The sequence below is a fragment of the Aphelocoma coerulescens genome, chromosome 24 (genome assembly GCF_041296385.1).
Source record: "Aphelocoma coerulescens isolate FSJ_1873_10779 chromosome 24, UR_Acoe_1.0, whole genome shotgun sequence".
Lineage (NCBI taxonomy): Eukaryota > Metazoa > Chordata > Aves > Passeriformes > Corvidae > Aphelocoma > Aphelocoma coerulescens.
In genome coordinates, this window is record NC_091037.1 from 3895030 (window position 1) to 3947778 (window position 52749).

General features: G+C 51.0%; 2 protein-coding genes across 7 annotated transcripts; one reads left to right on the forward strand and one right to left on the reverse strand.

Moving 5' to 3' along the window:
• The first annotated feature begins 13221 nt into the window (after nucleotides 1-13221).
• Nucleotides 13222-28633, forward strand: B3GAT1 (beta-1,3-glucuronyltransferase 1). Of its 2 annotated transcripts, none has more exons than XM_068994695.1 (5): nucleotides 13222-13253; nucleotides 16254-16762; nucleotides 19107-19403; nucleotides 24942-25059; nucleotides 26148-28633. In XM_068994695.1, exons 1-4 carry the CDS (start codon nucleotides 13250-13252, stop codon nucleotides 25026-25028), a joined length of 897 nt encoding a protein of 298 aa, XP_068850796.1. In that variant the 5' UTR covers nucleotides 13222-13249; the 3' UTR covers nucleotides 25029-25059; nucleotides 26148-28633. The 2 variants fall into 2 exon arrangements, with proteins under 2 accessions (XP_068850796.1, XP_068850795.1); XM_068994694.1 differs by lacking the exon at nucleotides 13222-13253 and adding an exon at nucleotides 13435-13561.
• A 550-nt stretch (nucleotides 28634-29183) lies between these two features.
• LOC138098330 (beta-galactosidase-1-like protein 2) lies at nucleotides 29184-51902 on the reverse strand. Of its 5 annotated transcripts, none has more exons than XM_068994814.1 (20): nucleotides 51812-51902; nucleotides 49497-49556; nucleotides 48076-48273; nucleotides 47817-47885; nucleotides 47437-47532; nucleotides 45913-46021; nucleotides 45544-45636; nucleotides 42885-42966; nucleotides 40206-40270; nucleotides 38047-38131; nucleotides 37356-37493; nucleotides 36649-36729; nucleotides 36344-36450; nucleotides 35809-35955; nucleotides 35361-35432; nucleotides 34475-34553; nucleotides 33220-33307; nucleotides 31318-31432; nucleotides 30300-30416; nucleotides 29184-29867 (listed from the first exon to the last, which is right to left on the reverse strand). In XM_068994814.1, the coding sequence occupies exons 1-20, from the start codon at nucleotides 51892-51894 to the stop codon at nucleotides 29781-29783; spliced, it is 1971 nt and encodes a 656-aa protein (XP_068850915.1). In that variant the 5' UTR covers nucleotides 51895-51902; the 3' UTR covers nucleotides 29184-29780. The 5 variants fall into 5 exon arrangements, with proteins under 5 accessions (XP_068850915.1, XP_068850914.1, XP_068850919.1 ...); XM_068994813.1 differs by having other exon boundaries at nucleotides 34475-34556; XM_068994818.1 differs by lacking the exon at nucleotides 49497-49556.
• Nucleotides 51903-52749: the final 847 nt, after the last annotated feature.

The window sequence follows — 52749 nt, forward strand, 5'->3', positions numbered from 1 at the left end:
CTCTGGGTGCTCATGGTGCAACCAGACGCACACGGAGCCTGAATGTTCCATCCTGCTCCTCCTCTCCTGCCCAGGCCGTGTCATCAGCACGGGAGCAGCGCTCCTGGAAGGATTTTCTCCCTGTGTGGATGAGGGGCAATGCAGAGAGAAATCATTCATGGTGTTTCACCGGGTTCAGGAGCCATGGTCCAACCCAGAGCAGGGATTAACTGGATTGAGTCATCACCGCCACATCTGGATTCAGGCTGGATGGAAGGAGGGAAGCAGGAGCTGGTTTGTGGAGCTGGGAATGGATGGCTCCCTGGTCTGGGATTAAAGTCACTGTCCTGCTCTGGGCACCACATGGCTGCCCGTGCCCTCCTTGCCCTGCCAGCCCTCTGTCCATGTGGGGAGCTGTAACTCCAGCCCAAGGGAAGGGTTGGAGTTCGTGGAGTGTGCAGGAGGTGAGGGACCCTGAGCCCTGGCCATTACCGAGGTACATGAGGCAGATGATGAGGGAAAGGCTGGCAGGGCTGTTGCTCCTGTCCCTCACAGAGCAGATAAATCCCTTGGGAGGGATCCAAGCCAGGGCAGATCCGCTCTGCTCTCCTTGAGTCCAGGCTGGGAACAGAGCAGGGATTTTGTCAGGCTGGGTGCAGTACCTGGAGCCTATTTCGGCTCATGAATAACTTGGTATTTCTCCTGAATAATAGATGCACGTGATGGTTGCTGAGAGGCAGAGCCTCGAGGGGGCTGGGTGTCTGAAGGAGGGAGAGGGGGAGACTCAGGGAGTGAGGCAGTCCTGGGCTGAACTGGGAGCTGGCTGGGGGCTGGAAAACTGGCAGAGGTGATGTTTGGATGTAAACACGTGTGACTGAGGCACAGAGGGGGCCTGGCTGGTCTTGTTGTGTTTCCTACAGTTAGTAGGAGTATACAAGTATATATTTACATAAAAATGTATTATATATTAGTGCAGTACAGCACTGCCCAGCTCGGGCTCTGGGGCTGGGGAAGGTGAATATTTGTAATGATGCCATTTCTCTGCCTCCAAGAGGGGCTTCCACATGGCTGTGTCCATGGCAGGAGAACCACATTTAAATCACAGGCACTGTGATTAAACCCCAGCACAGTTTATGCTGCGGGTCAACAACCCAGGATGTGCCTGCCAGGGCAGGTTTGGGATGGTGCAGAGGCTGGACCTGAGAGCTGTGGGGATTTTTGGGAGGCACTGGCTGTGCTCAGATGAGCAGGATGCTTTGAGAGGCAGCCTCTCTCTTCCTTGAGAGACAGCCTTCACCTGACTTTCTAGTGGCACGTTCTGCTTCTAATTTGGGAGAGAGAGAAGGATAATCTGGCACAAGCCTGCCACCCTTGAAAGGCTGCCAGCCAGTTTATGGCACTCTCTGTCTGCCTGCTCCCTACAGCCCTGGAGAGGCAGGAATATTCCCTCCTGCCATCCCCAGTTCCCGTGGAGGCTGCAGGGATGCAGGAGAGGCTGCTCTGGCCGTGTGATGTGGGCTTGTAGGGACAGCCAAGGGTTTATTCAGATGGACTGTGATCCACTTGGAGGAACAGCAGCTGGTTATGGAGATTAGAGCCACAGAAGTCACTGCTGATGAATAATTCTTCCACTGTCTTTCCTATAATAGTGGCACGCTCACCAGGCGTGACTCGGACATATTCATCTTCCCAGGGTGTGCAGCTCCTGGAATGACCTTCTGCAAGGCTTTGCAAGTGTTTGCTTCTGTTTGTCAGGCCAAGGAGCATCATTCCTGGCATGATTTTTAGTGGGGAAAGAAATGACAAGTGCTAAAATGGGGAGTATGAAAAAGATGAGTTGGAATCTGCGTGGTAAAGGACAACTCTGTCTGAGGCTGTGAGGCAGCGTCGTGAGAGCTCAGCTCACTCTTGGGTGGCTCATTTGAAGCCTCATCTCCCTTGGAGTTAGTTACTCTAAGTTATTAGTTCCTTTAGCTCTGAAATTCTCCCAAGTGCAAGCAGCCAGAGTTCAGAGAGGAGCACTGAGAAGGGGCCTGGCGGGCACAGCTGAATAAAACCACTCTGAGATGAATCCCCTGGCAGCACGGGGGATCTGGCTGCATCCTGGAGGTGTAGATTCTGTCTCTGCCTCCAGCCTGGCAGGCTGGCCTCAGGAAAGAGGAAAACGGTGATAAAAGGTGCCTTTCTATAAATGAAGCCCAAAGGAGGGGAGGAGAAGGAGCTGCCAATTTCTGCCCTTTGTGGAGGAGTAACTGGCCGTGGCATTGAGAGGATGCAGGAATTATTGTCAGGTGCTGGGCTCAGGGAAACGTTGCACACCATAAATCTGTTGCTGCTGAACGTTTGTGGGGTTTCGCACTAGCAGGACACTGTGGAAGGGGAGCAGGGGGACCTGAGCTCTGTTCCTGCCACTGTTTCCACATTTTTTGGGAAATCTGTCAGCTGTGAAGCCGCTGGTGGCAGAGGATTTGTTGCAATCCTCCGAAGCCATCGCCCCACACATGCACCTCCTTCCTTCTCCCGTTTGTCTTTTGCTAGTGCTGCCTGCGCTACCCCTGCCCTGCCTGGCTGCCCTTTCTCTCTCATTCCAGGAGGCTCTAAAGGCAAGAGGATGCTCAGGTTCACAACTCACCTGGGAGCCTGAGTTATCCTGGTACAGAGCAGAGTGGGAGCTCTGCAGTGCTGGCACCCCAGGCTGGGGACAGGGCCTGTGGAGTAGGGAAGAATCCACATTTGGGATGGGATCAGCACGTGCCCCTCTCTGCTGCTCACGCTGTGGGGCACTTGCAGCTTGTAAAGTTTGGGATACTTCCCAAAGCTGTGCTACACTGGGTGGATATGGGAAAACTGAGGATCAGGGAGTCCAGGGAAACCTGTTCCAAAGGGAGCCTGCATTGGAGGCAGAGGGAGGAGATGTCTTCACTCCGCACTGAGAACCAGCACACTCAGAGAGACTGAGAGAGAAAATCCTCTTTTTGTCAACATGACGGTGGCTGGGAGGACCAGGAGGGTCCAGATGTCCTCACTGATGTGCCACATCCCCATTTCCATGGCCTGCACTTGGCATTTCCCAGGAGGCCCCAGTCCCTCGAGCCCCAGAGCGGCCCCATGCAGCACCTTCAGAGCACAGGCAGCTCTGGTTCCTCCCTCTCTGTCTCAAGCATCATTTCTGCTCTGGCTCATTATCAACTGAGTCAATGAGTTTAGTAACTCATGTTTTTAAAGATTAGTCATCTGTAGGAATGACATTTGAAAGACTGACAGTTCCAATCAAATCACAAGGGCCGCTCTTGTGCTTGAAGATAGTTGTTTAATTAAAAAAAAAAAGGTAAAATCAACCTGACTAATCAAGTGTGGTACCTTGAGATGCAGCTGAGGAAAGTACAGATGTGGTCCTAAGAAGGAGGAAGCTGCCAGGCTGGCAGGGTGTGGGTTGGGCAGGCCTGAAGGGAGTGTTGGTGGGGCTGTGCTGCAGCTCTGAGGATGTTCCCTAACCCTGCTGCCTCCTTGGGCAGGGCACGGCCTGATCTCTGCCAGGCAAGGTTGGTGACAGCCGTAATAATAATGCTGCAATTTGCCTGGTTGATTTGAGATGTGCCATAATTACTGCGTGATTACAGTATTCTTAGAGCAGCCCTTACAAACCCCTCCAGTTCCTCAGAGCTCCCCAAGGGCTTGTCTGGCACCTCACCTTGCACCTAAAAGCCTGCAGGGGAGTCTGGGTGTCCCTCAGGCACGTCTGCAGCTCTGGCTGTGGCAGACAAGGGGTGTGTGCCCTCAGCCACCTGTAGATCAGGGTTCCCTGCTGCTGAGGCACTCTGTGCACCACAGGGAGTGTTTGGTGGCAGGATGGTGCTTGGCCAAGCAGGATGAGCTTTTCCAAGGGCTGAGGATGCTCCTGAGAAGGGCAGGGGCTGGGGAGGGAGCAGAGGGCAGCACCCGTAAGTGCTTTTCTTCCTGTGACAACCTTGTGCTCACTGAGTTACGAGCTGTGGAACTGTCAGCTTCACTCTGTCTCCAGCTTCTGCTCGGCTCCTCCATTTCTCCTTCAGAAGATCTGGATGGGCTTGGACTTGAGAGATTCTAAAATTAAGAGAAATTACCTTTTCCAGGCCATGGGGTTGGTGAGAGCTGGTCTCTGCCAGCACCTCAGGCGTCGGTGCGTGTCCCATTGCTGTGTTCAGCCTCTGAGCTCCTCGAGCCTTGTGATCCTGGCCAGAAGTGGGCAGCTATTTCCACCTCATCTCCAGAGCAGGCTGAGGTGAGGTGAGCCAGAATAACTCAGCCACAGGGAAGCCAGAGTCAGAACCAGGCTGGGGTTGGAAGCAGGACAAACTTGTACATTTATCCTGTGCCTTTCCCTCTGAAAGCCAAATCCCATTTCCTCAGGCAATGCTGGCATAGCTCCGGGTTTATTGGATTGGCACGTGGGGTTTTATGCTGCTAGAAGAGAAGGAATGGCTCCCTGCCAAATGCCTCTCAAATGGAAGATGGGCCAGGTTATCCTGACACGTCAAAGGTTCCCAGGCAGGCAGAAGCCTTCGTGTTCCCTGGGGAGGGAGTTGGGGAGGGAAGGGGGATGAGAGCACCACGGGAAGCCCCGAGTGCTCCTTTGAGCAGGCCCAGCAGGGTCAGAATTCCGGCAGGGACCAGAAATCCAATGGAAATAATTGAAAAATGACCTTCCTGCTTCCAAGCAGCGTGTGCAGGTTCGTGGCTGCACTAATGGACTGCGGGGCTGCGAGCACCGATTGATCGCGTTGCAAGCTGCTGAATTATAGTTGGGCATCTGCTTAATCATCCCAAATTCCCCCCCCCCACTTCCCTTTCCACGCTATGGCATCAAAGAATCAATGTTAATTCCTCAGTCCCATTAGTGACTCCTGCAGAGGTCACAGGCTGTCGGGCTCTGTGCCCTCTTTGGGCACCCAGCACTGAGCAGGCATCAGGATTTGAGCCCCATCCCTTTAAAGGAGAATGGGGATGGCAGCTGGGAACTTTCTCTCTAGTGGTGTGTGGCTGGTTTCTTGACCAGTGGCACTCTGAGTGCCACGCTGAGCTTTGCTAGGCCTGTCCTGAAAGGCCACAGGAATGAAAACCTGCAGGAAATACTCCAGTGACTGGCACTGCTGTGCCATAAATCTGCTCCTGCAGTGCTGGGGTGTGCTGCGGTGTTTCTGGGACAGAAGGGAGCAAGGACTGGGGCTCAGGGTGCAGCAGTTGACCTGGGAGCCCCGGCAGCTGCTCTGCAGTGAGAAGGTGGTTTGGAATAAGGCAGAGATTTAAACGTGAATTTACAGCCCAGACACTCCTCGGTTGAAATTCCCTCAGTGGCTGCTCTGGGTGCTTCTGAAATACAAAGCAGCTCCTTCCCGGCTCCCCCAGCTCGTGAGCAGCACGTGTTGGAAGGAGCAGGGAGGAGATGGGGTGGGAATTCACAGCATTGCCTGGAGCACTCTGCCTCCCCCAGGCAGGAACAGCCTCCCTGTGCTCCCAGGGCAAGGAGCGCTCCTGGCTGCCTGTCTGGAGCATCTCCTCGCCTGGACATTGCACAGAGTCCAGCAGCTCCAAAGCAATTTCCACTTCAGCTCTGTCTTCAGGGACTTGTGCCTACAGCAGCTGCTGTTTCCAAAAGTGATGGAGAATTTGGATGCCTTCATTTTTTTTCCCCCCAGGCTTCAAAAAAACCACCTTTAAGATATTGATGTTTGCTATTGAAAAGAGAATAATCGTGTTTTTAAAAACTAAATCCCTTTTTAAGGTGTTTAGAGAGCCCAGTGGTGGCTTTGTGCAGTGGGAGAGGGCAAACTTGCTCACAGCTCTGCAAGCTTCTTTTTTCCCTTTTCTTTTATACATTAGAATCAGGTTATTAATAACTCATTTTAAATAGAGCAGGATTTCTTTTCTTCCAGGGGTAGGGAAGAACTCTTTAATTAAAAATGACTGCTGGTGGCTGTGGGTCTGCTGAGCTGCTCCCAGGTGATGCCAAAGGTGTGTGCCCTGCCCTGCTGTGCCCCCCTGGCACTGGCTGTGGGAGGAAAGCAGTCTCATCTCCAGGTCTGGAACTGAGAACATTGGGAGATAAAATGAGGCTTTGTGGCTTGCTGGGCACAGCTCTTCCCGTTTGAGGCTTGGATGTGTGAACTTGCCAGAGTAAGGGGAGGCAGCTCCCAGAGTGTCCCGCCAGCCCAGGGCTCCAGATGCACCCACAGAATCCTTCACCATTAATTCAGACAGGGTTTAAAAGCCTCTCAGCCATCACCAGCAGAAGCTGTGGAGTGGTGCAGGTGATGTAATCCTTGCTCCAGCATCAGTGAGCACCACAGTCTGTCTCCTTTTATGCTTCTGTTGTGTTGTACTGGTTTGGCTTGTTAGGCTTCCTTGGGTAGAGAGAGAAAGGAATGTCCAGAGGAAGCCTTGACACATTTGGCTCAACGATTCAGCCTTGCTCATCCTGGAAAAATGCAGTTTTCTGACCTGCAGGTTGGAAAGGTGAGGCTTTTCCTCTGGAAAAGTGAGGTTTAGGTCATTCTGACCTTCCACCTCTTCCCATGAGGCGTCACGTGGCAGCACGTGCCTTCAAACCCCTTGGACAAGCATATGCAAAGCCTATTATGAAGCTGTGGAATTTAGCCCAATCACGTTGAAATTGGGTCATCCTTTGTTAATGTCACTTTTTCAGATCCACGGGAGTCAGCGGTGCACAAAATATTCAGTGCAGTGCAGACCACAGAGGTGGAAATAGAGAGCCTGGGAATATGTCTGATGCTGGCAGTGCTGATGTGGTCTGAGCTGAGCAGAGGGGACAACTCAAGGTGTGTTGTGTCACCAGATGAGGAGACTTGATGCAGAAACCCTTAAATGAGCTAATTGTTGGAGCATTTTCCCAGCATTCACCCACAAGGAACCGTAAGGAAAATCCACCAACTTTTCCCAAAGGAAAACAACTCCCAGTTGCTTCTCTGTTTTGGAAGTGGGCTGTAAGTCAAACAGCTTTTCATCTCGGAGGAGGTGCTTTTTAAAAGCCATGTGTGAAGTGCAGCTGTTTATCAAGGAGGATTGGGTGCTGGAGAGGCTTTCTCCTCCCAGACCTGAGTCAAGCCACAGCTTTCCTGGCTGGAGAGAGCGCTGCCAATCCTGGCAGAGCAGAGCATCCTCTGGAAGCAGAAAGGGCCCCAATAACTGATGGCATTCCCTGGTGAGGCTCTCCCGGCATCCAGGACCCGCAGCAGCCTCTCCACTGCTGGTGCCAAGTGTGTGACACGTTTTTTGCTTAGCACAAGAAGATTGCAAAGCCCGGGTTCAGCCCTTTCCAAAATCACTTAATAAAAGGATTCCTGCCTTTTCCAGCTTTGGAAAAGATCCTTTCGGAGCAACAAGGAAAGGAAGTGCAGTGCCTGTAGCTAGAGAGAAATCTAAACAGCATTTGGGCACTGTGGTGATGACTGCAGTGTGAGAACCTGTACAGGAAAATGAACACATTTAGGAAAACGAATCCAATCTTTCAAAGCTTTCCCAGGAGATTTGCCTTGCTGTTGGAAGCAGTGGAATCTTGGGACTGTGTCACAGCATAAGAGCAGTGCCACCACACCTCCTGTCCTGATTCTACCATGGAGGGGGGGATTAATCTGGAGAAGAGAAAGTTTCTGATGCTTGTTAAAATTTGGCTGAAGCTCTGAAACTCAAGGGTTTATACGTTTTCCAAACTGGTGGGTGGTTCATTTTAATTCTGGATATGCAGTTTATTCACATACACAACTAATCCTTTTTCGAATCCTGTTAAGTTCTTGTTCTTCTCAGTATCCTGTGGCAGTAAGTTCCAGCAGCTAATTGTGCTTGTGTTGAGCTCCCTTGATCCACTTTACTCATGCTTGCTTTAAAATTTAAGTGTTGTTCTGAGAAGCTTGGTTAATATTTTTTTTTTTTTCCTGGGAGATAAGCCGTGTTCTTGATCCCATTTGTGGCAACAGGGCTCAGGCTGGAAGGAAGAAGAGTGGGTCAGATTTTGCCTCAACGGTTGCAAGGTCAGGGAAATTTTGTGCCTTAATTTCTGTGGCAGTTGGGAAACACAAGGAATGGCTCTGTAGCCAAGGCAAGTGCAGTGACTGTGGTTTGTAGGCGAAGCTGGAGAAAATATTGAGTGATAAAACAGCCTCCTGAAACTGAGCTTCCTTAACCAGGCTTTTCCAGTATTCCTGAATTTCTGAAATTAAAAGTAAATAGATAAATAAAAAGAAGAATGCATTATTTCTGTATTTCTGGCCATAGGAATTATTTTAATTTTTAAAAGAAGGCAACAAATGCTGGGTGAAGAGATGATGCAAACCCTCACCCCCCACCGCAGCATTGGCTCCACAGTTTGGATTCCCATGGATGAATCCGGGTCTCCTGCAGCTGGAAGAATTCTTCTGGAGATCTGGAACATTTCTGATCATTCTCCCTCCCTTTGCTGACCTGCAACCCAAGGTTTGTGCTGCACAGATCAGCTCAGGGGTGGCCATTCCCCCTCGCAGCTCTCTGGGAGGTCTGGCCTGAAAATCCTCTGTCCTTTTGTCCCCTGGATGGGGAGAATCTGAGCTTGAAAACACCACCCCTGATTAAATCCTCCAAGAAGCAGCAATTCTGTGTGCTCATTACTCAGGCCTGGCTATGTTCTGCTTAATAACTAAACAGTAATTAGCTCCACAGTTTTGCTACTATACTTATAATAGCCCCCATTAAAGTTATGGGGTTTTTAGGCAGTAATGGCTTACAGAGTAATTAACGAGCAAGAGGCTTTTATTACTACCTTTATTTTTAGCCTGTGCTTTACAAGGCTGTTCTGCCAAACACCAAAAATCTTAGACAGAGCCTTGGAGTGCCCATCCCCTGCCAAGCAGCGTGGAAGGGAGCAGGGAGCACCTGGAGCTCAGAATTGCTCTGGAATCCCGGAATTCCAGAATTATTTGGGTTGAAGGGACCTTGAAGCCCATCCCATTCCACCCCCTGCCACGGGCAGGGACACCTTCCTCTATCCCAGGCTGCTCCCAACCCCATCCAACCTGACCCCTTGTCCTGACCCAGCCTTGTCCCCAGTGTCTGCTGTGCTGTGCCCACCCTGTGCCTCAGTTTCCCCCTCTGGGAAGTGGGCAGGACATCCCTGCACTCACATCCCTGCGGTTCATTTCTGTGCCAGATATCTGCCTGAGCCTGGGTGGGAAGTCAGAGGGGTTTTTGGGATCACAGGGGTTGTGAGCTGGGGTGGGCAGAGCAGAGGGACCAGCTCTGCCCTGGGCCACTCCAGCATCATTTTTCAGCAGGGATCAGCTGCTGTTGCAAAAGTGAAAGGAACCCTGTGCTGAGATTTTGGGGATACTTTGCCTGGAGGGAAAAGCTTTTGGTGAGAATATCCTGAAGTGTGAGTGTTTATTTTCTTTGTAAAGCTTTTGTTGCAGGTTTTGGCAGCGTTTGTTTGTTATTTCCTGGCTGGTTTGGAGCACAACAAAGTGTTTGCTATGTTTGTTTGGGGACTTTTTTGGGTGTGTTTTTTTTTTTACATCTAGACAATGTTTTTACTCCAGTAAGATGTATAGGTACAAATTCAAATCAAGCCGTTCTTTAGTTTAACATTTTCTAAATCGCTTCTCTTCAATGTGGGCAAACCAAGGATTAATGACACTGGGGCTGAGCAGCCCCAAAGGAGGCATGAAGGTAAAACTGACTATAAAGGTTGCAGATCAAATCAGTCGTTCCTATGGCAAGTGTCAGAGATGATGCCAATTAACTTGATTTAAAAAAAGAACCTTCAGTGTTTAATAATCCAGCATGTTACCGACACGTGGCTCCAGGATTTATTAAAGCTTTTTTATTAGATCATTGCCCTTTCCATATTGTCATTCCTCGACACCATTGCCCTCTGCCGGAGGATGGGGATCTCTCTCATCATGTGGCACCTGATTCTTCCCAAAACCGTGCAAAACTCCTTTGTTTTAGGAGTACTTTAACCCCAAAATCACATTCGAGACAGTGATTTGTGTCCTTCGCCTCACTTTTCAAAAGTGAGAAAATAAAAAAAGCGGGATACTTTCTGTAGTGGAAAATAGAGTTTGATCGGTTTAATTGATGTTAAGATTTGTTCCTCCTCCTTCATTTCCCTGGGGAAGAGGAGATGGCAGAAGTTTAAAACTGATGATCTGAACGAAGCAGGTTTTGTTTCGAGCACTGTCAGTGGGAAAAGGAGAGCGGTGTTACGATGGGGCAGGGGTGGAGTGAATGCCTTGAAGAGGAGAATCCTTTTTCCCAGACCAATTTTTGTCTCGTGCCACAAACAGCAGCAAAAAGCATCGCCTGGCTTTGGCAACAAGGGAATTTTGGGATTTAGGGCAAGCTCTTTGTCTCGGGCTGCAAAGCTGTGACTCGTCTCACCAGCAGTGTAAAATCACAGGCTCACGTGTATTCCTGGCTGATGTTGCTCGCGGGAGGAAATGGGTTTCGCCTTTGGCAGCTTTGGTACGTGAGGAGAGGGGGGAGCGTGGCTTTGTGACACTGGGAGCCGGCGTCACCTCGCACCGAGGCCCTCGGTGGCATCAGGGTGTTGGAGAGGGAAGCTTGAAATACTCTGGATGGAGATTTCACAGTGCTGACAGCAGCCCCAAGGAATTCTTACCGTGTCCTTCAGGCAGGGTCATCAATAAAAGCGAATCCCTTCAGGAATTAGCAGTGAGGAAATGCCTTTGCTGCAGAGCAGAGCCCGTGGTGCTCTGGGGGTGCTGCCAGGCAGCTCGGGGTGCAGAGCGTGGCCAGAACTGGGGTCAGGCTCTGGCTCCATGTCCCTGCCATCACCCATCAGCATCCGGGACCCACCCTGGGGTCGTGTCCCTTCGGGGATATTAATTGCAGCCACTGCATCTGAGTCGCATCTGCAGCCCCGAAGCGCCGATGGTGCGAGCAGAGCTCAGCCAGCTCTGGGGGGACAGGGAAGGGAACATTCCCTGTGCCTGGCAGCTCTCTCTGCTTGCCCACGAGTGGGCTGTGCTGGCCCAGCTGGAGCTCCGGAGTGACAGCTGAGTGACCAGGGAGCTGCTGAATGCTCCGGAGCAAATGAAAAGGAATCGATGCACAAATCGTTGGAGCCTGCTCGTTCTCCCCTGTGCTGAGGGGTTGGAAAGCAGAGCAGCATCCCAGCCCAAAGGTGCTCATTTTCAGTCATGCCAAGCCCAGCCTGACCCACGGGAGGAGGCTGAATTGAGCCTGGATGGGCAGGAGGCAGGGAAAGGGCAGCTTTAAGGTAGGGGCACTGTGTCTGGAGGAAGCTGCCAGTGACAAACAGGGCATTTGGTGATGCCAGCCCACCGTGGCAGCTGGCCAGGGGCTGTGGATGGGCTCTGAGGGGCTTTTTTAGCTGTCATTTGCTCCCACCCCCTCTCCAGCAGCAGAATCCTGTCCTTGGTGCATTTCTGGGGAAGGCACTTCACCGGGTAAGGTGTTCAGGCTTTCCAGCTGCCCCCTACAGCCCTGCCCTGGCAGGGGATGCTCAAGGGACGTGTTCCATGTTTATCCGAGGATTCAAAGGATGCCAACGCTCCATGTCCTCTGCTCAGGCACGGTCATCGACTGCAGGGACGGCAGGGATGAGGCCAGATGCTCTTTCCTGAGGGCACTGTGCTTTGGCAGAGCAAGGCCAGCGGCATTTCTCTGGCTCTGAGAGCTGGACAGGGAGGCAGCAGAAGGCTGATGCTTGCTGGAATAATTCCTCCTCTTTCTCCCTGGTTTATTTTGTCTGAATGAGGCTGCTTTCACCAATTCTGAAAAAAAAGGAGAGAGCTCTGGCTGGGGAACTGGCTGTTTGCTAGAGTTGGCTGGAAATTTTCCTACAAGTTTGTGTTTTGTATGTGTGAAAAAAACCCAAGTATTCACTGAAACTTTAGTTGAAGAACATTTACATGTCACTTTTAAGGACAAAGCCCAACCTATGTCCTCCCTCCCTCTTGTTTTCCCTGGTAAATTAATACCTCTGTGATTGAAGTGCTAATTTGGAAGAACCAGGTTCTGTCCAGCCACTTGAATATCGCTTGATTGCAAGATTCCTTTAGAGGAAAGACCTGTCAGCTCTTGGAGCCATTTCGCTCCAAGTGGGCTCCGTGCCAGGGGCTGGCTGTACAGCCCAGGGGCCAAGGGAAATTGGCATCAATCCAATTCGGGCTAATCAGGGATCTGAACCTGGATTTCTCCATGCCTGCCCCATGCAACCAGGAAAAAGCCAGCTCTGGGAAAACATTGGCACAAGTAGCGTGGCATCAAGAGCCCAGTCTCAAGGAGCTCCCTCTGACTGAAGGAGGGGTCTGATAATTCCCAGGTCACTGGCAGCAGCAGAGCAGTGCTTTTCCCAGAGCATCCTGCTCCCTCTGCAGTATCCCTGGGCTCTCCCTGCCTGCACTGCAGCCCTTTTAGCAGCCTCTGATGCGTTCCCCCACACGGGAGCGGCGGCACTAAACTGCTACCCGTGTTTGCAAACTGCCCCCCCTGCGTGGCAGCCCCGCTAAGTGCTGTGCTTTGCTCGCCGCGGCGCCCGGCTGAAACACGGTCTGCTTAAATCTTGTATGTGCTCGTGTTGCATCAAACTAAGCCATTGTGGCACTTTAATATACTCCAGGCACAGCACCTCTGAGGGGGAATGAACCTGAGCAGGCTGCTGGAAGCCTGAGCTAAAACTGGCTGTTGTTGGAGCTGCCGGCAGGATGGGCCGAGCCGAGGGGATACGGATGGGGAAAAATATGGGATCGCGTCTTTGTGCCCCGGGAGCAGAGGTGCAGCCACCCCAAGAGCTCTGCCTGGCCGAGGGAGAGGATCTGGGGGATCACAGCATGTGCTGATGTGTCAGGCAGTGGTGTGGTCATGGCAGTCTCTGCTCCTTCCATGGGCTTGGCTGGCTCGTGGGGAAGGTTCTTTTCCGCTGGGATGGCTCAGACACTGCGGCACCGAGCAGCTTTCATTTGGCTGGCAAGAGGGACTTGCTTGACAAGGGGAAAGCAAGGCCCTGGGCACCCAGGAGGCATCTCCCTGGAGGGGTGGGACACTTTGCTGCTGCTCACTGCCTCAGTGGGGTTTGTTCTTCTCGAGGAGGATTTGGGAACTCTGGTACTTTCTCTGCCTACTCACCTTTGCTCTGTGTTGCAGGTTTGCTTCCACATGAGTCCCTGAGGTTCCTGCTGGCAGCTCCAGCAGTGCCCTGCAGAAGTGCTCTCCTGCTCCTGGGCTCAGCAGCCGAGGCCCCCGCAAACCTGCTTCTGCAATGGGTGGGTTGTAAGCACTGGTAAGACCCACGAGTCGTGTCGCCTTCGCTGCTCTCTGCCTCTCTCGCGTTCTCTCTCTCTCTCTCTGTCCTTGCTCCTTCCTGCCCATTTATTTCTGTTCTCCATGTGCTCTGCTGTTCTGTCTCTGGGGTTTTCACTGTCAGGTAATGAGGAGCTGTGGGCCCAGTCAGTCTTGGAGATGCCGAAGAGACGAGACATCCTGGCTATCGTGCTGATAGTTCTGCCCTGGACACTACTAATCACCGTGTGGCACCAGAGCACCATTGCTCCGCTGCTTGCAGTGCACAAGGGTGAGAGAAACCAAACCAGCCCATGCCAAGTCCGTGCATCCCCCCTTCGCCCTCATCTCCTCTCTCATTTCATTTCTCCATGGCAGCCATGCTCATCTCAGCTCCCAGACCATGCCCATGCAGGAGCCTCCCCACCTCTGCTGTAGGAACAGCCCAGTGCTCGTAGGGGTCCTCCAGAGGCATCAAACTCCAAGTCATGGGATGTGCTCGCTGCACTTGGAGAGCTCTTTATGGCCTAAATCCAGAGTGCTGCTTCTCTTTGTTCCCTGAGAGAGGATTCCCTCCCTGGTGGCCTTTGCAGTGCTCTGCAGACAGAGTTAGTCCAGCAGGAAAGCTGCAAAGAGAGCAGAGGAAACAAAGCTGCCACTCGAGGCAGCTGCTCCAGGAGACGTGAGGCTGAGAGCACTTTTTAAGGAAAGCAGAAAGCAGTGCTCTTGCACTTGAAGGAGAAGGCAGAGCCAGATCTCACCTGCCTGGGGGAGTTACAAAGCTATGAGAAGTTGACTTCCACACCGCCTGTCACACACTGCAGTAAATACAGCCCTGGCCCTAATCTGGAGGCTGTAGGAAGTTCTTTCGGCTGGAAGCATCCTAGCTTGGTCCTGTTCTTGGCACAGCAGTAACACCTAAGGGCTGTGGGGGCTCTTGGGGGCTGGAAGAAGCCACGCTGCCTTCTGCCACCTTCCTTCTTGGTTCTGCCCTTCTGCTGTAGGCAGGCTGGTCTGGGGGAAGAAGGCCAGCTCATTTTCAGGACCCTTTCATCCTCTCTGTTCCCTTTCTCTAAGGGAGTCTCTCCCCTTTTGGAGTTTGTCCCCATCCTTCACAGCTGCTTATCCCTTTGCTGGGCACTGATGTGCAGCTTGAGTTGTAGGAAGCTCCATCTGTCCCGAGCAGCTTTCCCTTTCTCCTGACAGCCACCCCTGAGGCTTTGGGCAGGAAAAAATGACTCTGGTCCCTTCTGGGGACAGTGTTTCAGAGGGTGAGGGATCTACTGGGCTCTAAAACAGGACTTTAAAGATGACTGAAAACATGCTGCCTGTCCCTGCAGCAGTTTGGTTCACTGCCCTAAAAGCTGTTTTCTGTGAATGGCCACTGCAGTTACAGACTGCTCCAATGTCTCAGTCAAGAACTTCTGATGACCTTGATAAAACACTTCTCTGCTTCTCAGAGCCCCCAGTGGAAAGTGAGTGGTGGTAGAGACCAACCTCAAAGCTCTCGAGAGGAATCATTTTGTTCTTGTGGAGCGTTTCTGAGATTCTCTGCTATCAGGTGCTGAGAGAGATGTGCACCTGGAGATGCCCAGAACAGCAGAGCCTCCCCGTGCCAGGGCTTACAGCTGGGGCTTTGACCTGCAGGGCTTTGCAAACTGTCTCAGGCACTGTCCTGGCTAATTTCATTTGTGTCTGTGTCCAAGGAATTTCACAGACTGATTTCTGAATTGATTCCAGCGTTCCCTGCTCTCAGAGAGCTCTGCTGTGTGATGCTGAGGTGCTTTGCAGTACATGGGGCCTGCTATCAACACGTACCCTGTTCCCTCCCCCAAATACCCACCCCCCTCTGTCAACGCCATGGAGTACGAGGCCTTCGTGTGGTTCAGGTATCAAAGCCTGTGCTGCTGGAAGAATAACACGCTATGAAAAAGCCATGGGTAGTCCCCTGCTGGGCCAGATCTAATGGCTCTCTGTTCCTGTTCTTTCTCATCTTGAGTTCCTGGTAGTTACCTGATTTTGCAAAATCTATGGCTCAAAGTGTTCTGTGCCCACTGGAGAGCCAGGCTTACATCCTGAGTGGGGGTCCCCCTTCATCTCTGCAGACCGTGGCATTCCCACTGCTCTGCAGTGGAAACTGGGGAAGTTGGACCCTGGAAAAGTGGCAGGTGCATCAACATTGGTTTCCCTTGAGCTGATTGTGAACAATTTGCAGGGATTTTATATGTTTGGATCAGAGCATCCGATCTTTAGGCAGTTCATTGCTCACATCTGCACCCCTGAGGGGGCTGTTATGTTCAGAGGCTGGAGGGGCCTTTTTGAGGCAGGTTAGTTAAAGGCAGGGGAAAGTCTCTGCAGGAAAAACCTACAATTACAGGCTTTAATTTCCACTCTCCATTTCTGGGTTTGAAGTGTGTCTTTCCCCACTTCTCTGTGCCTGTCAGAGAGCAGTGGGACACTGCGGTGTCCTGCCCAGACCACGCTGCTGGAGATCTTCATTGGCCTGGTGTTTTCCACCAGTTATTCCCCTGCCTCCCAGTCCAGGCGCTCCAGTGCCTGAGTGCAGAGCCATGAGTCCTGTCCCACTGAGCGTGGTGCCCAGAGCGCTGGAGCTCCTCAGGGATGATGGATCATCAGTCCATGTGGCTATTTTCTTGATCTAGATCCAATCGCTCTACGATCCCATCTCTTCTGGGTGCTTTTTGAAGCTGCTTGTTGTGAGCACTCAGCCCAGTTGTCCTGGGCTCTATGGCCTTTTATTTATGCTGGTTTTCTAGCAGCAGAATCTTCTTTTCTCACGTGTGTTTGTCCCTGACTCCTTTATTTATCCGTGCACTTATTTGTGAAAGCCTCCACCCGAGCCCGTTTCCTCTCCTCGCACCCACGGGGGTGACCCGCTGGTGGCCGCAGCCTGCTGGCTCAGCCGGGGGGTGCCGGACACCCGAGTCCATGCGGCTTTCTCTTCTCTCCATGCCCTTGCTCAGATGATGGTGGTGACTCCCAGCGTGATCTCGCTGCAGGCTTGGACTCCAAGGAATACTGCCTGTCGGACCGGGACATTGTGGAGGTGGTGAGGACAGAGTACGTGTACACGCGCCCACCCCCGTGGTCGGACACGCTGCCCACCATCCACGTGGTCACCCCCACCTACAGCCGGCCCGTGCAGAAGGCAGAGCTGACCCGGCTGGCCAACACGCTGCTGCACGTGCCCAACCTGCACTGGATCCTGGTGGAGGATGCCCAGCGCCGCACGCCGCTCATCACCCGCCTGCTGCGGGACACGGGGCTCAACTACACCCACCTCAACGTGGAGACACCCCGCAACTACAAACTGCGCGGGGACATGAGGGACCCCCGCATCCCCCGCGGCACCATGCAGAGGAACCTGGCCCTCAGGTGGCTGAGAGAGACCTTTAACAAAAACAACAGCCAGCCCGGGATTGTTTACTTTGCTGATGATGATAACACCTACAGCCTGGAGCTCTTCGAGGAGGTAAGAGCTGGCTGGGGGGGCTGAACGTGGCTGATTAGGTCGGGGAGGGGGTGAGAGATGCCGTGAGTGAGCTGAGGAGATGCTGCGCATGTCATCTCCTGGGCTCTGGATTAGTCCTGGCTGTAGTCACTGCAGCTGTGCCCAGGTTTTCTCCGGGACTCCGTTACCCTGTGTGTTTCCCAGAGTCAAAGCATCCCGTGGGAAGCCACGGGAACCCTGGGTTATCTGTGGCATGTGAGCAGGAGGCAGCTTCCATGGAAAGGGAGCTAAGGAGCCTTGTTAGGGTTGGAACATCCCCTGCTGCCCGACGTGCAAAGAAACCTCAGCCACCCTTCTTCCTCACCTCATCCCGGAGATTTCCAGCTCATCTGACCTTCTCCACCTTCCTTCTCCACCACTTGGCTGCCTGTTCATTCCTGTCTGTTTTTATTTGAGGGGTCCCTGGAGCTCCTTTTCCTGCCCTGCCGTTTGCCTCTGCTTGCTCCATCCCGAGGTTAAATTCCATGGCTATCAGGAGCCCGGCGCCCGCTCCGCACAGACTCCGGCTGAGGGAGGCAGCAGTGCCCTGCCGGAGCCACCCCTGAGCTGTGTCAGCACAGCCGCGGCGTTTCCAGGACATCTTGTTCAGAGATGTTCTCTGTGCTTGTCTCTGCCTTGCTGCACACCCGAGGAGCAGGAGTTGGTCAGAGATTTTGCTTCCCCTGCTGGGAAAGCGGAGCCCTTCCTGCGCTGCTGGGGCGAGGGATGTCTCTGTGCCAGGAGACAGACAGCTTTTCCCCCCTGGAGCAATTCCTCCTGCAGACCCCGGGCGTGGATGTCTCCCAGGCTGCTGTCAGCAGGCAGAGGAGCCGAGATCTCCCCCTGGAAGTTTGTGGCTCCAGGGCTGAATTTCAGCGTGTCCTGACAATCTGATTGGGCTTGAGCAGGGGAAGTTTTCCCTGGGCTTTTCCACCTTTGCTCTTTGTTCCACTCCGACCGGGGGCTCTAAATTAACTCCTGTCTGGAGGTTTGAATGGTCTTACAGTGCCAGGTACCTCACCTGGCTTCCAGCTCAGAAATTACTTGTTCCCTCCCCCTGACACCAAACTCTTGCAGCAAGGGACAAGAAAGGAGGATTGCTTCCTCCCCCACCAGCTGCCAGTTTTCATACCATAGGGATCTCCTATTTATTTCCTCATACATGCCTCTTTCCCTTCCCTGACGGCTCTCACTTTAGCTTGCACAGCCACAGGAATACACACGCTTTGAAAGCTGAAAGTGAATTCAGACTGAATTTCTTTCTTCCCCCATCCCCTTTAAGGCTGGCTCTGGCAGCATCTTGAGACAGACTCCTCACATGAATAAAGCAGAAAGGATTCCTTCATTCACTCGTGTGCTGTGCTCGTAGAGGCTTCTCCTCTCTGATATGTCTCTGCAGTTAAGGTCACTGAGCCAAGGAAATGTGCTGTGAAATGCAGGAGACACACATTATTGTTCCCTGTGGACAGGGGCTGCCGTTAGCAGCTGTATAATGCAGAAGGGCAAGTGCCAGGGCTCTTCTGCTCTCGTTTGCAGTAATTAGCAGTGATGAGATTAGCTCTGGGAGATCCCTGATCTAAGAGAGCGAGCTGAGAGCAGGATGGGAGGCTGAGCCTGCCAGGGAGCAGGGCAGGGTGCTGGGCGTGAGCGGGCAGAGTGGCATTCAGAGCATCTGCCTTGGCAAGTGCAGGCAGCCCCTGGTGGCTCCGCTCTATTTCTGGCGACCGGAGGGAGCAGAGGCACCCGGCGTTGTTCCACGGGGCAGGAGCAGCGAGAAAGGACTGTCCTGCCTGCTGGGAATGTCTGGAGAGGCTGTGCTTCCCAGCTGGCCCCGAGGCGGGGAGCTGCAGTACCTCACTCTGGAGATGCCCTTCGCCTTACATAGGCTGAGATCGCGGCTTAAATACCTTAATAGAGACCACCTTTCTTCCTAGACGTGCCATTCCGGCATTTCCAGGTGGCCTTGGACAAGGTGCTTCTCTCCTGTGTCTTTGCCCATGTGGAGCCTGACAGCTGGACAAAAACCCCACTCATAAATCCCAGAGATGCTCCTTTTTGGCCGCTCTGTTTTCAGTGCTGAGCCCAGCTCGGTTCTGTGGCCATTGCCGTCAGCTGGCACTCTCCAAAGCACTTCACTTGTCCAGCTCTGGCACGGGCAGCCTCTTACAGGTGAGGCCTGAGCCACAGAGGTGCTGCCTCGGGGTGGGGTGCAGGTTGTTGGCTCCAGCTGGAGCTCGGGCCGCGGGATCGCAGGATGGGTTCTGCTGGGAACCACGCGGAAGCCACGGGCGGGGGTCAGCGTGTCCCTGTGTGTGCTCGCCCCCAGATGCGCAGCACCAGGAAGGTGTCGGTGTGGCCCGTGGCCTTCGTGGGCGGCCTGCGCTACGAGTCGCCCAAGGTGAACGCGGCGGGGAAGGTGTACGGCTGGAAAACCGTGTTCGACCCGCACCGCCCCTTCGCCATCGACATGGCCGGCTTCGCCGTCAACCTCAGGCTCATCCTGCAGCGCTCTCAGGCCTACTTCAAACTGCGGGGAGTCAAGGGCGGCTACCAGGAGAGCAGCCTGCTCCGGGAGCTGGTCACCCTCAACGACCTCGAGCCCAAGGCTGCCAATTGCACTAAGGTATGGGCTCGTCCTCGCGCAGGGGGTTGTGAGGTGTCAGAGGGGGGGGGGAAACCCTGGTCAGCCCCATCATTCCATCACAGAATCGCAGAACATCTTGAGTTGGAAGGATTATCCAGCTCCTGCCCCAACAACCCCACCCTGGGCATCCCTGGCAGCGCTGTCCAAACGCTCCTGGGGCTCTGGCAGCCTCGGGGCCGTGCCCATTCCCTGGGGAGCCTGGGCAGTGCCCAGCACCCTCTGGGGGAAGAACCTTTTCCCTGATATCCAGCATAACCCTCCCCTGGCACAGCTCCAGCGCTTCCCTGGGTCCTGTCCCTGCTCACCGGAAAGAAGAGATCGATGCCTGTCCATCCCCTGCCCCTCATGAAGAAATTGCAGACAGCTGTGAGCCTCCCCTCAGTCTCCTCCAGGCTGCTCCTCTGTGTTTGGAGGGAGCACACCCCCATTTCATGGAAGCAGGGAATGGGTGATTACTCACTAAAATGTGTGGAGGGCACTTAGCTGTTTTGGTTGCAGGCTGCTAGTGGTTGCATAAGCCTCGAAATACAGAGTCTTCTTTCCCCCGTAGCTGTTCTTCTTTCTTACACTACCCCTAAAAAAATTTGTTTTCAAGGTGGGCTTTCCTGTGGCCTTGCTGATCCCCTGGAGCAGGGAATTCCATGGTTGAAGTGAATTAATGTGAGTTCCTGAGGGGGTTTGAGTGCTGTGACACGCTGAGGTTTGGCTCTGTGGGGCCGTGTGAGCTGTAACCCAGGAGCAGCAGCCACAGCCTTTCCTGGCTGCAGGGAAGGGCTGTTCACACAGTCTCTGCCTTGTTGCCAAGTTGTCTTCTCCCTCCTGACATCTCTGCAATGTCTATGCTGTAGGTGCCCACAGCAACCTGGATCTTTCTGTGTCAGAGCTAATATAGAAATGTTTTAGTGCCTGGGATATTGCTCTGAGCTCTAGGAAGCTTTGTTTGGGGGGGATTTCACTGCTGTCAGCTGTCTGATCGATACTGACTGCGCACATTGCTGGGTCAGGGAGCAGGACCCCCTGTGCTAAATAACACAGAAACCCAGAGCACGCTGGTGGCTCTCCTGAAGGCTTCCTAGTCTAGGATGAGAGATGAATCTGTCTGGGCTGACAGGGGAGCGTGGGAGCCACCATGAGACAAAGCTGGTTAGTGTGACAGGCGTCACCCACAGCCCATCAGCAACAGAGGTGCTGTCAAGGGCTTTGAAGCTTTGTGAGTGGGTTCCCTAAACACTGGAGATGTGGTGGGGGTCCCTCTGAGATCAGAGACCCCCGTGTAGCACTCTCACACCTTTGTCTGTTATAAACATCAGCCAGTCTGAATTAGAGAGCCTTTATTGCTTAATTACCCCAACAGAATTGTTCTTTTATTGCAAGTAAGTTGTTATTGCCATCAGCCCCAGTGCTGGATCCAGGTCTCCATCCCTTTTGGGGATAGGAAAAAAAAGAGTTTCTAATACCTTTTGTCTGATTTCCACATGCACTGCTCCACAGCCCTCAGCCGTGGAAAAAAACAGGGATCACAATGTTTTCCTCATAAGGAATCCAGGAATAAGGAGGAGAAGCCCAGGGAAAGGAGCAAGTCTGGGTTTTATCAATACCTGCTGTGCCTCTCTGAATCCACGTGTCTGTGTTTGGCTGTCCAGCACTGGGACAAATAACACAAGCAGCCTCCCGAGGTTAGGGAAAGAGACTGGATTAAAATCAGATCCCCATTCCTGGGCACTGTGTGGAAATAAATGTGTTTCCAACAGGCAGGAGAGATGGACAGGCTGCTTTTAGGCTGGTGCACAGAAGATTAGGGGTGTTTATTCCGTTCAGTCCTTGCCCTACTGTCCCTGCTGTAAATAAATACCTGTTGGAAGGAAGCTGTGCTAAAGGCTGGGGCTGGGAAGGACGGCCCTGGAGGAACACCGGAGGAAGGAGAGGAAGGAAAAAGTTGTTTCCAGGCAGGAGGAAACAAATGGTGCTGGAGCCAGGCAGGGCTGTGACACAGGTCAGGGATGGGGAGGAAGAAGCAGGGATTGCTGCCCAGCATCGGAAGCAGACTGTGCTTCTTTTCTTGGCTGGGCTGGGGAGAGCTCACAAGGGTCCTTGTTGTGAGCTGAATGCTGTCTGCTCCTGGCAAGCTCCAAGGGCAGCTTTGCAGGTTGGGTTCTGCCTTTCTGCTTCAGCTGCTGCCAGCAGCCTCCATTTCCCTGGAAGTCTCCATTTCTGGTTTTACTCCCCCATTTTACCAGGAGCAGAGTCTGGGCCAGCAGCAGAGAAGGCCCAAAGCCAGCTGTGGTCTGGGGTCTTCTCACCCCGAGATCAAAGCACAGGCTCCTCTCTCTCTCTCTCTCTCTCTCTCTCTGCTGTGCTCCCAGCACTTGTCATGCTTTGCTTCTGTTAAACATAACCACACACCTGCTTTGCAGGGAGATTTACATTAAAAATTATGATGTGCTTAGATAGAGTCATTAAGGAGGGATCAGAGGAATGTGTAAGATAAGCACAGGCATCTGTTCTCCAAAAATGCTGCCTTCCCTGTGTGCAGTGCTGTACTGGCAATATTGATCAGAATTCAGCCCACAAACACACACTCCTGCAAAAAGCTGAAGCTTAGGCCAAAGGCCACGAATCCTGCTTATTTTCTTGGATTTGGGAACTGCCCAAAATGAAGGAGAAAGTAGAGAAAGTTGGTATTATTTGCTGAGGGGAAAGTTATCCCTCCTAATGAGGAGGGAAGGATTGGTTTATCCTGGAGCTGTAAGGAAACAGGGCTTTGCAAGGATTCTCTGCATTTGGAGTTCTGCTGCTCGTGCATTTCCCTACTCCCCCAAATCAAACCATCCTGTCTTCAATCCACTGGCACAGAAGGGAGGTCTGAGATTTGGCATTCCCGTGAGGCTGAGGGAAGGGGGGGACATTCTGCTCCCCATTTTCTATTAACACCCAGGAGAATAATCTGCAGTGAGCTCAGCCAGGAAAGGAGAGTCAGGGGGCCCATGGGCACCGTGAATGCCACAGCTGGGGGAACTTTTTGTTGTCAGGCTGGAGGACGGGGAGCAAAGGTGCCCTTTCAGCCTGGTGTCTCTTTTCCTTCACATTCTGTAGTTTCCATTTCAAACAACAACTCCTGAACCCCTCCTGGGAGGGTCTGTGTGCTGGAAACCCTGCGACCCCCTCCCACTGCAGGTCGACTCTCCTGTCTGCTTTTTAATCTCCTGTTGGAAGACAATGAATTGTTCTGCTGTGGAGATGAATCCCTGTCATCTCCCGGATCTGCTTTGAGTCCTGTGACTGCAAATGGCAGGGCTGGCAATGACTGGAAGGGTTTTGCAGTAGTATTTTCAAAGGGGAGTCCCTCAGGTGACCTGTATGAAACCACTGCTCTGGAAAAGTCAGATATTTGGTGCCCCTCACTGGTCTCTTGTGAGGGAGCCAAAGCTTCCCTGAGGCATGAAGCACACTGCTTGTTGGAAAAACCAAGCACTGGCTGAAAGGAAAAGCAAATGTTTCTGTGCTAAATGGTGATCTACCTCCCACGTTAAAGAGCACAGCATGAAAAATGGTAAAAGCTGCTGTATCAAGCTGCAGACTCTGAAAATGGGTCCATTTTAGCTCGTTTAATCTCCCTTTTTTGACATTTGGCGGTAACAGTGCAGAAGTGGGAGCCAATTGAAGGAGAGGGCTGATCACGTGCAGCTGTGCTCCACTGCTTGTGGAACGTGTGGTCGGAGTTGCTGAAGTGTGAGTGAGTCCCTGGGCCACGAGCAGGGCTGAGTGTGGAGTGTCAGCAGTGCAAAGGGCTCTCACCAGCTCCCACTGGAGAGGAGAATTGGCTGCAGGATTTCTCCAGCACCTGGTTTATCCTTTCTGCTGTTGGTGCTGTCACTGGTGCCTGCAGAGAGCCGCTCGTGAGCCCTGTTTGGTTTTGCCTTTTCCCGGGCAGGCAGCGCAGTAATTGCAGCAGAGCCGCTGCCGCGGGGAGAGCAGCGCTGGAATCCAGGATAACTTTGAGAAGCGGGCTCTGAAGTGCTTGTGGGGGATGATGAAATGGATTTTTGGACCCACTCCAGCCAGCAGTTGGTCTCTACTGCTTCAGTATCAGCAGAGATTTAAGCTCCGCACAGGAGGTGACTGCTCACATCAGAGATGAATTTGGTCAAACAGGCTCCTTGGGAAGGTGGGGGAAGGTGCTCTGCTTGAACCAGGAGGGTTTGAAAAGGGCTTTGTTCATCCTTTAGAAGGAGAACGTGCCCTCGTTTTTCAGGAAGGCAGGCGCTGGGTGGAAGTGGTTTGCAGGATTCAGTGTGCAGGGGATTGTCATGGCAACCAGAGGGAAACCCCACGGGGTGGGAAAGAGCCACAGGTGAGGGGGAGCAGGAAACCTGCTCGGAGAGGATAAAGCTGCTCCCAGCAATCCCGGTTCTAGGGGGAAAGCACTGAGAATAATTGAGTATTTTAAGCAGCTTCCAGAACCGTCTGAGCACAGCAAGTAGAAACAATTTCCTATAATAGCCCCCCGGAAACACTCAGCCACCTCAGATTTTGCCAGTTCTCCTCCACAGATGTTGATCTCTGTGCAACGTTGCTGCCAAGACGGAGGGAAGCGTTTAGGAGAAGCTTCAGTTCTGTTTTAAGCAAGCTGGAGAGGGGTTTTAATACCTGGTACAGAATAGGGGGTGGCTGTGTGGGGCCAGCATTCCAAAGGGACTGGGGAGGGGGCTTTTGAGGGGATCCATAGGGTAGTGCTGGGTTATGAGAGGGGGTGTGCAGCCCAGAGCTCGTGGGAAGAAGGGAGGATTCTGGAACCAGCTCGTGCCTCAGCAGCTCTGAGGCAGCAGAGGCTGCACCAGCACTGCAGCAGCAGTGAGTCCTTCCCAGCTCGGTGACACTCTCCTGGCTTTTTAGGCCCTGGAAAGAATTCCAGAGTGAAGAGAGAAGAGATGCCGAGGTTAGGGAGCAGACTGATGTCTTCTGCCCAGTAGTGGAATTTCAGGGATGTGCTGAAAAATTCAGTTTCTATTTCCCCCAGTCGAAGGCAGGGGAGGTGATGGAAAGAGCTGGTGGTGCTCATCCAGATGCCTCTTCCCTCACAACGTGACCTGAACATCAGGAATTTGCATTTCCCCTCTGAGTGACTCCACAGGCCAAGGGTGTAAGGTGATAACCAAGAAGTAGAGTGAGGAACTGGCTCTGTGAGGAGGCAGGGATGTGATTCCCTGGCTGGGAAGGAGCTGCCTTACTCCATTGGAAGGCTGATGAGCCTTTCGAGGAAGCTGCTGGATAACTACATGGAAGGAGCAGGTTAATGTCCCACGACAGCACACTGTAAAATGGGTAATTTCTGTGCACTGTGCATTTTGCAGAGCGGCAGCTCTGCCTAAATGAAGGTTTATGCAAAGCCCCTCTCAGCGGTGGATGCACCATTAGGCTCCAGGGTGGCTGGTTAAATTGCACTATTGATTTAATGTGCAGGAATATTTGTTAGTGCACTGGAGAGGTGCAGCTAATGACTTCTGCTGGCTTCTTCAGATTTTAGTCTGGCACACAAGGACAGAAAAGCCTGTGCTGGTGAATGAGGGCAAGAAAGGATTCACAGATCCCAATGTGGAAATCTGACTGTGCACGGCTGAACGGAGACCAACACCAGGTAAGAGCACACGTTCCTAACAGCAATGAGAAGCTAGACAAGGGGTAGGAGAAAGATAAAAGCTCTTTTAAATGCCCTTTTTCATTTCCATTATTCACCACCCTGACCTTCCCTTACTGCCAAATGTCTCAAGACTGTTAGTTAATCTCTCTTTTTTAAAGTTAATCTGGTTTTAAGACAAAATGCTAAATACCCGGTGAGAGGTTGAGGGGAAAAAGAGAAATGCAGGGAGCAGGAATTTAGGCAGAAGTTACACCGTTAAGATCCTTGTCTAAACAAGGTTGCCTTGTTCACTGTCTAATACAGCTGAAGCACAGGGGTGAAGGGTGTGGATTCATCCACCTGCAAACACCTGAGGAAAGCTAAAGCAGTACCAGCCAAAGGATTTTGAAGTCAGGCAGAAGCTATCACTGAGGGAAATATTTAATTTATACCCACACTGAAGCCACACAGAGGCAGTGGGGAGTACAGGAAGGTGTGGGTTAAACCCCACCTGAGGTGTTTGTTCACCTGAGGAGAGCATGGGGTGTCTTTTGCAGTGGAAAGGAGGAAAGAACACACACATTGATGGCTGATTTGTGTTTATTCATGCCTTGGGTATTTCTGCACTGGGGCTGCAGGAGCGAAGGACGAGCTGTCCACTTGTATCTGCACCCAGCCTGTGGAGCTGTTCTTCATTATTATGGGCAAAAAAATAAGTGCACAACTCCCTTAAACTCGAGTGTAGAACCAGGCCTGGAGGGAGAGGAGGTTGCTGCTCTCGAGTCCTGAGAAGCAAGATCAGGAAGGGCATAGATTTGCACAGCAGTGGTGAATTTTTACCAAGAATAGCAAATTCCCTGCGGGAAGCAGGACGGGGCCCTGCCTGCTGCTCTGTGGCCTTGGCAGGGCAGGAGGGGAGCCTGCACCAAGTTCTCTGTGCCAGGGAGAGGCTTTGCAGAGGGGCTGGAGCTCTCCAGCGCTGTCCCCAGTGCTGCTCCCCCAGCCCAGGCAGCCCAGCTCGGGAGCTGCAGTGGGAGAGGGCTTTGGGATGGCTCTGCAGCGAGGCAGAGGGGTGATACCCATTGCTGCTTGTGTCTCTGTTGCAGAAGATTTCTTCATGCGCAAGGTTCCTCTCGGCAGCACCCACCCAGCCAGCCAGGCGGGAGCCAGGACCTCTGCTGACTCCCACGAGTTTTAGCCTTCTGAAACCAAGCAACACTGCATACATAAACTGCCCGGACCCCCTGCCCTTCCTCCTGGACTCGGAGCACAAGCAGACGCTCCGGAGGTGGAGACAAAAGCACAGAAACGCCAGGACTGCCAGCTCCCGGCTCGCTGCGCTGGAGCCCTGCCGGGATGGGGCTGCACCGAGCAGGGGCTGTTTGCCAGCACCTGGGTGAGGGTGAGAGCCACGGCAGTGCCCCTGGGACTGGTTTGGCTGAGACACACCGACCTTGTGGCCACGTGTGCGACAAGCCCGAGCAGCTCTCTGGCCGTGGAGGGGACAGCTGCCTTCCGAGATGGCACCTTAGCCCTTAATTTTAAACCTACTTTAATCAGTGTTTGTTACGCTGCACAAGACAGGAAGGGTTTGGGGGAGGGGGAGAAGCAAGGCAGGTTAGAACAAACCCATGAAGCATCGCTGTTCTCTGTATTCCCTCTCCTTTTCCTTCCTCAGTTTCACAGTTTGGGGGGCACCCCGAACATTTCTTGGCGTTGATGGAATCATAGCAGGGTTGGAGGTGGAAAGGTCGTCTGGTCCAACCTCCTGCCATGGGCAGGGGCACCTTCAGCTGGGCCAGGTTGCTCCTTGCCTTGAATATTCCCAGGGATGGGGCATCTGCCACGTCTCCAGGCAACCTGTGCCAGTGTTACACCACCCTCATTGTAGAAGAACGTCCTTGTATCTAATATATCCTCTTTTAGTTTAAAGCCATCGGCCCTCGTTCTATCCCTGCTAAAAGGTTTGTCCCCATCGTTCTTGTAAGACCCCTGGGGGATGTCCCCAGAGTGGGATAGAGGGACAGGATCAGGGAGATGCTGATCACCACCAGTTCACCACTGATCCTAGATGGAGTCGTGTTTCCAGCATGTGGGTCTCTAAAAATGCTAAAATAACTGGAAGTGGGGATTTATGAGATTGCTGGGGCCACACACCGTAACATTCATCCAGATCTTGGTCCTGTTGAGCCCTAATTTGGTTCCTGTGAGCATTAGGGGTGGGATTCTCTGAAGGGTGCTCTTACATACAGGCAAATTTCCACTCTTAAAAAATAAAACTGCTTCAAACTAGGGACTGGATGCTAAGAGGTGATTTTAGTGCATTTCCCATGTGACTGGAATGTACCCTTCAGCCCCAGCCCCTATTTCTGCTCCTGCAGAGCTCCTGGAGTGAAAAGCCACCCTGGAGCAGTTCCCAGTCACCTCTGATGGACAGAGCAGCACCCTTGGGAAGGGGATCCTGGGCTCAGCGCTGTGTTTGCTCAGCGCAAACCTGGCTTGAGGTGGCATCAAGCAGGACATCGCTCACCTCTCCCCCGGTGTGTGGCACCAAAGGGCAGTGTGGGTGAAAGGGGGCTCTGTGCTGAAGGTGGGCTTTGCTCCTCGGTGAGAGACAGGACTGAGCAGTGCAGGAGCAGGACCTGGGTGCTGCCACCGTGGGTGACTCTGTTTGAGACTGCTGAACGTGCTGAGATAACAACTGAGGTACAACAGGCCCCTTCTCCCCATCCAAAACCCCTAAATTCCCTCCCCCTTCATAACTGTTGTCAAACCTTTGATCACCCCCCCACTGTCCCAATTCTTTCAAAAAGGTCTGAAGCACAATTTTACCTTTGAACTGAGGGGAAAATGTAATCCTGCAATAGACATGGTTATTTTTTAGCCCTAACATATAGAACTATTAAAGTGCTCTGGGTTTGATTGTTGGCTTCATGGTGCAGAAGTCTCTCCTTGGACTAATGACATTGTGTATTTCCTGATATTTCAAAGGAAAATATTTTTTGTAAATTATTTTCCCCCACTGTATATCAGAACCATTGGGGAAAAGTCACATTCTTTAGTTCCCAGCCACAGAAGCCTTTACAAAAATGTTCCTTTTAGATGCGGTGGCTGAAGCACTACTTGGATAGAAAGTGTTGGATGCTGCTGGCTGCTCTGTGGGAACAGGTATTGTTATCTTGGATTAAAACTCTGCACTCAAGTAGATTTATTCTGTTATTGTACTTCTGAGTTCCCTTCAGCCTGCAAACCCGACAGTGGAAAGAGACATTTTTCAAGGACTACCACGTTTTCATAACATTGACAGAGTTTCCAACTGATGTCCTCTCCGAGCTGCATGTTTTGGTTCACTAATCTGAATTCCAGTCCCTGCTGGGTTCCAACCTTCCCTCCTCGGAAGGAAATAACTTCCAGAAAAATGCAAAGGATGGAGTTCTGAACACAGCCCTGCACATTTGCTCTGGCCACAGGAGCCAGGGCCCTTTCAGCTGTCCCAGAGCTGCTGTGGCCCTGGGGAGCAGAGATAGGTGTGACCAGACGTGGCCAGGATGGAGTGTGTTCCAGCTGCACTGTCTGTTGTCAGTTTTAAACAAACTGTATTTAAATTTGTTAAATAAAATGATGGTTTCTAAGAGCCAGAATACCCTGCACCTCCCTTACAGACACAGTCTGGTGTTTCCCTCAGAGCCTGAATCCTGTTACTGGCACGGAAAGCAGCGACTCCTTGGAGGTCCTGAAGGATTCACAGCTCGAGTTTGATCTCTTCCTCTCCCTAAGGAGGCTGCAGCTCCTCTGTGCCTTGGAGCTGGTGAGTTCAAAGAACGTCATGTTTACCTAAATCCCGAGTTTCTGTTTACAGGGACAAAAAGAAAAAAGAAACCAGGACCCAAGATCCCAGGGCAGCTTTAAGGAGAAAGCAGGGATGAGTTTTCCTACTTGTAGTCCCTTTGCTTCCATCCCAGCCCAAATCTGATTCCTGCTCATTTTCCAAGGGGGAATTTCATCTTTAGCACGAGTGGAGAGAGGACTGGAGGACTCACTTGTTCTTTTCTCCTCCTTGGAAATTCTCATTCCTGCCTGGCCTGAAACATAGTGATACATTTGATAGAAGACAAAACACATTTCACTTTTTAAAACTCTTTTTTTTTTTTTCCTTTTGAGAGAGAGACGACCTCCATAGCAAAACTTAGTGGAAAAAAAACCCCAAATTGAAAGTCATTTGACAACCACCTTGGCCTCCAACACAGGAACACATAATGGCCTTTTTGCAGAGAGACCTGCTAAAATCTGCCTCAAAGCACGCCAAAATGGTTTTCCACACCTGATTACTCACATGTTCAGCAACTATTTTCTCCCTACCTAATTATAAAAACGAGGAGGCCAGCGAAAGCACATTTTGAAAGTCCCTGGAAAGCTGAGCTCAGCTTTCGGTTCAGATGGCTTCAGTTCTTTCTCTCTCTCTCACCTGCCTCCAGCACCTTTTTACTCCCCCACATCCACCAGATGGTCCAGAACATGCGCAGCCATCCAGGCTGGGGGTTCTCAGTAGTCCAAGGAATGAGCTGCTGCATCCATCCATCCATGGAACAACGGCCCTGCTTCCTCCGGCCGGCCTCTCCTCTGAGAGGGCAAATCCTGGCTCTAGTGGAGATTAGCATGCCCAAGTGCTGAGCCATCACGTCCCCAGACATGCAACCAGGAATATTCAGGATGAGCCAAACATGGGAAAGCAGCTCTGCTCAGTCCACGTACTGGGTCCGTCCTAAGTACGGGATGTCCACGGACTGGATGATCCGTCCCGCCGTGCGCTCCTCAAAGATGACAATCTGCACAGGGAGAGAGAAAACCCCTTCTTACAAAGCCTGGGGGGCTTTAAATATTTTCAGGAGGAGGGGAAGGAAGCATCATTTAAAGACATCGGTCAGTGTGAATCTGAACAGTGACTGAGACTCTGCCTCGGCACCACGTGGTGCAGGAATGAAGCAGCAGCACATCAGCTTTGTCTCCATTTCCAACTTGGGGCAGAGCTTTGTAGTTCAGCTGCCACCCTTGCCACCCCTTAGTGGCTGTCAGAGCCAGAGCCAGCTTTAGAGCAGCACCTTCCCTCATTTTCACAGGTCTTAGGAGACAGCACTGTCCTTCCCCTCTACTGTGCAGCTCAGGGAGGATAATTGATGTCCTGTGCACGTCTGGCTCTTTGGGACACGGATCTTTAACAACACCAACAGGCAAAGGGCAATCCCAGCAGAGCCTCTCACCTCGTTGCCCCCTCTCCGTAGCCAGGGCCCAGGAAGGTAAAGTGTCTCCTGAGGTCCAATCTTCCAGTATCTTCCCAGGTTCTGACCGTTGACAAACACCACTCCTTTTTCCCAGCCCTGGAATCAAGGCAGAACACGGAATTACCAATGCAGCTCTGCTGCCTCGTTAGCGTCCCCACAGGAAACCAAATCTGCTTTCACACTTGCATTCTTTCCAGCCACTTTCTGCAAGTTTTCTGCTTGCTTTCCCTGTGCAAGTCCCTGCAGCCAGGAACATTTAAACAAGCCCTGTTGAACAGGAGTTATCCTTAATGTGCTCATTAAGAGGATAAAGCTTTCAAAAAACGTGCAATTTGTGATTCATGCTCGTACAGGAAATTTCATCCCTTTGAACAGACAGGCCTTTATTCCTTCCTAAGCATGGAATATCTGCCCTCACCTCTTTCCCAAATGACAGAAATACTGAATTGCTGCTGGCTGGCCTGATTTGCAACAAATATGATTCTCCCAATAAATGGGAAAGTGAGCAGGACAGTAAGATGGGCACAAGCCTTGGCTCTAAGGGAAGGAAATCAGAGGAGGAAGTTTAATAATACTTAAAATCTCATCTGAAGGTCTAGGCAATCTCCCAGAGAAGGATGACAGGAATGCTCACTCCCATGCCATGGCCACAAAGAAGTGACTCTTTCCGTGTCACACTGAGGAGACAGGGATAAAACAAGGGCCTCCATTGTTTTCTGTGCCCATTACTCCTTGCAACTAGAAAATCACATCTGTATGCCAGTAAAAAAAGACTGAAGTGGTCACTGGCAGCTCTGCAGGGCCAGTACTGCACATGTTTTCCCTTCAGGACCTCTCCAGACTGAACAGAAGTACCCGGAGGAGACTTGCAGCCCCTCAGAATAATTCTCTAAAAGAGAGGGGGAGACTACAGACACAGAGGCCAGTCAGAGCTGTTGCACAAGTGTCTCTCAAACCAGCTCTTTAAAAACCTTGATTAAAAACAACCAGGACTTGCCTGTAGCTTCAAGAAGGTGTCCTGTGGCTGCTGCTCTATCCACAGCCTCCCACGGAAAAACGCCGGCCCCACGAAATAATCCGGGACCGTGCTCCAGCCAGACACACGCTGCAAGCTGCAAGAGAGGGACAGCTCACACAGGGCACTGGGGCCACCTGCCTCTGTCCCCGGGGTCCACATCCCTGGCAGGCCAAGCCAGGGTACAAGACAAGGGTAGCTGGGGCTGTCGCCACCTCTGATGCTTCAGAGCGACGGGAAATGCTTTTTACAAGAGTGTGTGGTGACAGGACAAGGGGGAAAGGATTCAGACTGGATGAGAGCAGGTGTAGATGGAATACTGGCAAGAAATTTTTCCCTGAGAGGATGGTAAGGCCCTGGCAGAGGTTGCCCAGAGAAGCTGTGGCCTGCCCCATCCCTGGAAGTGTCCAAGGCCAGGTTGGAGCAACCTGGGATAGTGGAAGGTGTCCCTGGCCAGGGCAGGGGTGGGATAGAGGATCTTTAAGGCCCTTTCCACCAAACCATTCTGGGATAAAAGCTCGGCTTCATGTTGGTTGTTGAGGATCCTTCAGATCTGCCAGGGTGCTTTAAATGTCTGTGGCTTGCTAAAGGAAGCTGCAGAACTGACAGGATTCAAACCAGACATTGCTGCCACTGCTCCTGTCGAGGAACACAAACACGTCCTTGCAAGGTTGCAGTAATTAGGGGAAATCTGACATTATTTCTTACCTGTGGCAACAATTTGGGAGCAGGGCACAAACAGAAGAGGAAATAAGGAGTGTAGAATCCCACAGAAGCCTTGAGCTTCTGTCAGGACATGCTCCCTCCAACCCTTACAAACTGCATCTCTTGGACTGGGGGAAGTTATTGATCCAGTGCAGCCTGGCTGCCACTGAATTATTCAACTCAAAGCCTGTGACAGCTCCTTTCACAACACTCCTCTCCCTCCTCCCCCGAGGAGACTGTGAGCTGATTGTGTTTCAGTGCTGCTGGTCAGCAGCCAGGAGCTGAGGGTAGTGGTGACTAATCTTGCTTTTGTTTGGGCATGGCAGCTCACTTGCTTTAATGCTCCTCTCTGGAAATGTTCCTCTAACACCCTGCAGTCCAAAAGGCTGTGAGTTACCCCATCAGTAAGAATTCTTCAGGTAGCCCCCAGCACCTGGTAAAACTGTCCTTAGACATTTCTGAATGTGGACTTTTTTCCTTTTAAAAGCCATCTCAGTTTAACGTGGCCTCTCTCTCCCTCCTACACAAAATGGGGCAGCTGTGATATCTCGGGGGATGCACATAAGTTGCTTTCTGGTATTAAAAACATCACTGTAAAGAGTGTCTCTGGATTGTGGCCACAGTCCATAGGGCATCTGCTGCCTGAAACACTTGCTGAGGTTTTCTGTATGTGCTGACAGAGGCTCCTCAACATCCCCCTGCTAGATTTCCTTCCTTGAATTAAAGCAAAACAACATAAAAGAGAGGGAGCCATCTGGATTGTTAATGCACTATCAGTAGCTTTCTAGAATTAATCTATCCCTCGCCAGTCTGAATTACTAAATATATCAGCCAGATTGGTAATTTCCAGAAAGACCCGAAATTTCCAACGTGTGGGTGTGTGGGGATCCTCCCGTTTGGGTAAGCCTGGTTTTTACCTACCTGATCTAACCCTGCTGCAAGGAAATCTTTAAATCCTGCACAGTGGGATTAGATTTCTCCCTAAATAATGGTATGGATCAGCTGGCACCATTTCCTGCACTATTTCAGGCAAAGGTATCAGCGAGGAACTGATCAGTGCAAAAATCCACCTCCCCACTGTTACCTCAGGTTGCTCCCTGTCAGATACTGCACTGCTGGAAAAACAGGTGGTTTCAAATGAGGAAGGAAAAAAAAAAAAGAAGTTTAAATCCCACAAACCTTTTCATGAAGGCAGGTTTCATCTCCAAACTGTAAATCTTGAAGTTCCTCAAGGGGGTTTTATTCAAGAAGACGTCACCAATTAAGCCTGCAAGAGCAATGGAGGTAATGAAGAGTTGAGGAGCAGCTAAAGCTGATGGATTTTGCTATTTGAATCTGTGGAACAGCAGGAGATGGAAAGCAGCCACGTTCTGCAATGGAATTAGAGTCCATATGGTCCCATTGCTCATCCAGATGGAGTGGGGAGCATTACTAAACTTCGGCCTCTCCATTCTCTCCCTCAACTCAGCAGGGCCCCAAACCCCCTCCCAGCAGAAAACACTGGGATGTGTTGGACAGGCAGCACTTGGGGCATTGCTGGGATTGTTGGGGTTTAGTGAGCTGACCAAGCACAGATTTTTTTAAAGCAGTCAATCTCTTCTGTAACAGGCACAGCAAAATAAAACATGGGCCAGCACTGGCACCCAGAGCTGCTCCAGGGCTTTCCATCCCAGGATTTTAAGGCACCTTAATAAGTCAGTCACCTTAGCACCTTTTTGTTAAAGCTGCTCTCCCTGAAGCAGGCAAAGCCTGGGTTCTAATGCAGCCTCCTAATCACAGGACTGAGGCTGCTGAGGCAGCACTGAGGCTTTACAGAACTTTTCTGCATTAAATAAAATCAATACAGTCATGTGCCTAACTCCATTAATCTATTTTATAGAGCTTTTGCACATAGCTCCCCATTAAAACAGAATCAACCTCTTCCAGCTCCACCACTGTGTGCGACAGGCTTGAGCATTTCAGTCAATTCTGCTCAAGGGGATGCAGTTCCCTCCTCCTGAGACTGTGTGAGCTTTTAAATGCAATTATCAACCCCCAAGGGAAAACACGGATTAAAAAAGGTATTTTCCTTCCCTCCCTTGAAGTAATATGCTCACAGAGCAAGAGCAAGGGAGCTGAGCATCACCTAGGAAACCTAGAGCAGAGCCAGATTCATTGATAGCCTTGGCTTTAGCTATGCCCTTATAAAATAAACCTTGGTGCAGGGCACTGAGCAGCCACTGCTTTTCCTCTGATCACTCCACACAGGGGGTGAGGATGTTTTTTAACACACTCCCTCCCTCACACCATTTCCCACCAACTCCCAGTCCTGACCAGCACCACGAGAGCTGTACTGGGCCCTTAGCTGGTTCTGTGCACAGCACACAGACACTTCTGCAGCATCGACACTCTGAGAAGTCTCTGGGAGAGTTTGGGAGCACAGAAGCAAACCCACCTTTCCTCTGCTCGTTCAGTGCCAGCCCATAATTGACGCGCCCACGGTTCTCTACCAGGAGCCTCAGCTGCCTGAAGCCCTGCTAAAAACAAACAAGGAGAAGCATCAGGTCCTGCACCAGCCTCAGCAGAGGCCAGGGAAGCTGTTTAAGAGGGGAAGTGGCACCATGACCTTTGGCAGCTGCGATTTATAAATCCACCCTGAAGTTCTCTGCTGCCAAAAGTGAGGAACTCGCAGCCTTTGCACAGAAGCTTTCTGGTTTGTTTTTTTATTTTCTCTTGAATTTTTAACCCCCATTTTGGTATCACCCACAGAGCCAGAACTGGAGTCTGACATAGGACAGGCTCATGTCATGAACTCTCCCACAAGCCTTAAGAACAACCAGTGCATCCACCCCCTCACCTGCTCCTAGAGCCACCACAGCTCTGTTGGAATGTGCTCAGTCAGTACATTGTTCTTAGTGCCAACTTCTGCCAGGGTAAAACTGCTCTCAGAGCTAGAGAGAGACATTCCCCCTCATTTAATTTGAGATCCAAGACCCTCCAAACCCCCTTTAGACCTGCTTTGTGCTAAGGAAGATGAAACCTGCGTGGATTTAGTCTGCACGAACAGGGTACAGGTACTCAATGTTGTGGCTGAGGTAAGAAGGCTGGCAAATTTCGTGCAGCAAGGACTACAATAACTTGAATTTTCTCCACGGAAAAGCATTCAAACCCCAGTTTTCAATCATAAAACGGCAGTGAAATCCCACTATTCCACTAGTGAGATGGTGTTTGATTAAGGCACCAAGCTAGTCTGAGTCAGGACGAGGTGCCTTTCTGAGACTTCTCCCTCTTTAGCAACCTTGGTTCTGTTATCCACACCCTGAGCAATCTCCAGCAGTTACCTGTCCCTCAGGAATGGAGAGCTCCACTGTGTTGTAGTCCAGCTCCCCCACGTACATGGTGTTAACAAACACCTGCAGAACAGAGCACAGGAGACCAGAGCAACTGCTCATCAATTATGTCATAATCAGATCACTCCAGCTGTATTTGGGGAAGAAATTGTCTCTGCTTGAAACTAGAACTCAAGTGTCCACAACTGTGTCACAGATTCAGTTCAGGTGGGAATAAAATAATCAAAATATTCTCAGAACATTCAACATTCTGATGTTTAAACATGTTACGAGTTTTAGCAGATTGGAACTGGAATTTTAATTAGAAACGGTAAGGCTTGAGGCTTAGCTGAGAACTGCAAAGAGTGAATCACAGAACTAATCTAAAATTTCGTGTTTTCCCCCATTTCCTGCCTCCACCCAAGGCGAGTTGAGTGCCTAAGGAGCCCTGTGCCCCTACCTGTGCCCGGTCCCGGACGTGGTCCCTGGTGTGCAGGTGGCCACCCCCAAAAATGACAGTCTCGTAGAGCACATATCCATAGGGCTGCCCAATGCTGTCGTTCAGATGCAGATTCTCCATGTTCACAGGGAACTCTGACTTAATGGGCTGCAGAGGAGAAGCAAATTGAACGTCAGGAGTGGCCTCTCACATTGACAGACCACGCAGAGGCAGCAGGTATCCCACGCTGCCACAGGTGAGAGCCTCCCGAGCTCTGCTCCAACCCAAATTCCCTCCTGACCCTAAGAAAGCTGCACCACAGTGCAAGAAAAAGGAGCCAAGGACTTGCAAAACCGCAATTCCAAGAGAACACAAGTCGCAGTGGAAAAGGCAAGATAAAAGATTTGCTGCTTTTGCATATCCTTGGCAAAAAAAAAAAAAAAAAAAAATCCCCAACCTCATCCTTGTGGGATAAAAAGGCAGAGCACAAATTGCCTTTTGCACCTGGAAGTTGATGCCTTTTAGGTCTGGGATGCATTAAAAGAGGTGTCACTACCTGTAAAAGTGCTGGCAACACATCCCAGAGAGAGATGTATTGGTGCAGCAGGATGGCACCGTAGGAGGCCTTGCTTTCAATCATGGGAGGCAGAGGAAGGGGCTGGCCTGGGATGCAAAAAGAAAGATGGAACAATGATTTCAGACAACACAAATTCAACATCCCTCCAGACCTCCTTTGGTCCTCCCATCCTTAATTCCCAACAACCCAGAGCCGCAGGGCTGCAGCAGAAGGGCCAGTTTAAACAATTCCCTCGTGTAACAGTGTGGGGGGAGCAGTGCTTTGGTTCCTGGGTTTGTAATTACCAATGACCATGCTGAAGAGCTGTCGCAGCTTGAAGAATTTGGATGTGTAGTCTCCAGCCTCTGTCAGCACAGCATCGTAATCTGGAAAAGCAGCACATGTTTTGAAAACATAAAGCAGCTCTGGGATGGCTTCACGCAAGAAATGCAAGCCCCAGGCACAATTTTCATGGCACTGTCTGTAGTATGGAAGTCTGTACACTTTAATCTGAGTGAACATCACTAAAGAGCCACAGAATTCCTTAATTTAGACAAGAGCCATTCACCAAGGAGCAACACGCTTTCGGAGATCTAATTTGCACACATCCAGAATTTCACACAGGATGAAGTCAACCATTTGAACAAATTAACCATTTTAACAAAGGGCTGTTGGGATGAAAAGAGATTTATGGCACAATTTCACTTGGTAAAATTAAAAAATGGTGTCTTGGATCACCATCTCTCCCTAGAAAGAAGAGAAATCAAGTCATCATCTAATTACACCTCTAATTACAATTCAGAATAAAGGAATCTCCCACATCCTGGAGTGGGTTGGGAATTGGAAACACCAACAAAAGCCCCTTTTTAGACAGGTATTTGCTTCTGAGCTGTGTTCCACCTCATCCCTCCAGGACAAAGTGGTCGTGCTGATTATTCTCAGCATTGCTGGTGACTGTCACTAACCCAGGGTAGTCAGAGCTGCACAGGCAAGGCAGGGAAAATAAACTCACCATAACTGGTGACATCTGACTTGTACTCATCAGCTTCCAGAGCCCCGTTCATGAAGCCAAAGTTGGTGCCTCCATGGAACATGTAGAGGTTGATGGATGCTCCTGTTTTGAGGATGCTTGCTACAGTATTCACCATCTCTGCAAAAAAAGGGCAGTGCCAGGGAGGCCACAGACCACAAATCTGGGCCAGGAATTCAAATCAGACACGTTCTGCTCCCTGTCCTTCCCGTGCAGTCACAGTGATTTGTGCTGTGATTTGCACCTTGCCCTCAGGAAGGGCAGCACATCTCCTGATGCATTAATACATTCAAATATCCTCTCCTCCAGGTGAAAAGGGGTGAAGCTCACAGCCTCCAGCAGGAATTTGGCTTTTAAGCAGCAAAGTTGTAAGGACTCCTCAGTGAGACTCCTAAAGGAGCACACTAATGACCCAATTACACAGACAATTACAGGAGGATGAGAGAGTCCTTAAAACTTTCTATAGCTCTGTTTTCACCGCTCTTTAGATGCCCTGGGGGTTCTGGAATTGTTGGTTTATTTTCTTTAGATGCCCTGGGGGTTCTGGAATTGTTGGTTTATTTTTTTACTGTAGCCTTCCTAATGAGCTTTTAAACCAGGGAGGAGGTGCTGCACTCACAAGGGGTTTAAATTCACCACAAAATGTCCAACAAGAACAGCGTTTGGTGCTCACCATCTGCATCAAAGACATAGTGAGGGCCTCCCCAGTTATCAAACCACCCGGTCCAGTACTCCATCACCATCTTTGGCTGGTCTTTCTGTGTCAAAAGAAAAACAGAGTTAAAATGGATTCAGGGCATTCCTGCACTCACCCCTTTTTTCTAGAGAAGCATTGTTCAAACCCAGTGTGGGGACATGATTTTACAGGAGTGTTTTCTTCTCAGCTGGCACCTAAGGAGCTCTGGGCATGTGAGGAACAAGGAGCTGTGGCCCAGCAATGCCCAGAACAGGCAAGCAAAGCTTTGTGCCTCTGCTAGTCACAAAGCACAGAGCACACAATCAGGTGCTATCAAACAGTTCTGGATGCTGCTGCTTGGTAGAGCTGTAGCAAACAGACAAACCAACTGTCAGTGTTTAGCTTTTGCTAGAAACACACATTTATAAATGTCTGCTTATCTGCCACGCCACTGCCAGCTGAGAGTCTGCAGGTGCAGGGCAGCCAGTGCTTGCCAAGGTACAGCAGCAGACCTGAGCTGCTTAATGCCTTTTTAATGCTGCATATGGTGCTAGCAGGGAAGAATTTGCAGGAATTAGGTCTTCATTAAAGGCTCTGCACACAGAGCAATTGCTTCCCATTTGTCACTGCCTGCCAGCTCCCTGTGGGATCCCCCCCGGCCCCATCACATGGACAGGGCAATGTGTGCTCGGCCTGGCTGCCCCTCTAGCCTCGTGGGCTCTATTTCCAGATTGTTTTGCCCTTTGTGTGATAGGGGCTTTATCTGATGCCACAGGAATTGGCTGAGGGAAGTGGCATTAAAGAAACTCGTGTTTCATTAGGACAAAAACAACTGCCTGTAATCATCTAAACGTTCCAGCTCTAGGAGATGCATTTAATCAGTCCATCCCCAGTAAACCAAAGAGGGAATTTTGTCACCTTCTGGAAGAAAAATCCATAACAAGGAAAAGACAAAACAGCTTCATAATCCCTACAAACACTTCCTATCTCATAATTAGTCTAGCAAAGCAGGAGCTGCTTTTTTGGGGCTGTGTTGCATTCATTTGGTGGGGAAGGTGCCACCTTCTATTCATTTGCAGGGTTTGGGGAATTCTGGAAGACCTGAAGGAGGTGAAAGCACCTCCAGCAGAGCCTCTTTTACCAGTAGAGGAAAAGAAAACAAATGAATGCTGATTGAACATCCAGCCTGCCAGCAAGGCTTCCCTCCACAGCCAGGCAAAAGCCAGGGGAAGAGGTGAGAAGAGAATTGATCAGGGCTGGGGGCAGATCCCAGCTGCTCACATCGTTCATCTGGAGCAAGCAGGGCAACGGGAAAAGAGGACAGAGAGTGTAAAGAGAGAAATAACCTGTCACTAACCCCAAAACTTGCCATTCCCTCACCACTCCCTCAGAACAATCAGGACACTTTTCACACCAAATGTTCATTAGGCAATTAATTAATTCCCTCCCTGATTCACACCTCTGGCAGCACGGGGAGAGGTTAAAGAAGCTCAAGTGACACACTAAAACTTCCTAAGTCTACCCTGAATGAGGCACTGGGGATGAACACCCATCACACTGCACAGACAGAGCTGCAGCACAGCAGCAGTCTGCAGAGAGCACCCACAGCATCAGGGTGAAAGAGTCGGGGGAAAAAGATGATGGAACTTCAAGAGAGAGGTCTGACAACTGTGAACTGGGATGCTCCTGGGTACCAACACTTGAATGTGAGAAGAAGCCTAACCCCTAACAGATGAACACAGGGCACAGCTGGATGAAAAGCCTTTCTAAAGAGTGCTGGATAACACGACACTTAAATCCTCCCTCCCTGATTCCTCCTGATCTGTGAACTGTACAGAAATCACAACCTCTGCCTGACATCTTGCACTCAACCTACAGAAGACTGTGAACTTCCAGTGTGGGAATCAGTAGCATTGCAGGATTTTTTGTTAGATGATAGTATAAAAAGAATATGGAACTTAATCGAAAATTATGCTTATGCCTTTTTGCTTTGCTTGCTTTTAGCTATGCAGATTTACCAGATAACCAACCTAAAGCTAATGTTTTGCCCTAATGAGAAAGAAGCCCCAAACCAACACACAAATCCCAACCAGAGTAGCAGTGCTTCACTTCTAGTGCTGGAAAATGTGGATCAACAAAGTGTTTGTGCACCTTACCTGTACTGTGTCCAGGTATTTCAGTAGCCCAGGCTCCAGTTTCTGAAAGTTAACAGTGGCCAGTGCTAGTGGGAAAAGAAAAATGTATTAATTTAGACTCATCCAAAATGTCTCCTTAGGCAGCAGCCCAGCAGGAGGGAACTGCAACACCTTCTGCACCCCCAAAATAACCTACTCAGGAATTTCCCATCAAAGCCTTCACTTGGTATGCAGAATCCACGTGGACCACAGCACACAGTGGAATACTCACAGGCCATCTTTCAGCTCTAATGTGCAGAGATATTAGAGACAGAGCACTAGAACAGCTCCTGGGGTGTCAGCAGCTCTAATCAGAGCCTGTAAAGCACTTGGAGATCCCCACTTAAAAGGCACCACATAAAGGCAAACTTATCAGAAAGTCCTGTCTGGATGCCACACTTCTCTCCCAGGCTTTAGCTGCAGGAATCCCTACCCAGGCAATATCCTAGAGCTTGTCATGTCTGTGGGGGTGAGTGAGAGCAACCACAGGACAAGAGAACCACAGAGAACTGGAATTGGAAGAGTTCTCTGTGCTCCTGCCCCTCCTCAGGCTCTGGAGTGGGAACACCTGCCAGCAGGACAGGACACACTAATCTGGGATCAGTGTCCCAGCCCCTGGCACACACCTGAACCATTTTCATACCTCCCAGCCCCTGGTTATGCTGATATTTCTCCCAAACAAACTCTGCAAACGCAGCAGCGATGATGTGATTCGGCATTAAAAACTGACTTCTAACAAGAGAGCTGGTATCAAACCCAGCCCCAGTTGTGTCAGGCAGAGCACTTCAAACAGAATATTTACAGAAGAAAAAGCTCCCTTCTCACTATTTATACCTTGATTTTAATAGGCTGACCTATGTAGTGCCTGAGCCGAAGAATTCAGCACAGAAAACATGAAGGGAGAACAAAACAAAACGTGGATTTAGCACTGATGTAATCAGTAGCTGGCAATGCTGAAGGAGAACGTGCCCAGCTCTGCTTTTCATGCAGACTAGCAGCACACCATGGAAAACAGAACCATTCCCCAGAGCCTTATTTACCATGCTCACGGGATGTTCTTTCCACACACACAAACACCGTGTCCCACCATGGTCCTTCAGCCACGGCCTGCAGGCGCAGCAGAGGCTTTATTTTGTCTCCCATGAGCTCCCAGAAGGCCTTTATCAGCTTGGGATTCCTGGAATCAGCTTGGTTTGGGTTGGAAGGGAGCTTCAAACTCATCCCATCCCCGCCCCTGCTGTGTGCAGGGACACCTTCCACTATCCCAGGTTGTTCCAAGCCCCGTCCAACCTGGCCTTGGACACTTCCAGGGATGGGGAATGATTCACAGGCCTCTCCTTTAGCCTTGTCCTCACCACCGTGCTGCTCTTCCACTTGGAGCCCTGGTTATTGCACACATCTGATCAGCAACACGTTGGCTGTAATGAGCAGATTGTTGTGACATCCAAGAGTGGGATCAAAGAGCTCCCGGCACGAACACGCTGGGAAAGACGACTCTGAACAAGAAGGAGCTCTGAGGCAGCAAACATTCCCTCAGGAGATCAGGGCTAGGCAGAGATTTCCACAGCATCCCTTCTCCTGACAGCTCTGTGGCAGGCAGAGAGTGACTCTGTGTGGTCAGAGCTGAAAACTGCTGCGCACCCAAAAAAATCCAAAAGACAACATCACCGGGCTGGTGAAGGCCCATGACTTCAGTTAATGAATTTATCCCTCTCACACTGTCATGGAAAAGCAAAAGGAGGTAAAAAAAAGGAGGGGAAAGTCTTTCCCTTTAATCACCTCCATGCCTGAGATTGGAAAATAAACATTATTTATGACTGAGTGATAACAGGAGCACTCAAAGACTGTACCCTGCAAATTTGGGGGAGCAATCACACCTCAGGCAATTGGCAGGAACACAGGAGAGAGCAGAGGCCAAGGGCAGAGTAAATCCCAGCTGAAATTACCTGGAATTCTGAGAATCAGTGCCCCAAACAGTCAGATTTAGGGCTCAGTGAAACTCAAGCAGCTGCACCTCCATTTCTTCCCAGGGAAAAGGAGGAGGGTGCTAAGCAGCATTTAAAAAACTTATTAGAATTATACTTTGTAAAAGGGCAATGGGCATCCTTTTGCATTCTGCACATCTGACATCCTCCTTTACCTGCCTAATGTTTTACACCCCAAAATAAGCTTGCTGAGAAGATGCTGCTGCCTCACAAACTACTGCTGCACTTACTGCTTAAATGTAGAATTCAGAATCAAGGTTTTAATGGACTTTTTTTTCTTCTCTTTTTAATTGCAAAGCAGCTACCTTAGGAATGAGTTATTACTGTTAGTAATTGCTGAGGAACTTGTTTAATAAATATTGAAACGAAGCATTTTCAGCCTTGTAGTCTGGTGAAACATTAAGAAATGCTGGGTGCTGCCATCTCTTGACTCAGTGGGAAGTACAGATGCCCAATCCTTCACACAATGTCGCACTTCATGTGGAAAATAAACCACTCTAAACCTTTCTGGGAAGGGCCTGGATTTGTCCTGGGGTGCACCATCCAGCCAAGGGGTCCCTGCTACCACAAACAGAACACACTCAGTGCATGCAGAGGGTGAATTAATGTCCTGTTTTCCTTCCAAGGCCACGTTCCCCAGAGATCACAGCCTGCCCTCACCTCTACAGGCACTCACCTCCTTCCACCAAGCCAAAGGACAGCCCATTCTTGTTGTCTGAGGTCATCAGCAGCTCCACAATCCCTCTGTTTAACAGGGCCTAGGTTAAAAAGAGCAAAAACCATTGTGTTAACAGAGTTTAGCACTTCCTAGGATATTAAAGCATTACAGTATCACCTTCTGTGGGGACAGCCTGCAACTGGCAGTGGCTTGGAATGAAATATTATCCCTGTGACATCTCCCATTCCTCCTGAAGCTTCCCTGCCTACTTTTCCCAGCTTAAAGACAACTGGAAAGTATTATTTTGTTTTAGAAAGCTGGATTGGTTTCTCACTGATGCATCCAACTTCAGGATTTCAGCTTCTGAGATCAATTTAATAAAGAGCTTCTCTGCTTTCATCAAAAGAGGGATTCAGGTGGAAGCAGGAAAGGAAAAGCAGCTCAGCCTTCCTGACTGCCTGACAGAGGGAGGTGAAAAGAGCTGATTTTCCAAGGAATGCCATCACAGGACAGCTCAGGTACCAATGTTTTTCAATAATCAATGAATTTAGTTGTTCCCCAATGTAACAGCACTGGAGGAAACAGCACTCTAAGGTTTTAAAATCCACCTGCACACACAAGGTTCTTCCCATTAGGATTGTTCCCTGGCAGCTGGTTCTTAACAGAACCGTGGCTGATGTTTGAAGGAGAGCTCAGGAAACCTCAGCTGTTAATTAACCACTCATTTCACTGTATCTGCACTGGAAGTCATTCCTCCAGCTCCCACGAGCTCTGAGAACAAGGCTTCAGTCTCTTCAGTCTAAATTACTAATTGTGAAAAGGGATAAAGCCCTTTGTTTATGGCCCCTGCCTGCACAAAGAGCAAACCTGGGCACGGCACAGTGTCTGCATTAGAGAAACACTGCAACACAGAGGCTACAGACAAACCCAATCCAGAGCCAGGACAACCTGGGGACTTTACCAACCCACCACCACCAAACTTAGACCTGAACAGATGCTGGATTCGGACAAAATTCAGCTGCTGAGGGACCTGGAACTTCTAACCAATTTTACTAAGGTAATTCTTTGAGCACTGCATTAATATTAAGTTTCTTCCCCTCCTTTTGAGTGTAAATGCAAAATGGAGAAACAGCAGAGCTGCCACACATTAAATGCCTCCAAGGGTGCAGCAGAGAAGCAGGAATAGAAGCTCAGCTCTGTGTGGGAAGGGTCATGCCAAACACCCTTCCATGGCTTTCACTTTTAGGAAGGCAAAGGCATTGCACCCAAAAGAGTGAGGTAAGCACAAGGATTTGAGGTTTTGTGTGAGCTGTGGGTGTTTTTTACTGAGTATATTAATTCCAAGAATATTGCAACTTGCTCATGGATGCTAGGTGTGAATTAACCACCTTGCCACAAACCAGAACAAAGACTCAGAGCCCCACCTCACATCAGAACCCACTCCAACCAAAAACGAAGCCCTGCAAATCCTGCTTTCCCACATTTTCATCTCTAACCACTATTCTGTACTTCCTCGGATGTAAATTGCACACAATCCCAGAACATGATGAAACAGCACTGCAAAAATACACCCACAGGCCTGGCAGGGGAATCTGCCCTGACAAATCTGAAACAGCACAAGCTCTTTCCTCACTGAGCCATGGAAAAGCAAGGACAAGCCTGCAGGCTGTTCAGACCCCCAGAATCTCTGTGCCTCGTTCATTTAGGGTTCTGAAAACCACTTGCTTGGCATTATCTCTAATTTGTTTGTATGCACACTTCATATTTAGCCCTGTAAGCAGAATTAAATCACTGCACGAGATGGAGTCGGTGCAGGAGCTGGCACAGCCCTAAGGGGATTAGCACTCCTGCCATGGGATTTATTGGTTTGAAGAGCCTCTGTACACCCTGAGCAATAGGACAGCCTGAGCCTCAGGGTGCTCAGGGTGCAGCTGGGGTACCCAAAGGGTTTCAGAAGGATCCCATAATCCTGCAGCAGAAGAGCAAGATCAGATGGGTGACCCCCCTCACACACAGCAATACCTTTAAGCGTTCAGTGAGAAGAAATTAAACAACAAACCCTGTGAGAGACACTGCAGATCTTGTTATCTGCCTGGCCTGCACTTGTGCTGGGGGCAAACAAACAGGTCAGACTGCTGTGAGATCCACCAGGATAATCCAGCCTCCCTGGGCATGGGACAACTCCTTATCACTCACTCAGGGCAGCCAGGGCACAATTTAATTTCTTTTTGACAGGGCTAAGGGAGGCATTATGCAAATTAACCTGCCTGACGCTGAGCCCCAAATTACACAAGTTTAGGAGCGTGCTGGTGGCTTGTTTCCATCAACTTTCCTCCCAGGAAAAGTCAGCAAAGGGAAACCTTTATCAAATCTAAGAGAGGCAAAACAGGACCCCCAAGTGACAGCTTCTTCAAGACCAGCTCTACAATACAGACACTCCCCAGCTCCCTATCACCCTCTTCTCTGGAAGACATAGCCCACATTTATCAGTACTGAGAGGGTTGTGTGCCAACTCTTCCACTCCAGGAGGAAAGATGCAAGGAAAATGCAGCTGGGGAAGGCACTAACACTCTCAAGGGTCTCTCAAACCACACTCAAAAGTTATACAGAAAAACACTGTATGGAAGGTGATTTATGTGAGAGATTGACACAGAAATGAGTAAAATGCCACCATTACCATTTTGACATAGGTCATGTAGTTCGGGTCTTTGGCATAGGAACCGTATTCATTCTCCACCTGCACTGCAATGATGGGACCTCCTTTCTTGTACTGTGGGGGACAAAAGGGAGAAAGAAGGTGTTCACCATGATTTCTAAGCACGGGGACCAAAATCACAGTGGCTGGCAGGAAAGATGCACCAGTGTCAGATGGACTCAGCTCCACCCTCCCATGCTCCCAAACCAACACAGGAAACTACAGCCTGTGCCGATTCCTGGAGCAAAACTGGCACATTTGTTATTGCCTCACCCTGCTGCTGTCACACACAGCCCACCCTGCTCTGTGCAGCCATTCCCACCCCTGGAGAGGGAAAAGGATTTTGCTTGCCTGGAGAGGGACAACAACGGGCATCAGGTGATCAAAATAGGCATCCACAGCTTCTGTGAAGCCCTTGTACGTTGTCCTCAGCTGCATCTCGGGGTCTTGCAGCAGCCAGCTGTGGAAATCAGGAGAGGGAATGTGTTAGAGTGTCCTGTTCAGCCGAGCAGAGGTATTTCACCCAGTGACATCAAGTCACACCAGGGATCATTGGTGTCACCTGGCCGAGCCCACAGCGCAGTTGTGGCACCCCGAGCTGTGAATTACACCATGTGTCCCTCACTCACACTTGTAAATAAATCCAGGCTCCAATTCCCAATCTCTTCCTCTTCTTTTTGTTCTGCATTTCAGGCCTAAACTCATTTCATCACCTCCAGCAATAATATTGCAAGGGCTAATCTTACCGCTCCAAAGTGAATTCCGTGCATTCCCAAGGGCACTCTACAACCAAGTGCTCCTTCAAAAAAACCCAATCCTTTCTCAAAACAAAGATTTCTGTAGTTGTTGCCATTGTTTCTACTGCTGATTTACAAGGCTGAGCTCTGTCTGGAGTTAACAGAAAAAAGGGCAATTTGTTGAAGAGCAGAATAACATAAAGCTGTAACAATTTAAGAGGAATGAGGCTATGTCTTCCTTTTCTCTGCAAAATGAGGCCTTAACTAAAATACTTTCAAAGGTCTGAAAAAACTTAACTCCTCTATGCTAAATGAAGCTTTTTTGACTCAGAAAAAAATCAGCTCCTCTTTAGCTGTAAAATGAGAATAGTACTGTGGCTCTTTATTAGAATTTTTAACCTGTCTGATAAAAAAAACACATGGGTGATGTGAAAACAGAGGCACTTCTCATAACCTAACGTGGAGGTGGCTTCTGGCTCTGGCCATGAGGAGCTCTTTCTCAGGAGTAAGTCCCTGACACCTGAACTCTGATGCCAAAGGCAAGTGAAACGTGGAAAGGTTCAAAGAAATAATCCCCAAGTGTCTGCACTGAGGTTTGTGCCCTGTGCAGGAAAGGAAAACAAGTGATAACCTAGCACTGGCTCCACCGGGATCCAGGAACCAGGCAAGTCCCAGTGCTCTCAAAGCCTCCTACAGCTATGTGCTTCAGGGAAAAACACAACAGGAGGCTGGAAAAGTTGTGGGGTTTTATTACTGCCAGCCATATAATGCAGATTTCTAGCAGGGCTTTTCAAAAGGAGCTGAGATGACGCAAATTCTTACACCGAGCTGCAAATCCTGTTCATGTTATACAGAGTCAAGGTGCACCAGCAAGATGGGTCCTCCCAGTTCTATTCTCTTGCTGTAACCATTATACCATAAAACAATTATTATTTTAAACACTCAAAAAAAAAAATTTAGAAGAGCTCAATAAGGTAATGAGTATTCACCTGCTTTGGGGACCCAGGAAACAAATATCTCCATCTAGCAGCCAGCCATTCCAAAGCAATTGCTCTGAAGGAGCCTCGACTGTGTGATCAGGAGCTTGGGATTTGTTTTTCCCTCATGCTTCCCTGAACTGAACAATTTCCACACTCACCTGGGCAGACCCCCAAGGTCCCACTCCGAGCAGATGTAAGGTCCAGGGCGCAGAATCACCCACAGTCCATTTTTAGCTGCCAGGGAAAGGAAGGCCCTGGGGATCCAGACAGAGGAATTATTGCCTGCCTGCAGAACCCCCACTCCCAATACTCCAATCACCATGAAATTTAGGTGCCAAACCAGAAGGGAATTGCTTGATGAAGCAACTATACTGGATTCATGCTGAACTAAGTTCCCAGGACTCCAGAAGGCAGGGGAAGGAACGAATCCCCACTGCCTGATCATGGCACAGCTGGAAATAACATCTCCACCCAAACCCACACACCCCGTCCCCTCCAAACAGGAGCATTTAATAACAGAGCTGTCTGTGCCACATACCTTAGATCCAGGTTTTTACTGAAGTCAAACTTCCCTCTTTCCTTTTCATGCAGGTTCCACGGCACGTACCTGAAAGGCAGAGCGAGGGCAGTGGAGGTGAAGGATGGGATGCTTAAAGAAAACCTGAGACCCCACTATTCCTTCCTGTGTCTTTTCCCACAATAAGAAGTATGGAAATACATTGTTATGGCCCACTGGAATTAATAATAAAGTCCCACTGGTGAGGTCCCTGTGAGGCTTGGGCAGGGAGGACACTTACGTGGTGAGAGTGTTTAAGCCACACGCTTTCATTTTCAGCATCCGATCCTCCCAGTACTCCCGGGGCACTCGGAAGTAGTGCATGGAACCCCCAAATATGCGGAAGGGCATCCCCTCCAGCAGGAACTGGGAGTTCTCTGTCTGCAAGCCCAGGGTCCTCCCCCATAGCCCCAGAGGGGTCAGCTCACTCCAGTTAAACCTGGAAAAGAAAAGGAGACATATGAGCAGCCAGTCCTGGGGGAGAAATGTGTCCTCCTCGTTCCACCTCACCCAGCAGGAGCAGCTCTGACCTTCCTGCTTCTTAAGCAAACCACACTCTTGGTCATACAGAGCACAAAGATTGTTCAGAAGGCTCTAAGGCAGCTGGAAGATCTTCCCAAAATGTGGATTCAATATTCATTTCAGTGGCAGCTTCCCCCCTGAACGCCCAAGCCACTGTGCCACGCTCTACAACTGACACTGCTCGGGCACAGAGCACGAAAGTCACTTGCCAAAATCACGGATGGGGAAGTTTTCACTCCCAGTACTCACAAGCACTTCCCTAATTTATGGAATTTAGGATGTCCCTGCTTTGCAGTGGGATGGCACACGGCTGATTTCCAGATCCATGTTCCAACAGCACCTGCATCTCAGTATTGCCATCCTGAATGTCTTGGGGACTCTGGTATCTTCCAACTCAAGGCACAGAAAAGATAAAACCCCTTCACCTGTTCCCTGTGAACAGAGAACCTTTTCCTCAATTTAGTGAGCCCCCTGGATTATATTCATTACCCAGGAGAGACTAAATCAGCTGCCACCACAAACTTACCTCTACCCACATCACTGCTTATATTAATCCTGAAAATGTCATCTGCCAAAGGAACCAGAGCCACGGGGAGAGCAGCTCCTCAGCACTTACCGGGGGGAGCACTCCTCTTGGGTCACCTCCTGCACTACTCACGGCCCTGCAGACTCCCCAGCTCACTTTGGCTGAGCCAAAACCCCATTTTATCAACAAGCCTGGACACAGAGCAGTGTCACTGCCTCCATCAGACACAGAGCAGTGTCACTGCCTCCATCAGACCACTCCAGTGGCACAGCTCTGAACGCACAGAGAGTCAGACAATGGCAGCTTGTTCCTTATCAGAGCCAGATGTGAGGAAGGAATTCCCAGCTCCAGAAAGCAAGAATGACCCACACATTTGGGAGAAATATCAGAGTGAGAGAAGAGAGGAACACCTAAGCCTCCAGCTGCTGCCTATGCTATGTGTAAAGCAGTTGTTAGCAGAGGGTGAGGATGGTGAGGATGCTCAGAGCTCGTGGCTTGCAGGGATTGCTAACCAGCAGCCTGCCTGTTCTCTGACAGGGCAGGGAGACTGCAAAGGAGCTAAATCTAAGGCTTGCAGGGTACTGCACGGGCTGGCTGACAAGCTCAGAGGGTACCTGAGTAGCACAGCATTCTCACAGGGCTCTGAAACAACCGGCAGCAGGCAGGGGTAATACCTGGAAAAGGAAGCCAGATTAGATATTCACTGCCTTCAGACAAGGAGACTCACACTGATTGTCCAGCCATTCACAGAAACAGTGCTGAGCAAGGAGACTGTGATGTATTCACGCAGAAGGTGGGGTAATAATAACAGGTTTTGATGATAGTGCAGCTCAGGTAGGAGAAATGAGCACAAAACACCAATCTGCCACACTTAAAGGGGGACTGCCTGAGTAAGAACAGGATCAAAAACGCTCATCTACATGAGAAAAGTAGGTACATCGACAGAATGGTGATGTGAGGCTGGGAAATGGCAGCATCGCTCCCAAGGAATTGCTAGGAATTTCAGCAGGCAGGGACGGGGTTCTCAAGCCCCACACAGGATACCCCATGGCCACCCGCCCCTCTATGCTGCTAAATCACAGACTGTAACTTTGGCAAACCAAACCAGCAGCTACATCTGCTCTTATTTTAGGGTCAAAGGGGTCTGGTGATGCAAAACTCCAGTTTTTAAAGATTAGGGTGGAAAAGAGTTTCCAAGTTGTTTATGAGCTAGGTAGAGCCCTAAATTACCCCTGCACACAGAAGTGCTGCTGACTGGCGCCAGAATGAAGGCTGTGCTCAGGAAGCACACACAGCCAGATAAAAATAAACTAATCACTTAAGCACATCTTCTTAATCCCAGGCATAACTAACCTGGCACATTCCCTTCCAGTTTCCTACTTTAAAACTCCCCAGCTCCAGTGCTTTTTCTCCCCAAGAAGGGCTGGTAGGAAGCTCCCAGGCTCCCAGTATTTTCAACACATTATCCTAGATATCCTGAAATCCACATTTCTCATTAGGATCTGTCCAAGTAACCTCAGGGAAAAAAAACAACCACTTCTGTGACTCAGCAGAGCTTCATCCTGTTGCCCTGAGCTGGACTGCCACAGTTTAAAATGTACCCAGGCTCTGTACTGCTTCCTGAAAGCAATTTATAGCTCCCAGCAGATTTTTCCTTCTCACTTCTGTAATCATAGCACAGGTTGCAAATAATTTTTTTTTGCTTTGTTCAAGGTTCCTGGCCTTCTTTGTACCCCACAGCAGCCATCCCTGGGAGTGTTCCAGGCCAGGCTGGACAGGGCTGGAGCAACCTGGGATAGTGGAAGGTGTCCCTGTCCATGGCAGGGGGTGGAACTGGGTTATCTTTAAGATCCCTTCCAATCCAAACCATTTCAGGATTCTATGATTCTGTGATTTCATCTCTGCTTCGGGAAAGTCTGTTTCAACCATTCCATTACCAACTAACCCCAGAGCAGAGACTCTGAAACTGAATTGGACAAGTTAGTCCAATAAGATGGAATAAGACTTTTTAGGATGGAATTTGAAGTGCAAAATGGAAAAGGAAAGTCCCAATTAACTTCTAAACCAAACAGCCACGCTGTTCATGCCTGCAAAACACAAATGTGACTGAAGTCCTCTCTGCAAGAGAGATTTAGCTTTGGTGTTCAACCACCCCATATCCAGACTAGTCGGGAGAAAAAGCTGATGGAAAAGAAAACAGCCAAACCAGGGGAAAAAGCCATTAAGTTCCTTGCTGATGCTAAAGGACGCGCTCCAGAGGACAAGGGACTTTGCCGCTAATCCCTAAGATCCACTGAGACCTCGGAGGGCTTTGCTGTCTATTCTGGGCATCCTCTGGCCAGAGGAAAGTGAAAGCTCCGAGCTGCGCCGGCTCCCAGCTCCTGCCCTGCACAGCCCCGTGCTCACAGACCGCGGGCGAGGCAACAACCACAGCATTTCGGAGCGCAGTTTCTTGTGGATACAGTGGTTTATTCCGGATACAGTGTTTTACGGATGCACTCATACAAGAGACCTGTGGACATCAGGTGCAACATTTATTTAAAGCTGTGGATAATTCCGGCACGGCGGCTGCGTTACCCGCTCCTTCCCACGCTCCCGTTCCGCTGCAGGAATTATGGGAGCGGAGGAGCTCTGATCGGGAAAGACGGGATTCTATCGAGCCCGTTAATTCCCCGGCAGCGCGCGGGGGACACGGACCTTAATTGCGTTAATGACGTTAATGACAGTTCTCCCCCCCACACACACCCCCACCCCACCGGAGCCGCCGTTCCATCCATGCGCAGTTCTCCCGCAGCCAACCCCGCTCCCGGCGGCGGGGCCTGCTCCCGGCGGGGCAGCGGCACCCCCCGCCCAACACCGCCGGCCGCCCCCCGGCCCCGCCGCCCCCGGGCCGTGACCCCCGCGCCTCTCGCCCCGCGCCGGGTCTCACCTGCGCAGCAGCAGCCACAGCACGACGAGGAGCAGCGCGATGCCCCCGAGGCGGCGCTGCCGCCGCCCCCCGCACGGCCACATGGCGGAGGGACCGCGGGCCCCCCGCGCCCCCCGAGCCCCCCGGGCCCCGAACCCCCGACCCGCCGGGCGCGGACCCAGCGCGCCTGCGCCCCGCCCCGGCCCCGGCCCCGCCGCCGCGGCCCCCGCCCCGCCCGCCATTGGCCGCGCCCCGCCCCCCGGGCCCGCTCGCCGCCTCCCATTGGCTGCCGGAGGGGCGCGCGCGCTCGCGGGGGCGGGGCGTGCGGGGCAGAGGCGCGGCCGTGAGGGAACGGCTGAGGGGGGGTCCGGGGAGACCCCCGGGAGAGAGCCCCGGGAGAGACCCCCGGGAGAGAGCCCGGACTGAGAGCACGGACTGAGAGCCCGGACTGAGAGCACGGACAGGGACCCCCGGGAGAGAGCCCGGACTGAGAGCACGGACAGGGACCCCCCGGGAGAGAGCCCCGGGAGAGAACCCGGACTGAGAGCCCGGACTGAGAGCACGGACAGGGACCCCCCGGGAGAGAGCCCCGGGAGAGAACCCGGACTGAGAGCCCGGACCCGGACCCCCGGGAGAGAACCCGGACTGAGAGCCCGGACTGAGAGCACGGACAGGGACCCCCGGGAGAGAGCCCGGACTGAGAGCACGGACAGGGACCCCCGGGAGAGAACCCCGGGAGAGCCCGGACTGAGGGCACGGACTGAGAGCATGGACAGGGACTCCCGGGAGAGAGCCCGGACTGAGAGCACGGACCCGAACCCCCGGGAGAGCCCGGACTGAGGGCACGGACTGAGAGCACGGACAGGGACCCCCGATGGAGAGCCCGGACTGAGAGCACGGACCCGGACCCCCGACCCAGACCCCCGGGAAAACCTGGACCCCCGGGAGAACCCGAACTG

Coding starts and splice junctions, on each gene's coding strand:
- B3GAT1 (XM_068994694.1), top strand. CDS start 13,450: ATGCCGAAGAGACGAGACATCCTGGCTATCGTGCTGATAGTTCTGCCC. Junction 13,562..16,253: donor GCTGCTTGCAGTGCACAAGG/GTGAGAGAAACC, acceptor GCCCTTGCTCAG/ATGATGGTGGTGACTCCCAG. Junction 16,763..19,106: donor GCCTGGAGCTCTTCGAGGAG/GTAAGAGCTGGC, acceptor GCTCGCCCCCAG/ATGCGCAGCACCAGGAAGGT.
- LOC138098330 (XM_068994813.1), bottom strand. CDS start 51,894: ATGTGGCCGTGCGGGGGGCGGCGGCAGCGCCGCCTCGGGGGCATCGCG. Junction 47,886..48,075: donor GGCTTAAACACTCTCACCAC/GTAAGTGTCCTC, acceptor TCTGCCTTTCAG/GTACGTGCCGTGGAACCTGC. Junction 29,868..30,299: donor TACGGAGAGGGGGCAACGAG/GTGAGAGGCTCT, acceptor CTCCCTGTGCAG/ATTGTCATCTTTGAGGAGCG.